This window comes from Heterodontus francisci, chromosome 5, assembly GCF_036365525.1.
Source record: "Heterodontus francisci isolate sHetFra1 chromosome 5, sHetFra1.hap1, whole genome shotgun sequence".
NCBI lineage: Eukaryota > Metazoa > Chordata > Chondrichthyes > Heterodontiformes > Heterodontidae > Heterodontus > Heterodontus francisci.
In genome coordinates, this window is record NC_090375.1 from 186,578,065 (window position 1) to 186,647,437 (window position 69,373).

Genomic DNA, 69,373 nt, shown 5'->3' on the forward strand with positions numbered 1-69,373 from the left:
TTCCCCATTCTGTAACACTACTTGCTTCAGCACTGAAATCACTAAAATGGCGTGAACTTAGGCACTTGCCCACTTGTGCCCCAGTAAAGACACCAGAAAAAGTTAGGGCTGGTGCATTCAGAAATAAGTGAAATCTTAATGATGCAGTAAGTGATAATTACTACCAAATAACCTATCTGGCCCTGAAAATTTAATTTTATATGTGTGGAGTCTCATTCCTTCGGATGTTGCAGATTTTGAAAAAATATTTATATCTTACTTTATTTGTCTGCTTCTTTTATCTCTCTTAATCCCATCTGTCTTTCCCAATCTTTGCTTTCTGTACATGATCTAATCTAATCTATACTTCCTGTTTCATACTACATTGTTTAGACTCTCCATGTCTCATTGAGGATTCTTCAATTGAACGTTGTGGAGCCTTACTCTTTTTTGCCTTGCTCACCAATGCCACTGATTCCCTGTAGAGGACACCGTGCAGGATCAGATACCGGATTAGAGCATGTCTCTGCTCAAAACCATGAGAAATCTTTGTGGGCAAATGTCAGCGAAGTGAATGGTGGGCATCGTTGTTTTGCCACTGATGGCAAAATCCAGGCCATTGTATTATGCTACTGCAGCATGTTCCAATAAGGATTTGCTGTTCTCTAGTTTCTGAGCTGGTTGCTAACAGTTTTGTAAAAGAATTATATCAGCCTAAATTAATTGAGTGAAAGGAGTAAAGTCTTTTCTAAAAGTATTTTCATTTGCTTTAGACCTGTTTTATATCCAAATAAATAGGCAAAATCATAATTGAGTTAGATCTAAGAATAATTTGCATGCGCTGCCCTATCTCTTTCTGTTTGGAGGCCACTCGCAGGCTCAGTTGTTCCGGAGGGCGCTAAGACCCAGCGGGCATCGGTGCTTGTTCTGAGGGCGCGTGCGCAATAGGAGGGTCGGACTGTTGTCGGTTGAAGGCAGCGGAGCGGAGATGGGCCGGGGTGAGTGAGGAGGAGGGAGAGGGAGGCGGGTGAGCGCAGTCGCCACTGGGCTGTGTGGCTGAAGGCGAGCTCGGGCAGGATCAGGATTTACCCCGCCCCTAACAGGAACTACACTGGGGAGGGAGATAGGGTTGGGGGATATGGGGGAGGGGAGAGATGGGATGGGTAGGGAGGGGAGGGGTGGGGTGAGGGTCCTTTGGAGGGACTGGGGGAGCGGGTCCTGGGAGGGGACTGGAGGAACAGAGTAGAAGTGTGGGGAAATCCTGGGAGATAGGGGAGGGAAGGGGGAGATTCTGGGAGATGGTGAAGGGATGACAGGTGTGGGCAAGTTCTGGGGAGGGGGCCGAGGGGGAACGGAAAGGAAAAAGAAATGGTTTGCATTTATATCGTGCTTTTCACGACCACTGGTCATCTCGAAGCACTTTACAGTCAATGAAGTACTTTCTGAAGTGCAATTACTGTTGTAATGGAGAAAACATGGCAGCCAAATTGTGCACAGCAAGCTCCCACAAACAGCAGTGTGATAATGACCAGCTAATCTGTTTTTGTGATGTTGATTGAGCGTTAAGTATTGGCGTGGAGACCGAGGATAACTCCCCTGCTCTTCTTCGAAATAGTGCAGTCGGATTTTTCTGACATCCACCTGATCAAGCAAATGGGGCCTCGGTTTAAAGACTCATCTGAAAGATGGCACCTCAGACAGTGCAGCACTGGAATGTCAGCCTTGATTTTTATGCTCAAGCCATGGAGTAGGACTTGAACCTGATGATTCAGAGGCAAGACCCCTACCAACTGAACCATTGCTGACATGCTAGAGAGGAGAGTCCTGGCAGGGGTGCAAGGGGGATGTAGGAGGAGGGATCCTGGAAGGGGTACAGAGGTGTCTGGGGGCTGAATTTTCATTCTGGGGTGTCGATCCGGCCATCGGGATGAAATGTGGGTTAGGAATGTACAAATGCTGGCGGCAGGACCCAGAGGGTGATTTTGAAGGAGGAGGAGGCTGAGGCTAATTAAGTGGTCACCTGCAGGACCCCCTCCCCTGCCTACCCCCCCCCCCCGTGGAATTAAGGAGGGAGGGTGGGTGGGCTCCCAAGTGTAGAGTGCTAGTAGGAGAATGTCCAGCACTGATACATTGGCAGCCCCACTTTTAGAAATGGGAGCTGCTGAAGTACGTAGGGAGACACGAGGATGTCTCCATTACTGGGTACCGACCACAAATCTGGTAAGAAGGCCGTAAGGGTTATGGCCTACGGACATCAGGGGACAGTACCCCCAAAGTAACAGGCACTTCAGTGGTTGCAGCGGATTTTTGGAGCGGAGGCCTCCGTATAGCTTTGCTACTGGGAGGTTGCTGCTGTTTCATGGACGGCCTACTGACATGACAGACATTCTGTGCGCCGGATCGAAAATCTGCTTGGTGTTGGGAGAGTGCCCGTAATTAATCTAATGATACCATTGCAAAGAAGAGCAGGGGAGTTATCCCTGGTGTCCTGGTCAATATTTATCCCTCAATCAGCATTCCAAAAAACAGATTATCTAGTCATTGTTGCATTGCTGTTAGTGGGAGTTTCCTGTTTGCAAATTGGCTGCCATGTCTCCTACAACGCAACTTCAAAAAGTACTTTATTTGCTGTAAAGTGCTTTGAGACTTCCAGTGGTCGTGAAAAGTGCCATATAAATGCAAGTCTTTCTTCTCTGTTCCCCCTAGACCCCTGATCCTGGCCACTCCTCTGTCATCCCTCTGCCATCTCCCTTAAAGGGCTTAATTGGTTACCCACCATGGCTGGGCGGGTAACTATTCCCGCCATCAATCTGACTCCTCCATACTCCCGTGGAGGTGGGAACATGTGGAGTCGGCCTGATGGGATTTCCATCCTGTTCTCGGGCCCCCTGCATACAGTCCCACGGGCCATTGAAAATTCAGCCCTGAGTGTTGGGAAGGAAAAGGTGGATCCTGTTGGGGGGTGGGGGTGCAGAAGAGGGAAGAAAAAGAGAGCTCAGAAAAGAGGTGGAGAGGGAGGGGAAAGAGGCAAACTTTTTTTGCCAATAGAAGGTATCATCTTATTGATTTCAGGAATCACTTAAAAATAATATCTGCTTGTCTGATCGCAAACTGGCTTACAAATCTGTTTCAGAGAGCACACTCGTGGCCTTGAAATGATAGACTAAGTTACCAGAGCTGCATTTTAGCAGCAGAAGAGTACAAAAACTTGTAATTATATAGCACCTTTAACTTAGTAAAACAACTGATGCATTTCACAAGGGCGATTTATCAAACAAAATTTGATAGTGAGTTTTCATAGTTCTATGACAGCAAAATTATATTTATTATTTTTGTTTATATTGTTATGGTTTGAGCTGTATGAATATATTCCTCTCTGTAAAACTAATTTTTAAAAACTAAACTGTCATTACAAACAAGGGAAAAATATAATCCCACTGGCAACAACAACTTGCATTTATATAGTGCTTTTAATATAGTGGAACATCCCAAGGCACTTCACAGGACAGTGTTATCAAACTAAATTTGACACTGAGCCACATGAAATATTAGGGCAGGTGACTAAAAGCTTGGTCAAAGAGGTAGTTTTTAGGGAGTGTCTTAAAGGAGGAGAGAGTGGTAGAGAGTCAGAGAGGTTTAGGGAGGGAATTCCAGAACATTTGGCTTAGGCAGCTGAAGGTACGGCTGCCGCTAGTGGAGCATTGAAAAGCGGGAGGCCAGAATTGGAGGAGCGCAGAGATCTTGAAGAGTTACAGGGCTGGAGAATGTTAGCGATAGGGAGTGGCTAACTTGGAGAGATTTAAACACAAGGATGAGAATTTTAAATTGGTGGCATTGATGGATTGGGAGCCAGTGTAGGTCAGCGACCACAGAGGTGATGGGGAAACGGGACTTGATGTGAGTTAGGATACAGACAGCAGAGTTTTGGCTGAACTGAAGTACATTGTGCATTGTATAAGGTTCTTCTGTTTGCTGTGTATAGAACATCTGATAGTATTTGTAAAATATGGTCGATGGGAGTGACGTAGGGCATTCAGTGGCAAAGTGTAGTGGTGCACAAAGCAAAATACACAAAAAGAACATGAAACCCTCTGCTAAAGGTGTAACATTTGAGATGCAAGTGTCATTGATCCCATGAAGGCAGCTGATCATGATTAAACCCTAAGGATTGACAATATATACAGTCATGCTTGACAAATCTACTAGAATTCTTTGAGGATGTAACTAGTAGAGTTGATGAGGGGGAGCCAGTGGATGTGTTTTATTTGGACTTTTCAGAAGGCTTTCGACAAAGTCCCACATAAGAGATTAGCATGTTAAAACGCATAGGATTGGGGGTAGTGTATTGCGATGGATAGAAAATTGGTTGGCGGACAGGAAACAAAGAGTAGGGATAAATGGGTTTTTTTCCAAATGGCAGGCAATGACTAGTGGGGTACTGCAGGGATCAGTGCTAGGACCCCAGCTATTCACAATATACATTAATGATTTAGATGAGGGAACTAAATGTAATATCTCCAAATTTGCAGATGACACAAAACTGGGTGGGAGGGTGAGTTGTGAGGAGGATGCAGAGAGGCTTCAGGGTGATTTGGACAAGTTGAGTGAGTGGGCTAATGCATGGCAGATGCAGTATAATGTGGATAAATGTGAGGTTATCCACTTTGGTAGCAAAAACAGGAAGGCAGAATATTATCTGAACGACTATAAACTGAGAGAGGGGAATATGCAGCGAGACCTGGGTGTTCACGTACACCAGTCACTGAAGGTAAGCATGCAGGTGCAACAGGCGGTAAAAAAGGCAAATGGTATGTTGGCCTTCATAGTGAGAGGATTCGAGTACAGTAGCAGGGATGTCTTGCTGCAATTATACAGGGCCTTGGTGAGGCCACACCTGGAATATTGTGTGCAGTTTTGGTCTCCTTATCTGAGGAAGCATGTTCTTGCTATAGATGGAGTGCAGCGAAGGTTTACCACACTGATTCCTGGGATGGTGGGACTGATGTATGAGGAGAGATTGAGTTGGTTAGGATTATATTCGCTGGAGTTTAGAAGAGTGAGGGGGGGATCTCATAGAAACCTATAAAATTTTAACAGGACTTGACAGGGGGTAGATGCAGGAAGGATGTTCCTGATGATGGGGGAGTCCAGAACCGAGGGTCATAGTTTAAGGATACGGGGTAAACCTTTCAGGACTGAGATGAGGAGAAATTTCTTCACCCAGAGAGTGGTGAACCTGTGGAATTCGCTACCATAGAAAGCAGTTGAGGCCAAAACATTGTATATTTTCAAGAAGGAGTTAGATATAGTTCTTGGGTCTAAAGGGCTCAAAGGGTATGGGGAGAAAGCCGGAACAGGTTACTGAGTTGGATGATCAGCCATGATCATAGTGAATGGCGGAGCAGGCTTGAAGGGCCAAATGGCCTACTCCTGCTCCTATTTTCTTTGTTTTTTATTGATTAAGTACAAATGCTGTACAGCTAATCACGGCTTTTGGATTAGATATAAAAAGTGGGTCTACAATTCTGCCACTGGTATAAGAGCTGGATTTGATATCACAAACTTGCATACTTGCCTCATTGATACCCAACTTCAAAAAACCAAATTAAACGAGTGCCAGTATAAAAATGGATTAAGAGCACTCACTCATTTGATGCCTTGGCACCTTGCTTTTTATATGTGGTTCTCTCCTGGCCAGCATTGGTACAGCACTTTGTCTGGCAATCTTCATCAATTTTAGGTATGAAAATAAGGGTAGGGATTATAGATATGTTAGACACTTCAAACAGCCATGGCTTTGATGGTAAGGAGAATTAGTCATTAAATAGAAATCTAGCTCTCCGGATTAAACTGGTACGATTGATCTGTTCGACATGCCGGAGCCAGAGCAGGTGACTTTGCAAACTCATTATTTGCCTTAAGTGGATTGGACACATGAGAAAATAAGCGCAAAAAGCATTGTGGTGACATTTTTAATATAAAACTACACAACCAAAACATTGTGGTGGAAATAAGTAAACCTATAGTCCTATAAATAAATTTGTTTCTAGGGTTGCTATATTTTTCTGCAACATATCTCCCTCTCCCTGTATTAATTTCCTCTGGAGTACCGTTCCAATGAGCGCGAGTGGATTATCCAGCTGTAAAGGACATTGTTGCCGAGCCTAATCCTACCCTCACCAGAGGTTCACGCACACTTTCACTGAGTTGTTCAGTTGCATTCTGAAACCCAGCACCATTTTCCATTTGCGATCTCAAGGAGGTGGTATTGCCCCTACTGCTGCCCCAGTTAAGACTGGTTCACCCGGGAAAGACTGAGGATCGAATCTGCTGCTTCCCTGGTTTCTGTGGCTCAGAAACATTACCTTTTGAGTGGTGGGGATGACATAGTTGCCAAATCCTAAACAAGGGGTGGCGATCATGCTTCAAATTCTGATATTGGATTTGCTGAAGATGGAAATTCATTTAAGACTTGAATAATTTAAAGTCTCCACCTCACTAGTGTGTGGGAAAAAATGACTCATTGAAAGCTCACGAACCGTTTGCATATTAGAATTTCCAGTTCACTAGTGCTCCCCATCTTACTGGATCAGTATTTGCTCGAAAGTTACAATATTTTCATCGTGTATCAGTGAGAGATAAAGAGGGCATTGCACAGCAGGAAGAGAGAAAATTACTCTATAGTATCAGCACTTTATGGTTTCCTTATCATGCAGTCTGTATATTTTTATGGCTAACACTGGCCGTCAAAGACTTTGCCGGGGGAAGGAATGAGAAGTTAACTTCTTGTCAAAGTCATTTCTCTGGCTCAGATGTCGAAATACAACTGAAGGTTTGAATCACAAACTTCAGTGAAACGCCTCACCTTGCAGCTCGGTGTACCTTTTTGTGGAGGCATCACGTGGATCACTTGCAATCGATAAAAAAAAAGGGAAACGGTTTCTTTTAACTTGTCCTTTCCCTCGCTGTGGGAAAACGGAGCAGTTTTACTGCTGTGCATATGTAACAATTAATTCCGCGCGGTCTTTTTTTTTCATTTCAGTTGTCGGCGTGGCATTGAGGAAATCCGGATGTTTTAGTGACATCAGCAGAGCTTTTAAGGACGTGTCGGATACTCCACGGCTCACATCTCAACCTTACAATTACAAAACTATTTCAAGCAGGTTCCAGGACCTTTTCCACAGCGACGAACGCAATGCGCCAGACGGTTGAAAATTGTAGCTTTGGCGACTGAAGAGGCCAAATAATTCTCTTGGCAGTCTTGCCTGGATTTATTTTTAGATGAAAATGGAAGAGAGTCTGAGCTTCCTTAAGCAGTTCGCCCTGCCTGTCAGCAAGCTGGCTTCTTGGATAGCAGCGGGGGCAATGGTGTTTGGTGGAGTGGTGCCCTACATTCCTCAATATAGGGATATTAAACGTACACAGAATGCAGAGGGGTTCTCCATCTACGTTTGTTTAGTGTTGCTTGTGGCCAATATATTGAGAATATTATTTTGGTAAGTCCACTTCCACTTTACACCAGAACATTTACTAAACTTCCTTGCGAGCTTTCATTAAACCGGATGAATTGTTTTACAAAGTACTTGGAACTGTGCAGTTAATTTGACGACGTAGCAGTATTTCAGTATCAAAAATTTCAGCACAGCATTGCATTACTGTTGTTTAACCCAAGAATTCTATGAATTGAGAAGTAGTTGTGTTTTTAATATTTTTAACAATGGCCAATCTTGGGAAGTGAAAAGATCTATTTTAAATGATGCATTGTGCAAGTCATGTGATTATGGCAGGTCCTGATTCATAGTCACTTTGTGGATCTGGCAAACCTTAGTAAATGCAGTCTTGGTGACTTTGCCAGAATATAGTTCCATGAATGAGGGTACACTCCTGTATTTGAAGTTGCCACGTTATATTTGGGCATGGACGGTGAGTGTCAGAAGTTTTTTTGTGCATGGGGCATCAGAACTGAGTGTAATCCCATGTGTGCATTGTCCCAACTTGGAGTCACTGGGTGGTCAGTTTATTCCCACTGACAACCTAATTTATCAAGGAAGATGTCTTTTCATCTGAATGTAAGTTGAGCAAGATAAAAACAGTGCACAATTTGCTACAATGGAGATATTGGTGATGACCACCATAAGGTAGACTGTTGTGAATCCTCCAGTGGTGAATTTACATCACAATTGGTTGGAAAATAATGGCCTACAATTTGCTGGAGCAGCGCATCTCGCTGTAAGTTGGATTTTTCTTTCCTTGCCCAACAGCTGCAATTAATTTGGAGCTGCAAATTGCTGGTAGTGCTAATTGATAACGGTGTGGAGAGGGCAATGGTGTGAGTGATGAAACCAATAGTCTTATCTCCTCAGCCAATAAAATTTAAGGATTTGAATGGTTAGAAAAGCTCTGAAGTGACAGCTTCAACATCTGCGTATTTAAACAAATATCACCGCACACATGCCTTCATAGAACATTGCACGCAATCATATGATTCAGACAGCTTCCTGCTCACAGTTCACATTGTTTTGTAGTTCATGACTTTCAGGAACCAAAGGCAGCTTTTATAACAATTCAAAGCATATGTTACTTGTGGAATCAGTATGTCAGTTGTTGGTCACTTGCCAATTAGTGGATCCACATACTTTGGGGGTGGGAGGGTGGTAAATCTAAACTCTTACATGCTGAAATGAATTTAGTATCGACTTTACTTCCAGCCAGAATCCACAATAAATCATTTTAATCAGAACTTGAGTATTGCTGAAAAGAGACATGCTATCAAAACTTTTTGTCTTGCACTTGTCAGGACAGATGCAAGAATACCAAATTTCAAAGGGAGCAGCAATTTATATTGCATGAGAAAAGGGTGCTGATTGGTTGGAAAGTTGACTCTGGTTGAGGCGCTGCCATGGAGAATGCACCGGGGAACTTTTGTCCCTCACGCTTTTGCTTAATTCAAAAAAAAAAGGACAAGTTCATCTTTGAAATTTGGCATTCTTGCGTCTGTCCTGATGAGTGCAAGACAAAAAGTCTCTTTTTCAGGAATGCTTAATTTAATCAGTGTGCAAGTGTGCTTTATGTAGCATGTGGAGAACAATTATTTAATTGCTAACTAGTGGAAGACCCTATTAACAGGATCCTTATGCCATTAAATACCAGTCGTAACTTTCTGAGGCAGGTTTAATTTGTTTGTACAACATACATGCAACAATTTCTTGATGGTCGCAGGGAAGTTGTCAGAAAATTGGCATTTTGTGAGGCGAGTGGCACAAATCGTCCAGCAATTTCTCATCTCTTTCTCGTCACAAATTGCTGTTTTTTTTCTACATTAGTAAGGCGTTTGTGCCTTTAACTTACCATTATTTGCCAGAAAATTCTGGGCCAGTTAGAATAACTGCGCTGCAGTGATTGTAGCGCCACATCAAGAGTAGCTCTGCTGATATCGGACACATCAAGATGCCAGGGTGAACAGAATGGAACTTAATGTTGCTCCTTTACAGATCAATCAGCTAATGTAGGAATGGGAATGTACAGGCAGAATGTCCAGGTCAGGTTTATTTTGATTTGAGTTGCTACTGATATAGTATAACTATGTAAATAGACATGAAGGGGTCCTAATACACATAGTTGTCTCTTGGACTACATGTGATTCCCTAGCCATATTTAATTACTACGTGCCAGCTTCATAAATCATAATATAAAAATAGCCAGCAAAAAAATCAAACTTTGCCTGTCTGTAAAAAGTTTATTATATTGCTCACTTGAGATGCCAATAGCCTGCATTGATGCAGCCTATTGAAGCACTTTCACTGATGTCCTGCCTGAAATGAACCAGATCAAGAATGAACCGAGGATCTTCCTGACTGCTGCAACTATCACTTCACACAATATTTTATCCAGAGTTATTAGAAAATAACTGCTTTTTATGAACAAAGCATGATAGAAGTCTTTAAGTTTACAAAAGAGTTTGATAGGGTAGAAGTAGAGAAGATGTTTCTAATTGTAGGCGAGACCAGGACATGGGGTCATAAATATAAGATAGTCACTAATAAATCCAATAGGGAATTCTGCAGAAACTTATTTACCTGGGAGAGTGGTTAGAATGTGGAACTCTCTAGCACAAGGAGTAGATGAGTCGAATAGCATAGATGCATTTAACGGAAGCTAGATAAACACAAGGGAAAGTAGAATGGGGGATATGTTGTTAGAGTTAGATGATGAAGGGTGGGATGAGGCTCGTGTGGAGCAAAAGCACTGGTATGACCCGTTTAGGCTAAATGACCTGTTTCTGTTGTATTGCTGTTATGATACCATATGTTCTCATTATGCTGTGGTTAAAAAATGAATTTCTTAAGACATGCACTTGCCTGTCCCTTATTCTTTAAACCTGCGGTGTAACCTTTTAGGATATTTAAATATATTCTTAAATGAACTTAAAATGCTGCAAATATTTTTGTGGGAAGATGGGGCCAGACTCTCCGTGGCAATGGAGTGACCTATTGAGTAGGTATTCAGGGAGGTTGTGTATCCTAGCCCACTGCTCAAGAATTGGGAGTAGGACCAGGACATAAAATGCCTTGTATCTAATTAACAGGCCTTTTTTTAATTGCATGCTTTTGTCTTGTGCAACTTAAATTTAGGTCTTCCTTTATAACTTTGTGTAAAAGTAATTAATAGTAAAAGCACAAGTCGGTGAGGGCATAATAAGAACAAAATACTGGGGTTAATTTTGAGATAAATTGAATAAAAAAGCAGGGAGTAATGTTAAATTTACATAGAACTATGGTTATATGGAATACAGAGTGTAATTTTAGTCTCTGTCCTACAAAAAGAATATTGAAGCAGTGGAGAAAGTTTAGAAAAGGTTTATAAGGATGTTGCTACAATTGTTAGAATCATAGAATCGTACAGTGCAGAAGGAGGCCACTTGACCTATCACACCTGCGCCGCCTCTTTGAAAAGGGTATCCAGCTGGTCCCATTCCTCTGCTCTTTCCTCATAGCCTGCAAATTTTTCCTTTTCGAGTACTTATCCAATTCACGTTTGAAAGTTATTTTTGAATCAAGCAGTGCATTCCATATCATAACACCTCACTGCGTAAATGTTTTCTCTCAAGTTTGTTCTTTTGCTAATTACTTAAAATCTGTGTTCTCTAGTTAGTGACCCTTCTGCCATTGGAAACAGTTTCTCCTTTACTTCATCAAAACCCTTCACGATTTTGAACATCTATCAAATCTCCCTTTAACTTTGTCTGCTCCAAGGAGAATGACCCCAGCTTCTCTAGTCTCTTCATGTGACTATCAGCAAATACTGAGGAGGCTGGGGCCTCTTTTCTCTGGAAAGGAGAAGACGTAATGGGGACATGATAAAGGGGTTCATTGGTGTGATGTGGAGAAAATGTTTCCATTAAATGTAAGTTCACCCCGAACAGACCAAACAAAGAATTTAGGAGGTTTTTGTTACACAGTGATGTATGTGGGACTTGCTGAAGTGGTTGAAGCAAGTTGCATTGCTGCATTTAAGGGAAGGCTTAGAACATAGAACATTACAGCGCAGTACAGGCCCGTCAGCCCTCGATGTTGCGCCGACCATCTGACCTACACTATTCCATTTTCATCCATATGTCTATCCAATGACCACTTAAATGCCCTTAAAGTTGGCGAGTCTACTACTGTTGCAGGCAGGGCGTTCCATGCCCCTACTACTCTCTGTGTAAAGAAACTACCTCTGACATCTGTCCTATATCTGTCACCCCTCAACTTAAAGCGATGTCCCCTCGTGTTTGCCATCACCATCCGAGGAAAAAGGCTATCACTATCCACCCTGTCCAACCCTCTGATTATCTTATATGTCTCTATTAAGTCACCTCTTCTCCTCCTTCTCTCTAACGAAAACAACCTCAAGTCCCTCAGCCTTTCCTCGTAAGACCTTCCCTCCATACCAGGCAACATCCTAGTAAATCTCCTCTGCACCTTTTCCAAAGCTTCCACATCCTTCCTATAATGCGGTGACCAGAACTGCACGCAATACTCCAGGTGCGGCCGCACCAGAGTTCTGTACAGCTGCAGCATGACCTCGTGGCTCCTAAACTCGATCCCCCTACTAATAAAAGCTAACACACCATATGCCTTCTTAACAGCTCTATTAACCTGGGTGGCAACTTTCAGGGATTTATGTACCTGGACACCAAGATCTCTCTGCTCATCTACACTACCAAGAATCTTTCCATTAGCCCAGTATTCTGCAATCCTGTTACTCCTTCCAAAGTGAATCACCTCACACTTTTCCGCATTAAACTCCATTTGCCATCTCTCAGCCCAGCTCTGCAGCCTATCTATGTCCCTCTGTAACCTACAACATCCTTCGGCACTATCCACAACTCCACCGACCTTCGTGTCATCCGCAAATTTACTAACCCACCCTTCTACACCCTCATCCAGGTCATTTATAAAAATGACAAACAGCAGTGGCCCCAAAACAGATCCTTGCGGTACACCACTAATAACTAAACTCCAGGATGAACATTTACCATCAACCACCACCCTCTGTCTTCTTTCAGCTAGCCAATTTCTGATCCAAAGCACTAATTCACCTTCAATCCCATACTTCTGTATTTTCTGCAATAGCCTACCGTGGGGAACTTTATCAAACGCCTTACTGAAATCCATATAGACCACATCCACGGCTTTACCCTCATCCACCTGTTTGGTCACCTTGTCAAAAAACTCAATAAGGTTTGTGAGGCACGACCTACCCTTCACAAAACCGTGCTGACTATCTCTAATGAACTTATTCTTTTCAAGATGATTATAAATCCTATCTCTTATAACCTTTTCCAACATTTTACCCACAACCAAAGTAAGGCTCACAGGTCTATAATTACCAGGGCTGTCTCTACTCTCCTTCTTGAACAAGGGGACAACATTTGCTATCCTCCAGTCTTCCGGCACTATTCCTGTCGACAATGACGACATAAAAATCAAGGACAAAGGCTCTGCAATCTCCTCCCTGGCTTCCCAGAGAATCCTAGGATAAATCCCATCTGGCCCAGGGGACTTATCTATTTTCACACTTTCCAAAATTGCTAACACCTCCTCCTTGTGAACCTCAATCCCATCTAGCCTAGTAGTCTGTATCTCAGTATTCTCCTCGACGACATTTTCTTTCTCCACTGTAAATACTGACGAAAAATGCTTGATGCATTCATGAGGGAGAAGGGAGTAGAGGGGTGTGGGAAGAAGTAATTAGAGTGGGAGGAATAAATAGACCAGTTAGGCCAAATGACCTGTTTCTGTGTGTAGATTCTGTATAATTCTATATACATATGCATTTCTAGTTTATTGATGAATAATAATTTTTTCTAATAAAGTTATTAAGACTGTTTAAAAGAACTTGTACAGCTTGAAGTGTGAATCTAATAATAACCTCTTTTTTTAAGGTTTGGAAGGTACTTTGAGCCACCCCTCTTGTTACAAAGTATAATTATGATCATTACCATGTTAGTGATGTTGAAGTTATGTACTGCTGTTCGTGTGGCCAGTGAACTTACAACACGACGCCGTGCCTTTTCAGGTTAGTGGCAATGCACTTAAGGTGGGCAAGATGCCAGCAGATTGTTTTAGTGCAAAAAAGATTTTGTATTTCAACTGTGTAAACAATCAAGTAAACAATTTTTAATACCCACAGGTCTAAAGAAACATTATGACCAAAAGGAATTCTGTTTATAAAATCTTATTGTTTTAGAAAATGTAACTTTGGAATTATTTTCCTGAGCTGCTAATTCTATAATGATTCAGTCGCACTTTGCTACTTTCGTATTCATAATTGCAGAGGGTAGGGGGAGGAAATACTTTTGAAAGGAATGCTCCAAAAAAAAAAAGGGGCTGCAACAATCTCTCGTGAAATATACGCCTATATGTTAATACAAAAAAATGAACAAACTTACTGCAAGGGCACAGACCTTTAATTTAGAGGAACTATCTTTACTGAATGTCAAGAACAGGGCATGAAAATAAGAGGCGTATTGTTGAAGTTTGTCTCTTGGCACTTCCCACTGCTCTTTGAAGTTATTCCTCCCCTCATGACGTGGTGGCGTAGTGGTAATGTCACTGAACTAGTAGCCATGGCAACTGGTGGAATTTAAATTCAATTAATTTCATAAAAATTTGGAATTGAAAGCTAGTCTTAGTAATGGTGCCATGAAACTATCATCGATTGTTGTAAAAACCCATCTGGTTCAGAGAGCATTGTACAAAATATACATCCTGTAATGCGCATTATTATAAGTCATCACTTGCCTTGGTGTCTCGCCAGCACCCTAATCCTCGCCTTGCCCTATCTGAGGTGAGCGACGGTAAGTGGTAGGTGGCAGTAAAATTGACCTGTAACAGCAATCTGGGTAAAAGATAAACCATGCTGCCCTTTAAACCAGTGTCCATTGTACTGTGCTTAACCAAATATTAATTGTTTTCCAGGGCTTGCTTTGTTTCAAGACTCTGGCACATTTTTTTCAGAATGCTAGAGACTGTAAATGTACAGTTCTACAGCATCAAGTTTAGTTCCTCGAATTGAATTCTAATCATTGCAGATAAACATCTGGAAAATTCAGTCTTTTAACTTATAAGAAGGCACAGATTTAAAGAAGTAGTTGGGTTGGTTGTTGGGTGAAGGTGCTGAGTGTTGAACAATGCAGTTATTTACTTCAATCTCAGTTCAGAGTAAACAGTCAAATAAAATTGGCCTGTGAAATGAGACTTGTATTAAATTAGTTTTGTTTTAGAATGTGGCATGTTCATTGGATGACATTGATCCCCACACAAGTGTTTGCCTATTAAAGGGAATGGTGCAAAACCAGTAAGGGAGGTTAAAGAGATCTAAATTAAATAATGACATTTTATCCCCAATATTCTGTCTTCTGATGACTCATTGACTTGAACTGCAGTATACTTCCCTGTATAATAGGAGTCTTCTGGTGCTTCACCCAAGGGTATGATTTGCACCTAGATGATCATGTTTATACTTTCCCACCATTGGGAATATCCCAACCAAGTCTGATCTTCTTACCGGATGCAAGTGTGTGCCCTTTCAAACAGGGATGGCTGAATGGTAATCGGGATCAAGAGCTCCTTCTGAATTCTTCTCTTTCCACCTCCCCAGCTCAAGGTCCTAAGGCCATTTGTGGCATCCTGGAGCTCAGCTGCCTGAGATCAGCGAGCTCACTGCAGGCCATCTTGGTCTGTATAGCTCAGTCTCACATCATGGTCACTGAACTGTTGGGGCACCCTAGTGAAATTAATATATGAATTGCAAAAGGAGTGGGAGAGGCTTTGGAGTCTCAAAGTACACTCTGCATCATCCACTGGTCATGAAAGACTGGATGTCACATACCTGGTGAATTGGACAAGTGATACTCATTTGACATTTTCTATGAGGTGAGAAAACATGGCATATTCTTATTCATAGCTAGGAAATAAGATTTAAAATAGAACACATCTGAACTTGCTGAACTTGGCAATGGTCTAAATTCAGGCTGCTGCTGTCACAGATCGACACTTTGCTTTTAATGTTCTGGGTTCAGTGCTATCTTATGCCCATGTTAAAGTATTTATTTTTAAAAAGACAATTGTAATTTTCCCAACAAAATGTATTTGTTTTATCTTGACTACTTGGCTTGTTTTAAACTGTTTTATTCTCAATTTTCAAATAGAGATCATTTAGGAACTATATACTGAAGGATTGGACTATTAAAGGCTTTTCCAGATTTTAAGGAGGGAAATAATTAATCCTGGTCTTGGGTGTGTACATAAAAAAAATGGGTTAAAATATTAACTTGCTAGAATTCTTTACTAACATCCCTCCTGTCCCAGCAAAAATGTCAGTATGCATTAGTTGCTGAAAAATACTGGGCTGAGTCAAAATCAACTTGCTTGTCTTTTCTTCTTTCTGGCTATTGGTCTGTGTTAACAGACAGTAAAGATGAAGAAATCAAAACTCCTAGGAAGTTCTTTCTGGGTATGTATACACCCATGTAGCATGTGCATATCCCAAGATTTATCCCATAGCCTTTCTCTGAGCCTCCATTTTTTTCCCCCCACTTTTTTGTTGTGAATGCATGAATGTTTTTGTGTTGTAAAAACTTGGTGTGCGCAGCCCTTTTTCATTAGAGGGGAATGTTCGCATGTGTGGATATAAAATGGGGAGTGGTTAGATCATTCTCAACATTTCAAGGCCTCAGTATGCTGATAAGGAAATATTCAACACGTACATACACAATTTAATTCATTTCCTGTTTTCTGTGTGAAAGGTTTGCGCATTCCAAGATATTAATTCATAGAGACCTTTGTTTTAAAAAAAATTCTAACTTTTAATACCTATGCAGTCTCAGCCAAAACGATGAGTGTTGGAGATATAATGCAAAATTTAACTGCATCACATCGAGTATCAGTATTGAATTAGAACACATTTTATGCCAAGGTTGTGTGATAGGGTATGCAAACCTAATGATGTGACTGTCATGAAATGTTGCTTGATTATTTATTTTGAGAACTTTAACTAAACATTTGCAGCTCTAGCTACAAAAAATGGCAACTTGTAACATTGTTCAGCAAGCTCTCTCCTGTAAACAAGTGGCAGAGTTTTCTATTTAAGGGCTTGAAAGACTTTTGTTCCTTCTCTATGGGCAGCATATGGCCTCTGCCAGTGCTAACCCACAGTAGCATGGCAAGACTGGGACCTCATTATGCAAATGAAAGTTACTGTCCTTTCTAATAAGATGATTTCCCGTAACAGTCTGCAAATTGGTGTAGAATAACTTATAAAATGATTTGAGTCTAGAAATTACTGTGCGAATGTTTAATATGGTAGCATGAAATTAGTGTTATTTTGATATAGTTGTTAACCAGTTTGAAAAGTATTGATTGAGCCAGCAAAGTAGTTGCATGTGCATGTTAAATATTGATATCTCGCAGCATAATCTGTAGTTTTTTTTAAAGAAAACCTTAAACTTACTTAACTTTAAAGAGTATATAAATTTCCAATATCTTATCCTTTATGAAAGACTTTAGGAAATTTTTAAAGAGTTAACCAAACTCAATAAGTCAAGAGATGCAAGCTAGTGTACACTATGCTGGTATATTCTTGGTGTTACAGATTGTTCTGCAAAGGCTAATATTTGAATAAGATATTTTCAAAATCTTGCTCACATTTGTTTGTCTTGGCTGATGCTGTTACCACCCCCACATCCAAAAGTTTAGCCTTGTTATTTCAATAATTCACGGAGCTTTTCATGTTATATCTTAGGACTTTTTAAGTATGTTCTTCAACTAAAATGTATGTTTGACACTCCACTTGTCACATTAGGAGCTCATTTACTATTGAGAATGTGACAAATTGGCATTAAGCCAGTAGCAAGACTCGTTCTTTTGTGATGACCCAACCTGTTACCTCTTCCAAGGGTTTTCACAGACCAAGGTTACAGTGGGTAGCAGGCTTCATTGACCCTTCTGCATGAGAGGGTGGCACTCTATAATACTTGAATAAGTTTTACATTTGAGGAGTTTTTCTTTGGGTTTGAAATAGATCATGTTTTTGGAATGTTGCAATGGGAAAGCCCATTTCATTCCAGTAATCTAGTTCTGATGACATGAACCAATGGAAATTTTACATTAATAACTTACTCAAGTTGCAGGTTGAATACAGAGTTGTGCAGTACAGTATGAAAGACTGTTCGTTGAAACCATGCACAAAGTCTATAAATCCTGGCTATATTCAATAAATGGTCTCAATCAGGAGCACTACAGTAATGAATTATGTTTTTAATGGCTTAATATTGAGCCTTTAACATCAAACCAGGTTTCACTGATGTAACTAGCTTTTAAAAGTGGACAAATTCAAACCTTGCAAATATTGACACAATTTCATAGGCCTTCTCGACTTCCCAAAGGAAAACAGTGCTATCTTTACACAATGTTTTTCATTAGTGTACAGCAACAGAAACAACATGCTAGTAAGCCAACACAAACAGAACTCTACCTTGGGAACCCCGAGATTCTCTCAAGGCTCCAGTAGAATCTGAGGACCCCAATTTGAAGATCTGTGCTTTAAATAAAAAGGTATGAAATAGTTATCCCACAGTATTCCAGGTATTAGGCCTAATTCTTTTACAGTTTGTGTGCAGGGGGCATGGAGAATGCTTTGTTTGTTTTTCACATTCCAGGATAAATTTACTGTTGTTAAGTTGGAAGCTTATTTTATATTTTTCTATTCTAATTAGTCTTTAACTTCAGTGTTCTGTTCTGGTGGTATCTGTAAAGTAACTTTTTTTGTTTTAAACCCCTGTTTACTGCTAAAATTTAGAAATGAGAGGCCTAGCAACTATGGATCCATGAACTGACTTAACATACATTTCTTTGTGTAGTGTTCGGAACTAATTATAAGCTGTCACTTTCAATGTCTTTAAAAATTGGTTTTATTCTTGATGTGGAATGTTTCCCAGGACAAGACTTCCACCTTGTGGTCTAATGGCAAACAGTAGGTCCCTCAAAAAAAAACTTGTCTGTTTTTGAATTGTGTGGAATTGATCAAATATGCTACTTATGTTAGTGGAGCAGATTTTGATTGTGTATACTCAACCCATTTAATTTCCTGTGGAAAGATTGTTGAAAGTTTATTTGTTTTTGCCTTGCCAATGCAAATTGGACACCCCTTCAGGATATCGGTCAGATGTTACATCATCATTCACCCTTGACCAATTGCCTTTCTTGCCTGGAATTTCTAACTTTCCAGCAGCTCAGACACCATCGCATCCAATATGATGGTGTAGGCTGATATCTGGTCTCTGCTGTTTCTCCACAAGCAGAAAAAGCAGGTTGCTTCGGTAGGGACTGTTCTCATGCTCTTGATAGGGATTAGTTACAAAAGATAGGGCCTCCTTATCCTTTCAACTGGGATATAGTGCATGGGCTAGGGAAGCATGCATCACATTAGAGGTATGCAAAGGAAACTTGACGCGAGCCCGAATGCTGGACCTGAATGTCCGACCCGACCCATGCCGTCGGGGTCGGGTCGGGTGGCATGCCTTTACATCAGTACATGGGTAAAGGCCTGCTCCCTGATCTGACCCCGACGGGATCCGACGGCATGTGTCGCGGTCGGGTCGGGCTTCCGGGTCCAGCATTCGGACCTGGGGAGGGAAGAGAAGTATTTTGTCAGTAGGAAAAAACAAGGTTTCTCCTATCTGTTCAAAAGAAAGACTTGCATTTATATAGCACCTTTCATGATCTCAGGATGTACCAAAGTGCTTTACTGCCAGTTAAGTACTGTTGGAATGTAAGAAATATGACAGCCAGTTAGCACACAGTAAGCTCCCACAAACAACACTGATAATGATCAGCTTTTTTTTTCAATGATGTTGATTTGGAGGATACATATTAGCTAGGACATCGGGGAGAACATCCCCCGTTCTTCTTTGAAATAGTGTCATGAGCTTTTTACGTCCACCTGAGAAGGCAGACAGAGCCTCAATTTCATGTCTCATCCGAAGGACTGCACCTCCGACAGTGCAGCCCTCTCTCTCAGTACTGCACTGGTGTGTCAGCCTAGATTTTGTTTTCAAGTTTATGGAGTGTGATTAAATGAGGATTTAAATAATCCTTTCTTAAACAAGGCTCCTGCTGTAGGGTTTACAAAACATTGAAACTTGAAGACGATGACATGCAGAGCACAAATGTATTTGACTTAAATGGCACTTTTCATAGGTGTGCTGAGTTTCATGTCTTCACCCTTTGATCTATGCCATCAAATAGTGCAAGATTATTTTCCTTAAATCATGGCAAACAGCAGAACTGTGTAAGAAAAATTGTCATGGCAGCAGTAACATAGGAAGAATTAATATTGAGCTATAAAGTTGACTTGTCTTTCAAACATGTGGGTTTTGTGTTTGGCACAAAAGTTTATTTAGCAGAAATACACATCTCTCAGTTAAATTAATGAAAAATTAAATCAGTGAAAGGGAGTCAAAAAAGCTTCTGTGTTAAATAACTGAATATTTTGTTTTGGCTATGGTATGATACATTTTGTAAAAGAATGTAATATGGTCTTGGTCCTGTAGGAGTCAGCATTTGGTAGTAATTGCTATAAATCAAAATAGCTGCATCATTTTTATCCAAGCAGATGCTGTGGACATAACAAATACACTTTCATTGTAGATATACAATAAGGACCTGATTCATCATCACCACCACCTTCTCGAGGGCAATAGGGATGTGGAACAAATGCTGGCCTTACCAGTGACACTCACATCCCGTGAAAGAAAATCATGATTTGGGCTAATTTATCAAAAGCAATTTGAAATTTTGCTTCAGACAATAATTAACCATTTTAGTTCTATTTTAAGTTTTAATTTAAAATTATGCTGAGAAACAAAATACCTTTAAAGTGCCAATGCTTACAAAATGTACATAGATAATGTAAAACTGTTCAGCTGTGGGCCTTTTTCAGTTCTGTATATTAGCCCCGCTTGCGCCCAAACCATACCAGAGCATGAGTAATATCCTTTCACTTACTGCAGAGTATGGGGAAAAAATTGGAGCAAACTGAATTAGATAGCACATACATACATATTTCCACTGGTTGGAGATTCTAAAACTAGGGGGCATAGTCTTAAAAATTCGGGCCAGACCGTTCAGGAGAGATGTTAGGAAGCACTTCTTCACGCAAAGGGTGCTAGAGGTTTGGAAATCTTCTCCCACAAACAGCAGTTGAAGTTAGAACAGTTGTTAATTTTAAATCTGAGATAGATAGATTTTTGTTAAGCAAAGATATTAAGGGATATGGGCCAAAGGCAGGTATATGGAGTTAGGCTGCGGATCAGCCATGATCTCATTGAATGGCGGGACAGTCTCGAGAGGTTGAATGGCCTACTCCTGTTCCTATCTTCCTATGTTCCTATCTTCCTATGTTCCTATATGCTCTTCACTCTAATAGCTTTTTAATAAAAAATATTTTCTGAAAAGTTAGTTATTACCAGCCACTGGAGATTTGCCATGTAATGTTGCAGACAGAACAAAATGGTTGGCAGATTGGCAAATGAATCTCACTGGAAGTGCAATTGCCACCCTTCCCTGTTTTAGCAAAACTGTAAAGTGGTTTAACAAAAACCATTAGCTGGATTCTGAATTTTTTAAAGTTACAGTTATTGAGTAAAAGCTATGAGGGTTAAATTGGTCTGTGTAGCATCCATTTTTCAAGCAGTATGTGCCTGGCTGCCTCAGGTCCCAAAATGGCAGGCAGTTTGCCTTATTGGGTAAGGGCAAACAAGAAGCATCCATTACCCCTGCCTGAGCAGGCGTTGGCTCCTGTGCATATGCAAATAAGGGACCTAATGACTGCTTGAAGTCCCACTGCAACATTGGTTTGTCCTGTGGTAGCCAGCACTGGGGTAAACCTTGCATAAGTAAAGAAAAGGTACGCACTTCAGTACAGTTGGAAGATCCTTTTGGATCTATTAATCTAACCGTCAGTTCTTTTCAGCACTTTTGATGCCATTTGCTTCATCTTGTAAACAAACCTGTAGTCACACCATCTTAATTGGGCTTGCACATTTGAACATATTGGATTACTACAGAATCCCAGAAATGTCTAAGCATACATATCAAACATACACAATAAATTTTAATAGCCTTCAGAGAGCTATGAGCAGCTGTATCTTTTTCCACCTCTAGCTTTAAAAGAAGCCTGTAAAGTAACAGTATAGAACCTAATGACATGTTAGCTGAACAATTGAAAGATATTATCTTACCCAAATTGCCATTCTTGTCAGCATCTCAACGTTCAATGGCCTATTTGACCAGGGGTATCACACACTGTTCTGTCCTGCCTAACATTTACAGATAAACAATTCTAAATAGTAATAAGGAGCCTGAAGTCTTGCTTATGGTCTCCATCACCAGCTAGAGAATATTGGGGACAGTCTTAACTGTGGCTTACGTTAGCTAACTCAACACAGACCAGGATCAAATCTGGGAGTTTCTTGGATATATAAGACTCAATCTTGAGACATCAGGTGGTTGAAGTTTCAGTAGGGGACTAGTTTGGGAATAGTGATCACAATTCCGTAAGTTTTAGAATACTCATGGACAAAGACGAGAGTGGTCCTAAAGGAAGAGTGCTAAAGTGGGGGAAGGCCAACTATACCAAAATTCGGCAGGAGCTGGGGAATGTAGATTGGGAGCAGCTGTTTGAAGGTAAATCCACATTTGATATGTGGGAGGCTTTTAAAGAGAGGTTGATTAGCGTGCAGGAGAGACATGTTCCTGTGAAAATGAGGGATCGAAATGGCAAGATTAGGGAACCATGGATGACAGGTGAAATTGTAAGACTAGCGAAAAGGAAAAAGGAAGCATACATAAGGTCTAGGAGGCTGAAGAAAGACGAAACTTTGAAAGAATATCGGGAATGTAGGACCAATCTGAAACGAGGAATTAAGAGGGCTAAAAGGGGTCATGAAATATCTTTAGCAAACAGGGTTAAGGAAAATCCCAAAGCCTTTTATTCATATATGAGGAGCAAGAGGGTAACTAGAGAAAGGATTGGCCCACTCAAGGACAAAGGAGGAAAGTTATGCGTGGAGTCAGAGAAAATGGGTGAGATTCTAAACGAGTACTTTGCATCGGTGTTCACCGAGGAGAGGGACATGACGGATGTTGAGGTTAGGGACAGATGTTTGATTACTCTAGGTCAAGTCGGCATAAGGAGGGAGGAAGTGTTGGGTATTCTAAAAGGCATTAAGGTGGACAAGTCCCCAGGTCCGGATGGGATCTATCCCAGGTTACTGAGGGAAGCGAGAGAGGAAATAGCTGGGGCCTTAACAGATATCTTTGCAGCATCCTTAAACACGGGTGAGGTCCCGGAGGACTGGAGAATTGCTAATGTTGTCCCCTTGTTCAAGAAGGGTAGCAGGGATAATCCAGGTAATTATAGACCGGTGAGCCTGACGTCAGTGGTAGGGAAGCTGCTGGAGAAGATACTGAGGGATAGGATCTATTCCCATTTGGAAGAAAATGGGCTTATCAGTGATAGGCAACATGGTTTTGTGCAGGGAAGGTCATGTCTTACCAACTTAATAGAATTCTTTGAGGAAGTGACAAAGTTGATTGATGAAGGAAGGGCTGTAGATGTCATATACATGGACTTCAGTAAGGCGTTTGATAAAGTTCCCCATGGTAGGCTGATGGAGAAAGTGAAGTCGCATGAGGTCCAGGGTGTACTAGCTAGATGGATAAAGAACTGGCTGGGCAACAGGAGACAGAGTAGCAGTGGAAGGGAGTTTCTCAAAATGGAGACGTGTGACCAGTGGTGTTCCACAGGGATCCGTGCTGGGACCACTGTTGTTTGTGATATACATAAATGATTTGGAGGAAAGTATTGGTGGTCTGATTAGCAAGTTTGCAGACGACACTAAGATTGGTGGAGTAGCAGATAGTGAAGGGGACTGTCAGAGACTACAGCAGAATATAGATAGATTGGAGAGTTGGGCAGAGAAATGGCAGATGGAGTTCAATCAGGGCAAATGCGAGGTGATGCATTTTGGAAGATCCAATTCAAGAGTGAACTATACAGTAAATGGAAAAGTCCTGGGGAAAATTGATGTACAGAGAGATTTGGGTGTTCAGGTCCATTGTTCCCTGAAGGTGGCAACGCAGGTCAATAGAGTGGTCAAGAAGGCATACGGCATGCTTTCCTTCTTCGGACGGGGTATTGAGTACAAGAGTTGGCAGGTCATGTTACAGTTGTATAGGACTTTGGTTCGGCCACATTTGGAATACTGCGTGCAGTTCTGGTCGCCACAAAAGGATGTAGATGCTTTGGAGAGGGTGCAGACGAGGTTCACCAGGATGTTGCCTGATATGGAGGACGCTAGCTATGAGGAGAGGTTGAGTAGATTAGGATTATTTTCATTAGAAAGACGGAGGTTGAGGGGGGACCTGATTGAGGTGTACAAAATCATGAGAGGTATAGACAGGGTGGATAGCAAGAAGCTTTTTCCCAGAGTGGGGGATTCAATTACTAGGGGTCACGAGTTCAAAGTGACAGGGGAAACGTTTAGGGGGGATATGCGTGAAAAGTTCTTTACGCAGAGGGTGGTGGGTGCCTGGAACACGTTGCCAGCGGAGGTGGTAGGCGCGGGCACGATAGCGTCTTTTAAGATGTATCTAGACAGATACATGAATGGGCAGGAAGCAAAGAGATACAGACCCTTAGAAAATAGGCGACATGTTTAGATAGAGGATCTGGATCGGCGCAGGCTTGGAGGGCTGAAGGGCCTGTTCCTGTGCTGTAATTTTCTTTGTTCTTTGTTCTTATTTTTGCTTTAAGCCACAAAACTCAGTGGGGGTTTGAACTGCAAAATAGTGAATTATTTAGAAGATGGATGAGCTCTTCAGTATATAGAAGTTCTTATTTACTTCAGTTGACTTTTTTTTTTAAAACCAGCAGATGACTGGGTGGCTGTTACCTCTGGTGTCCCCCAAGGATCTATCCTTGGTCCCCTCCTATTTCTCATCAACATGCTGCCCCTCGGCAACATCATCTGAAAGCATTCTGTTAGTTTTTACACATATGCTGATGACACTCTGCTTTGTCTCACACCACTGCTCTGGACTCCTCCGCTGTTGCTAAATTGTCAGACTGCTTATCTAACATCTAGTACTGGATGAGCAGAAATTTCCTCCAATTAAATGTAGGGATGACTGAAGCCATTGTTTTCGGTGCCCGCTCCAAACTCCGTTCCTTAGCTATCGACTCCATTCCTCTCCCTGGTAACAGTTTGAGATTAAGACAGTCTGTTTGCAACCTTGATGTCACATTTGACCCCAAGATGAGCTTCCGACCTCATATTCTTGCCATCACTAAGACCGCCTATTTCCACCTCCATAACATTGCCAGACTTCGCCCCTGCCTCAGCTCATCTTCTGAAACCCTCATTCATGCCTTTGTTACTTCTAGACTTGACTATTCCAATGCACTCCTGGCTGGTCTCCCACATTCTACTCTCTGTAAATTTGTAGTCATCCAAAATTCTGCTACCTGTGTCTTAAATTGCACAAAGTCCCTTTGCCCCCGTGCTTGCTGACCTACATTGGCTCCCCGTCAAGCTACGTTTTGATTTAAAAATTCTCATCTTTGTTTTCAAATCCCTCCATGGCCTCGTTCTTCCCTATCTCTGTAATTTCTTCCAGTCCCACAACCCTCCGAGATATCTGCGCTCCTTTAATTCTGGCCTCTTGTGCATCCCTGATTTTAATTGCACCACCACTGGTGGCAATGCCTTCAGTTGCCTAGACCCCAAGCTTTGGAATACCCTCCCTACACCTCTCTGATTCCACCTCACTTTCTTCCTTTAAGACACTCCTTAAAACATACCTCTTTGACCAAGCTTTTGGTCATCTGACCTAATATCTCCTTTTTGTGGCTCAGTGTCATACTTTGCTTTATAATGCTCATTTAAAGCACCTTGCGTCATTTTATATAGGACCTTTAACATAAATATAAGTTGTTGTTGGTTTTACCTGGTCCCCACTGAAAATGCACCAGATGGTAATTTCTTCTCAGCTGTGCACTTGCATAATTCACTCCCCTTTGTTTTTATTGTCAGCCTAATCAAGCATACAGATAGTGTGGCAAGGAGAGCCTAGTTGTTTTTGCTGCTGTTTGAGCATCGATCCCAAAAGCCCAGCCTATTTAATGGACAGAAGGAAGCATTTTATTTAGCTGATGCTTAGTGTAGTTTCATATTTTGCAAATGTTTATCATATGTTTACATTTATTTTGCAGCTGTTGAATGTGAGTGTTTTTTCCCCCATCTAATCCTGAATTGTTTGCGTTTTTCTGAATTGGACCACAGTGGATTTTTAAAATTGAGTAAAGCAGCAAAATCATTGTTAATTAATATCACAGAAACTGATTACAGAACCTCTTTCCAAGAGTTCTGCACTACAGGAAGATACTTAAAGGCGATAGAAGCAGCCATCACACCGTTACATTCTTTAAGCGATGCAGGATGACGGAAGACATGACTAGGAGATCGAGCATCTAAGACTGGACGAGCAACACCAGCCATGATGTCAATCAAATCTGCAGGTCTTGGAACCCCTATCTGGCAATTAGCATAAGCAACTGACTCTACAGACTGTAGGTCAGCAGGGTGGGCCTTGCAAAACTGTGCTGTCTGCTGCAAGGATACCTGCTATCAATCTGCATCGTAGAATTGGCACTATCAATGGTCGTCAAGTTGACTCATGCATTGAACTTTTGTGCCTCTTCATCTTTTGAGGCTAGCAAAGTAATCACTTGCAGAATTAGCCAAATCACATGTATAACTATCAGTCATCATAGACAGCTCCTTCTCTCATTGCACTATATGAGACTGTCCTTGTGCCTTACCCAGTGTTACCTCCTTTAGTTCATTAACTGCATCTTCCATTGCATGTGTAACTATGCAGGTGCTTGCAACATTAATGAGAGGGATGCAGAGCGCTTTCTTGCTCTGGCATGCATCAGGTAGCAGTTCCATGCCTACGATTACGGAAAAATAACTAATGTTATGTTGCTGTTTTCAAGAATGACATCCTCCAATAGAGCTCACATTATAAGAAACTAACTGCATGTGCTGGTTGTGTACATACTTGAGGGAGCGAGAGTGCACAATCAATGACAACTGGATGACATTGGTCATATCTTGGAGGTGTACAACTTCACCTACTCTTACACCCTCATTGCTCTTAATTATCATTCAGGGCAGCCTCCTCCAAGTGAGTTATTTTGCTTGCAATTTTGGACCCCGACACCAGTTTCCTTGTCTTGCATGGTGCCAGCTTGTGCAAACAGAAAAGTGGTCTTGATCTATAAATTGGCAGTGTAGTGTCATACTTTGGCCCTTTGGAAACATCCGAAATAAGCCTCCACGTGTATGCTGATGACATGCAGCTCTACCTCTCCAACACCTGTATCCACTCCTCCACAGCTTCTGTGTTGTCAGACTACTTGTCTGACATTCAGTCCTGGATGAGCTGCAAGTTCCTCCACTTAAACGTTAGGAAGACCAAAGCCATCATCTTCAGTTTCTTCCACAAACTCATACTCTTTGTCAATGACTCCATCCCCCTCCTGGCTGCTGTCTCAGGTTGAATCAAACTATTTGCAACCTTGGCATCCTATTTGATCCCAAGCTGAACTTCGAGCCCCAAATCCATTCCATCACAACCACCTTCTTCCACCTTCATAACATCAGCTGCATCCACCCATGATTCATCCCATCCACTGCTGAAACCCTTTTCCATATCTTTACCAACAGATTAGACTATTCCAAAGCACACCTGGCCTGCCATTCTCCATCCTCCATAAACTTAATTGTGAGCACTTCTCGCTCATAATGATGTTTTGTGCAAATTTAGCAAATCCAATTATTAGTGGAAAGTTCTGACAGTTGTCTGTTCTGATTTGTGCCTACATTAGTTTGACACCTAAGATAATGGCACAGAAAGAAAGCATTAAGCATCAAGCTAAAAGACACAAATGCAAGGAAATGGGGAAATCCATATTTAGAGAGGTAAATGGAAATATGGGCTCATTAAATCAGATGGGGTGAGACTATAATTGATGAAGGAAATGTTAAATAAGTACATTGTATCCATCTTCACAGTAGGTAAAGAAGACAAAATGCTAACAGTACAAGGGAACCAAATATGAAATGGAGGAACTTTGACTTAATACAAATAAAATGTCGGTAGAGAAAGTAATGGCATTTAAGATTGGCAAATCTCCATTAACAGCTGGTTTCCACACCTACGTATTAAAAGTGAGGAAATAGCAAATGTGCTAGTCATAATTTTTCCCTCTAGATTCTGGAATTATGCCTATGGATTGGAAAATTGCAAATATCATTCTATTATTTAAGAAAGGAAGGAGGAAGAAACCAAGTAACAACAAACCTGTCAGTTTAACATTAGTTGTGGCAAATTACTGAAATCAGTCATCAGGGACAGAATGAATGAGCACTTGGACAAGTATTAGCTGATGAGTGTGTGTCAAAGGATAGGTCATGTCTGACTAATCCAGCTGAAGTTATCTATATAGATTTCCAGAAGGCATTTGATAAGATTTCATGTGAGATTTTTAAGCAATAATGAAAGTGCACATAGTTGGAGGTAACCATATGATATGTGAGTAATTGGTTTGGAGGGAGGAGTCAGAACAGGGATAAAGGGGATGTCACAAGCAAAATACTGCAGATGCTGGAAATCTGCAACAAAAACAGAAAATGCTGAAAATATTCAGGTCTGGCAGCATCGGTGGAGAAACCGAGTTAACATCATCAGGAGAGAATGTCCTCTGATTGGCAGGATGTGACAGGTGGTGTTCTTCAGGGATCTGTACTGGGTCTTCAGCTCTTCATATATATTCATGACTTGGATGAAGGAATAGAGAGGTGTATATCCAGGTTTGCAGATGACTGTTAGGAAACATAAGTTGTGTAAGTAGAAACAGGAGTTTAGAAAAGGAACACAGATTACATAAGCTCTTTGGATGTGAGAAAGGTAAATCAGAATATTTTCTTAATGAGATGCTAGGAACGTGGAAAAGCAAAGGGATTTTAGGTATTCATGCACAAAAATCGCTAAAAGCTAATACACAAGAACAAAGGCTGATCGGAAAGGGTAATAAAACTAGACCTTTATTGCAAGGGAATTGGAATGCACAAGTAAGAAAGCTTCAGTTGTAGAAAGCCTTGTTCAGATCCCATCTGGCCTACTGCATTCAGTTTTGGGCACCACGTCTCAGCAAAAATGTATTGGCTTTGGAGGGGATGCGATGCAGAATGGCTCAAATGATACCGGAACCAAAAGGGATTAAATTATTGGGACAAGTTTTATAAACTTTGTTTGCGTTCCCTTGAGTTTAGAACATTGAGGGATGAAATGATCAAGATGTTTAAAATGATAAAGCAGTTTGGATAGGGTAAATACAGAGAAACTATTTCCTCTGGTGGGGAAAGCTAGAACAAAGGGGCATCATAAAAGTAGAGCTAGGTGAGGTGGGAATGAAATAAGGAAAATAATTTCACATAAAGGGTAGTGGGAATCTGGAATTCTCTTCCTCCAGAGGCTCTGGATGCCAGTCAGTTAAAATTTTCAATGTTTTTTTGTTAGGTAAGGATATCATAATATTTGGAGAAAAGGTAGGTAAATGGAGTTGGTGTACAGATCAGCAATGATCTAATAGAATGCCAGAATAGGTTCAAGGGGCTGAATGTCTGACTTCTGTTCCTAGTTTCACTTTATCCAAAACTCTGCCACCCTTATCTTATCCCGTGCCAAGCTCAGCCCATATTAGCCTTGTGCCTACTGACCTACATTGGCCTCAACTTTAAAATTTTCATCCCCGTGTTTAAATCCCACCATGTTTCCCCTGTATAGGTAACCTTCTTCAGCCCTACAGCCCTCCAAGAACCCTGCGTTGTTCCAAATCTGACTTTTTGTGCATCCTCAATCTACGCCCCATAATTGGCGACTTTGCCATCAGCCGTTTATTCTCTAAATTTCTCACCCTAACTCCCTCTCCCTTTCCGATCCACCTTCTTAAAACCCACCTCCTTAAGCTTTCAGTCAACTGTTTTAATATCGCCTCCCTTGGCTCAGCATTAATTATTGCCAGATTGCGCTTCTGTGAAGCACTCTGGGAACTTTTTTCTACTTTAAAGGTGCTATATAACTGCAAGTTGTTGTCAAGAATGCAAATTCAGTGCCACGATAAGCTGTCATGTTTTGTAGAAGTCAGGTGGTACCCAGATTTGTGGCTGAGCTTCTCTAAACCGAGCTCAAACAAAGTTAGTATTACTAGTCTCTATACTAATTGGTAAAAGTAGAGGAGGAAAAATAGGGAGCAGGGAAATACTTGTCATAGAAGCAGAGACAATGCCATTTCAGTAAGCAGGAAAAATATTTAGGTGCATACCTTAAACCTTGATACTTCTTATTTGCCTGTTTAACAATTGGCTTGTGATAAATGTGTTATGATAAGTTAAAAATTATAATCTAGGACTAATAAAATTCTAATAATTTGCCTACATACTTAATTTCTTTCTGTTTTTAGACTTTGATCTGCAGTACTTCTGGCTATGGAGCAGATTTATTGATTACATACAGTGTGTATTGGCTTTCACTGTTGTTGCTGCATACATAACCTACCTCCTTATTGATTCTTCACTCTTTGTGGAAACACTTGGCTTCTTCGCTGTCTTTACTGAGGCAATGCTTGGCACACCACAACTGTATCGCAACTACGAGAATAAATCAACAGAAGGAATGAGGTAAGAGAGCCCATGTAACACTAATACAATCTTTTTGGAAAGAAAGAACTTTAGTTGATCATGTCCTCAGCCAGTTCATTACTTTTTGAAGTGCAGTCATGAAAGGCTAAAGCAGCTGCCAGTTTCCGCATAGCAAGACTCCATAAACAGCGATGAATAACAATTTAAACTGCTTTCAGTAATGTTGGTTGAGGGGTGAATTCTGTGAAGAATTCTCTGCTCCTCTTTTATATCCATCTGGCTGGCAGACAGGGCCTTAATTTAACATCTCATCTGAAAGATGGCACCTCTAACAATGCAGCATTTCCTCAGTGCTGCACTCATGTGTCAACCTGGATTATGTAGCTGAAGTCCTACAGTGGGGTTTGAAAACAATATTCACAAGTCAAAGGTGTGAGTGCTACCAACAGAACAAAACATCTTTAGTGTTTTAACTAATAATAGAATATAAAACGATATATACTGGTCTATGGTTAAGGTTGCCGATGGATCAAGTGTCGGGCAGATCCCGATATCTGCCATCATCTTTCCTTTTTTGAGAAATATCTCAGTAACGTCTACATTTTCAAACCAATCTAATCAAGTTTTAAGTACACAAGAAAAAAGCAAGAATGAGGAAAGGTGATTTGGCCTATCCAAACTCATCCCTGTGTTATCACAATGCTTTTCTCTTGGCGTTTGGTTATAGTTTGTACACCCCGAGAGGTTTTCTCTCTACTAATGTGCTTTCAACTTATTCCAAATATTTATTGCCCTTTGATTTGTTTTGGATAGGTTTTAAATGCCTTTTTTAAAGCTCATTTCCATTCATATCCCCTTTACTGGCTTTCCTTGAAGTACCATCTTGTCTATACCATTTATAATTGATGTACTAAGGTGACCTCTTAAATGTTTTCTTTCTGGATTATCAAGCTTAAACTTCTAGTATTTTCTCGTAATTTATCCTTATTATATTTGGGACTCAGTCTTCTTGTTTTTCTCATTCTTTTGTTCTGCATGTATATGTTTAGAAACATAGAAAATTTATGCTGTGACCAGAACTGAGCATACTGCTCCCAACAGTGCATGCATGGAACAAGTTTAACATCTGTTTCAGCTTCCGGCAATGATAAACTTGTGGAGCATAAATTGGTTGTTGAAGCTTGAATTTTCTCCAAAGTGAATCAAGACAATGATTACATTTTGAGGTTTTACATTAGATACACTACTTGGGTTCAGTGTCAATGACGACTGCGTAAACTGACCTCATTTCCCCTATAAATCAGTGTTTTTTTCTGCCAAAGTAAATTAGCAAGACCTTGAGATCAAAACATGAATTTTTGCCACTATATTCTGCCTTAGTAGAATGTGGGTTGCCATGCAATCTCCTTGTCTTTGTTGGTTTACAGGCTGAGCTGCAGCCTGCCCACTGGTACATCTATCCATCCACCAAACAAAATAATTTAACATTAAGCAAGTGAATGAATAATGTTCGGTACAAACAGCATATTGACATTAATTTATCCATTTTACTATCCTTGAAATGTCAAATGAAGACACTTCTCCTGAGCTGCCTGTCACCATAAAATTGGAGCTTGAAATAAGGTTGCTCACTACTTACATGACTAAGTCAGTAATGTAGCCCAGTCTCGTTGATGACCTCAGACTGACTGCTGACTAGCACTGAGTCAGACATTGATGTATCATTCAGAATCCTTTCAAGGTATACTGTTACAAGAGAAGTGTATTCTTCATAAGTACTTTAGATCAACTGCCATTTGCAGCATTGAAATGCAGGCAATAGTTGTCGACCAAGCCTAGACCTTTCTGTGGGTCTCTCGCTCTTTGTCTCTGTTTCTCTTAGTGTTTTGCTCTGGGGCCCGCTTTTGCTAACATTTTCGTGCTCTTTCGCTTGCTTGGACTCCCTTTCACTTGCTTGCCTGCCTGTCCCTCAGCCCTAGTAAGTTACAAACCTACTACAGTGAGAAATATAAAACTACTGAAGTTTAAAGTTCCTGTTGAGCTTGTGTAAACTATTGCAATAAAGTGCACTAGTTTTGTTTGTTGAGTACCAATTAGAAATGGAAGACCTCAGATGATAGTTACAGATAGTATATTCTTTTGCCTCCTTGTTCTGGATTCCCCCACCAGAGGAAATAGTTCCTCTGCATCTACCCTATCAAGTCCCTTTAATGTTGTCAGCACCTCAATTAGATCACTAACTTTCTAAACTCATGGGAATGCAAACAAAGTTTATGCAGCCTGTCCTCATAATTTAACCCTTTTAAGTCCTGTTATTCTGATGAATTTGCTGTACCCACTCCAAGGCCAATATATCTTTCCTGAGGTTTTGTACCCAAGACTGAATATAGTTCTCCAGATGGAGTCTGACCAAAGTTCTGTACAGCTGAAGCATCACTTTCTCACTTCTTCATTCTCATAAGACATTAAGACCAACATTATCCTTTAGCTTTTTTGGTTGCCTTTTGATCTTTGCTTTAGCTTTGAGTTATTTGTGTACATGGACATCTAAAACCCCTTGCTCCTTCACAGCCCCATATCTCTTGCCATTGAGAAAATATTCAAATTTGTCTTTCAGTGTTATAACCCGTGAATGAGGAACTATGTCAAGAGGGCAAGAAGTGATTGTAGGGCAGTGCTGCATCTCACTCATTAGCAGACTGCAGCAGTGCGTTTACAAGGTTTATTTTATATGTGAATACCTTGGAATTCATGAGTGACACTGGGAAGAGTTGAGTGAATTATGAGAGGCTTCACAAGTAAAAAATAACTCGAGCTGTCAACTAAGGACAAATTCTAGTTATGACATTTTTACTAACTATTTAGGACAGAAACCCCTCCAGGTTTGTTAACTGTCATGCCCAGAGATGTTAATGTAAGTTAAGAATGAAATTTGCAGTCAAAAAGAATGGGACAGATTGCAAACATATAAACGTATGGAGCTGTCTTTATTTTTCATAGTGAAAGACATTGAAATAAGTTGTGTTTTTAGGTTCAAGTGATTGAGAGTTGACAGCTCTGACTTGAGACCATCAAAATACTCCCAACTGTCAAGTAAATTGACTCTTCCAGTCATAATTATTATTTCTTGCCAAAAATAACTCTGCATCTCATTTTCATTTTTAAAAGAAAACAGCCACAGACCTGTTTGTTTTAATAGATTAGCAATAAATCTCCGTTTGTTTTTTCTTAGAGTCACTGCCATTACCCAATTTTGGGTTTATGATTATTAATCCTTAACCTTATCAGCTGAAGCTTTAGGTTATTGTGTTCAAGTCCAGCATCACATGTAGTTCCACATGTAAGTTGCTGCTGCTTTTGATGCCTTCAATGAAAAGTTTTAAGGCGAGCAGCACATATAGCTGAGACTAAATCTAGGCTGAGATAAAATAATGCAAGCAAGAAATGTTTTCTTTCCCATTTGCTGAGGGAAAATGTCTGCTGTTTTCCTGTGTATGAGGAGTCAGAGCTCTGCAACCACATAAACATTTGATGGATTTTCAGTTCCTAATGTGTAGCCAAACTAATTCTTTACCAGCAAGTTGCACAACTCGGAGAGGAGCACAGAAAGTTAAAGCCCCAGATCAGCCATTTTACAGCCACACGAAATGCTTGAAGAATCAAGAAGTAGAAGCAATTGAAGTCCATTGCCAATAGAAAATTTGATGATTACTTGTACAATAGTAACCTAGTCAACATGGATTCAGAGGAGTACCACCTGTCTGATTTGCGTTTACAATTACTTTGCGGAAGTGTCAAATCAGTTGGGACTGTGGAAAGCCTTACAACATAGTGTATCAAGGCATATTAACAGGAATAGGCCATTCAGCCCCTCAAGCCTGTTCTGCCATTCAATTAGATCAGGCATCTAAACAGTTTGGCAAAGTTTCACACAAAAGGCTATTGGTTAAATTCAAGGCTGTGAGAACTCAGGTGAAACCCTGGGAATGGATAAGAAATGAGCGGAAGGACCAAAAAAAGCAATGAGTACTTCTTGGAGGAGGTATATTTGGGTGGGGTGTCTCAAGGCTCAGTGTTAGGACTACTACTGTTTCTAATTTACATCAGTGAGTTGAATTCAGAAACTCAATGAGCAGTCATCAAATTTGTAGTTCATACTAAACTGGGAGGGACAGTAGAATCAGCTCAGAAATTACAGAATGATTCAGACAATATGTGAGTGAGCAGAAGAATGGCAGATGAAATAAAACACAAGTGTAGGTAGAATGATGGCTCAAGTGAGGAAGGTTAGCGATTTAGTAATAGATTCAATAGATAGAGGAGTGAACACTTAGTAATGCAACTCAAAACTCATTGGCCAAATCTTTCTGCTTCAGGAGACTGAAGAGTTAATTCTTCGCTGACATCCTTCTTGATCTCTGCACCTGGTCTGTCTTCTGGACTGCATCGTCATTTCACTTTAAAGTGCTGATTTTATACTTTTCTCGCTGATGCAAAAGTAGTTAGCTCATGTTTGACAGTTTTCCTTCCCTTTCAAGGCCTAGCTAGGCAGCTGTCTTTGACGTGGCTTGCTTACCTCATGTCTTTTGAAAGTGCAGAATATTTTGAACTAAGACGACAAAAAACTTTAAACTAAATTCTGCAGATTGAGTAATCCAGAGTTTTACGACTGCTCAGGACAAAGCCCCCAATCACAATATATGATTCTGATCGCGGTGGGAGCAACGCACTGTCAATTCAGTCCTGTTGCTCCACAGGTCGCATCATATTTCTTTAAGCTATCCAAATCGAAGAAAAAAAGCAGCTAAATTGAACAATCTAGTAACCTCTGAATGAAGCAAACCAAACCAGGTATCTTTAGATATCAACAAATTAACTATTTATTTTAACAAAGTGATTACTGACAACGCAGCCGGCAGCTTGCGTCATCCGACTGCGCCAGTCTGCGCACATGCGCAGATTGGTTCTTACCCTCTGCGCATGCACTGTGTCCCACAGTGCCAGGACTGGTTGGCGCATGCGCAGATGACATCATCGCGTAACGCAGCCAGATGGGGGTTGGCGCATGCGCAGATGACATCATCACATAACGCGGGCAGATGGTGGGGGGGATCTGGGCCGGAGCGAGCAGGGGTTGGGGGAGAGGGGCTCTGGGGAGCGGGTGCGGGGAGAGCGTGGCCGAAGACCTTGCTGGTGGCGGTTGCGCTCTCCTCCTCCTCCTCCCCCCCCCCCCCCCCCCCCCCCCACCACCGCCCACTCCCGAACCTCACCGCCCCCTCCCCCGCCCGCTCACAGCTCCCCTCCCCGCTCGTTCCCTCCCTCCCCTCCGCGGCCCGCCCGCTCACTCCTTCCCCTCCGGCATTGCGTGTTGCCATGTGTTTAGATTGCCATCATGTGATTATTTGAGTAGAGCCATCTTTAATCCTGGCAGCTGCCTGACGTCGCAGACTGTGACATTTTAGTGGCACAGGCTGCATTTGCGCATGTGCCATTGCAGCGCCACCTAGTGGTGGCAATGTCAGCAAACGCAGCCTTATTATAAAAAAGCTAAAATCTTAAATACTACTAGCATAAACCAATATCTAGTTTTGTTTTTAATTAGCTGACCAAAAAAATAAAAAAAAATAAGTCTTTGCAAGTTACGTTCCTGACGAATGAAGTTTTCCAATACAGCACAAAGTTCACTTGCTGTCTTCCAAGGCACGATGAAACAGAAGATCCTCCCAAAGATAGGGGTTCAACAGTTTAGCTGTTGTAGTATTCAACTCTTTTTCCCGGCGATGATCACAGCAGATCTCAAAAATTTGTTGTGAAAGAAAAAAGCCTTTTTTCTTTATTTCTTTATGGAATTCATTTGGTTTGAAGCTTTGTAGGATTTAGAGAGAGAAACAACACAGTTTTTCTTCCTTCAGTTTAAATTGTCCTTGCTGAAATAGTCTCTTTCTGCTCAAACCAGTTTTTACCAGTCAGTTTTCAAAAGTCAAATTGCAACATTGAATCTCTATCGGCTCTTTCTGTGTGGCTGTTGCATGGCAACCAGAATGCACTTTGCCTCTGAAGACTTCTTAAAGGTGCACTAATCTCTTTACACGCTTCAAGGCGCACTGCGATATTTCCGAGGAGAGAAAAAAAAAATCACAGGACTGTGACGAGTTTCTAGTCCGTATTTTTCAGTTTTGTTTAAAAGTCCAAAATCTTTCATTTAGCCGTCAGGGTGAGTTTCACCTCATTTCAAATCATTGTTTGAATCTGAAATTCACTCACCAGAGAAAAGGCTAAGCATTGTTTTAAAGCTTAAATGGGATTGTTACATTAGCGGGATTTTACTACAGTCACCTTAGTTCTAGGAGGGACATGGAAATAGAAAGCAGAGAGTAGAGGCGTATGATTGACACCATAGACCCTCCAGTCTGAAAAACAGTTAAATTCAATTAGGACCACTGCTCTTTTTGATATATGTTATTGTCCTGGACTTGGGTATAGAGGCATAATTTCAAAGTTTGCAGATGAGACAAACCTTGCAAACATAGTAAACCGTGAGGATAGTAGCAGTCTTCAGTAGTACTTAGACTGGTGAAATGGGCAGAAACATGGCAAATTAAATTTAATATAAAGAAGTGTAAAATAATGCATTTTAGGATGCAGAGTGAGGAGAGTCAATATAAACCAAGATGATACCAACAATGAGGGACTTCAGTTATATGGAGAAACAGGAGAGGCTGGGATTGTTCTCATTAGAACAGACATGGTTAAAGGGAGATTTAATCGAGCTGCTCAAAATTATGAGGGGTTTGATAGAGTAAATAGGATCCAAATGTAAGAAAATTGGCAAAGAGCCTGAAGGAATTTGAGGATTTTTTTTTTCCTGCAGCAAATTATCTGGATGCAGTGCTGGAAAGGTTGGTGAAAGCAGATTCAATAGTAACTTTCAAAGGGAATTGGATAAATACTTGAAAAGGAAAACATTGCAACGTTATGGGGAAAGAGTGGGCTGGATCAGGCTAGGTGGTGTTGAAATAAGCTACTGACATTTACTGTACACACATGCAAAGACTCGCCGCTGGGGCAAATAGCGGAGGCTGGCTGGCTAGAGGTCTGCTCAGGTTGGGAAAAAAAACACGACCGAACCACAGCGGACCTGAGCCCAACCCGAACCTGCCCAGACTCAACCATCCCTTTACTAACCTTCCAACTGGGAAGCTCCACGAAGCTGTAGCGCATGCGCGATGACGTCACTCGCTCACTGCGCAGACTCAGTTTCGTCCCAGACTCTCAACTCAGGTAAGTTTAAAAAAAAAAAAATTTCAATACTTGCCAGCAGAGCACTTACCGTGTGTGTCCGACCTGAGCCCGAAAGCCGTACCCTGAAGATGGGCCCGACCCGGACCTGACACATGTCGTCGGGTCCCTTTGGGTTTGGGTCGGGTAGCAGGCCTCTATGGCTGGCTCCAATAAAATAATACTCCGGTATTATAATAATACCTGCACCTTTGGTGGGGAGAGCGAAGGAAAGTAACTCATTTTGATATATGTAATTTTATTTTTAAAAACAATTACAGCTTCAGTTGGTTACATAAATTTGTAATTTACTTTTCCGGACCTGTTTGGTGCTACTGTTTAATCTGCCCACCCACCCACCATCACCACCCCTTTCTTTGAATGGGAGGAGCCCGGCTCTCTGACAGAGCAATTCACTCAGGCTCTAGTGTCTTGCCCCCATTATTTACAATGACCCTATCTGCACTATTTGGGAAAGGGTCACTACCAGCTGAAAGCATTGGCAGACGTTCTGTCTCACTGCTTTTCCAGCAGTGCAGTAGTGCTGTGAAATTTGTGCCTTCCCATATATATTTTTATATATGTATTATATATCTTTGTTTAGCTGTTGACTGTTTGGCAACCATGACAGTCACTTACTGTATTACTGTTGGGTTCCTGTCAGTTGAAATGAGGCCTGCTATTTTTCTGCCACCTAGTAGATATTGTGTGGCACTTTCTGTGTAAGCAGAAATGAACTGGAAAAATCTAATCTAGTACAGGATCATTGGCTCGGCTTTTGCAGTGGCAATAGAGGAATGGGAGTCAACGTTCACCTCAAGAAAAGCTTCCCACAAAGTTTTAGAGGGCTGTAGAGTGTAGACTTCCTCTTTCCCGATGTCAGCTTAAATTTGGTGCCCTCTGCAGGGAATCTGTTGCGTTTTGTGAACAAGGCAAGCAGCTAGGAGGCGATCAACCAATCATATTGAAGAATCCTCACAGCAATACAGGAAGTTAAAAGAAGGAAATGTAATTTATGTATAAATCATTTTACAGAAATAAAGATTGTGACTTACTCATGGGGTTAAGGAAGAAACTTAGAACATAGAACATTACAGCGCAGTACAGGCCCTTCAGCCCTCGATGTTGCGCCGACCTGTGAAACCATCTGACCTACACTATTCCATTTTCATCCATATGTCTATCCAATGACCACTTAAATGCCCTTAAAGTTGGCGAGTCTACTACTGTTGCAGGCAGGGCGTTCCACGCCCCTACTACTCTCTGTGTAAAGAAACTACCTCTGACATCTGTCCTATATCTATCACCCCTCAACTTAAAGCTATGTCCCCTCGTGTTTGCCATCACCATCCGAGGAAAAAGGCTCTCACTATCCACCCTGTCCAACCCTCTGATTATCTTATATGTCTCTATTAAGTCACCTCTTCTCCTCCTTCTCTCTAACGAAAACAACCTCAAGTCCCTCAGCCTTTCCTCGTAAGACCTTCCCTCCATACCAGGCAACATCCTAGTAAATCTCCTCTGCACCTTTTCCAAAGCTTCCACATCCTTCCTATAATGCGGTGACCAGAACTGCACGCAATACTCCAGGTGCGGCCGCACCAGAGTTCTGTACAGCTGCAGCATGACCTCGTGGCTCCTAAACTCGATCCCCCTACTAATGAAAGCTAACACACCATTTGCCTTCTTAACAGCTCTATTAACCTGGGTGGCAACTTTCAGGGATTTATGTACCTGGACACCAAGATCTCTCTGCTCATCCACACTACCAAGAATCTTCCCATTAGCCCAGTATTCTGCAATCCTGTTACTCCTTCCGAAGTGAATCACCTCACACTTTTCTGCATTAAACTCCATTTGCTATCTCTCAGCCCAGCTCTGCAGCCTATCTATGTCCCTCTGTAACCTACAACATCCTTCGGCACTATCCACAACTCCACCGACCTTCGTGTCATCCGCAAATTTACTAACCCACCCTTCTACACCCTCTTCCAGGTCATTTATAAAAATGACAAACAGCAGTGGCCCCAAAACAGATCCTTGCGGTACACCACTAGTAACTAAACTCCAGGATGAACATTTGCCATCAACCACCACCCTCTGTCTTCTTTCAGCTAGCCAATTTCTGATCCAAAGCACTAATTCACCTTCAATCCCATACTTCTGTATTTTCTGCAATAGCCTACCGTGGGGAACTTTATCAAACGCCTTACTGAAATCCATATAGACCACATCCACGGATTTACCCTCATCCACCTGTTTGGTCACCTTGTCAAAAAACTCAATAAGGTTTGTGAGGCACGACCTACCCTTCACAAAACCGTGCTGACTATCTCTAATGAACTTATTCTTTTCAAGATGATTATAAATCCTATCTCTTATAACCTTTTCCAACATTTTACCCACCACCGAAGTAAGGCTCACAGGTCTATAATTACCAGGGCTGTCTCTACTCCCCTTCTTGAACAAGGGGACAACATTTGCTATCCTCCAGTCTTCCGGCACTATTCCTGTCGACAATGACGACATAAAAATCAAGGACAAAGGCTCTGCAATCTCCTGCCTGGCTTCCCAGAGAATCCTAGGATAAATCCCATCTGGCCCAGGGAACTTATCTATTTTCACACTTTCCAAAATTGCTAACACCTCCTCCTTGTGAACCTCAATCCCATCTAGCCTAGTAGTCTGTATCTCAGTATTCTCCTCGACAACATTTTCTTTCTCCACTGTAAATACTGACGAAAAATATTCATTTAACACTTCCCCTATCTCCTCCGATTCCACACACAACTTTCCACGACTATCCTTGATTGGCCCTAACCTATCTCTAGTCATTCTTTTATTCCTGATATACCTATAGAAAGCCTTAGGGTTTTCTTTGATCCTATCCGCCAATGACTTCTCGTGTCCTCTCCTTGCTCTTCTTATCTCTCCCTTTAGATCCTTCCTGGCTAGCTTGTAACTCTCAAGCGCCCTAACTGAGCCTTCACGTCTCATCCTAACATAAGCCTTCTTCTTCCTCTTGACAAGCTCTTCAACTTCTTTAGTAAACCACGGCTCCCTCGCTCGACAACTTCCTCCTTGCCTGACAGGTACATACTTATCAAGGACACGCAGTAGCTGCTCCTTGAATAAGCTCCACATTTCGATTGTGCCCATCCCCTGCAGTTTCCTTCCCCATCCTACGCATCCTAAATCTTGCCTAATCGCATCATAATTTCCTTTCCCCCAGCTATAATTCTTGCCCTGCTGTATATGCCTGTCCCTGCCCATCGCTAAGGTAAACCTAACCGAATTGTGATCACTATCACCAAAGTGCTCACCTAATTCTAAATCTAACACCTGGCCGGGTTCATTACCCAGTACCAAATCCAATGTGGCATCGCCCCTGGTTGGCCTGTCTACATACTGTCAGAAAACCCTCCTGCACACACTGGACAAAAACAGACCCATCTAAAGTACTCGAACTATAGTATTTCCAGTCAATATTTGGAAAGTTAAAGTCCCCCATAACCACTACCCTGTTACTCTCGCTCCTGTCAAGAATCATCTTTGCTATCCTTTCCTCTACATCTCTGGAACTATTTGGAGGTCTATAGAAAACTCCCAACAGGGTGACCTCTCCCCTCCTGTTTCTAACCTCGGCCCAGACTACCTCAGTAGACGGGTCCTCAAACGTCCTTTCTGCCGCTGTAATACTTTCCTTGATTAACAATGCCACACCCCCCCCCCCCCCTCTTTTACCATCTTCTCTGTTCTTAGTGAAACATCTAAATCCCGGAACCCGCAACATCCATTCCTGTCCCTGCTCTACCCATGTCTCTGAAATGGCCACAACATCGAGATCCCAGGTACCAACCCATGCTGCAAGCTCACCCACCTTATTCCGGATGCTCCTGGCGTTGAAGTAGACACATTTTAAACCAACCTCTTGCTTGCCAGTGCCCTCTTGTGTCCTTATAACCTTATCCCTGACCTCACTACTCTCAACATCCTGCACACTGGAACTACAATTTAGGTTCCCATCCCCCTGCTGAATTAGTTTAAACCCCCCCGAAGAGCACTAGCAAATCTCCCCCCCAGGATATTGGTACCCCTCTGGTTCAGGTGAAGACCATCCTGTTTGTAGAGGTCCCACCTACCCCAGAAAGAGCCCCAATTATCCAGGAAACCAAAACCCTCCCTCCTACACCATCCCTGCAGCCACGTGTTCAACTCCTCTCTCTCCCTATTCCTCACTTCGCTAGCACGTGGCACGGTCAACAACCCAGAGATAACAACTCTGTTTGTTCTCGCTCTAAGCTTCCACCCTAGCTCCCTGAATTTCTGCCTTAAATCCCCATCTGTCTTCCTACCTATGTCGTTGGTGCCTATGTGTACCACGACTTGGGGCTGCTCCCCCTCCCCCTTGAGGATCCCAATAACACGATCCGAGACATCACGTACCCTGGCACCTGGGAGGCAACACACCAACCGTGAGTCTCTCTCGTTCCCACAAAACCTCCTATCTGTTCCCCTAACTATGGAGTCCCCAATGACTAATGCTCTGCTCCTCTTACCCCTTCCCTTCTGAGCAACAGGGACAGACTCTGCGCCAGAGACCTGTACCCCATTGCCTACCCCTGGTAAGTCGTCTCCCCCAACAGTATCCAAAACGGTATACCTGTTGTTGAGGGAAACGGCCACAGGGGATCCCTGCACTGCCTGCTGGTTCCCTCTCCTTCCCCTGACGGTAACCCATCTACCTTCTTCTTTTACCTGAGGTGTGACTGCCTCCCGATAACTCCTCTCAATAGTCCCCTCCGCCTCCCGAATGATCCGAAGTTCCTCCAGCTCCAGTTCCCTAACGCGGTCCTCGAGGAGCTGGAGCTGGGTGCACTTCCCGCAGATGCAGTCAGCAGGGATACCCTTGGCGACCCTTACCTCCCACATTCTGCAGGAGGAACATTCAACTGCCTTAACCTCCATTCCCACTATTCTAAATTCCCAAGTTTTTAACCAATCACACGATAAAACAAGAAGAGAAATAGAAAAAGCCTTACCTTACCTACACACAACCGATTCCTTTTTTTTGGTAAGAGGAGGAGGGCGGGTGGGAGACACTACAAGAGTAGTGTCTCGGGTTCAGAAACAGCCCAAATATATAGGTTTCTACTTACCCAGCAGTCCCTCCTCCACCGAAACTCCCGATGAAATTGACTTCCCAGCTGTTCGCTCCTCGCTCGCAATGCCTGTGCTCCTGGAAAAGCTGCACAACGAAAACTTAAATAGAAAAACACAAACTTTAAAATATATATATATATTTAAATCTGCAGCATTAATTTTCTGAGGGTACTGGAATTCACACTTGTAATATTCATTTTTCATGGCCATAGAGATTGTTCACCAGTAATTATGGCTTACTGGAAACTCAGTCCTGATTGAACAGGACTTAAGGTTTTTTATTAGTTTTCAGTGTGATAATAGTGGATAATTATTGTCCACTGTTTACGCTTTAACAGTGATGTCTGAAGATTCACTGTTTTAGTACAGCAAAAACCCAGCTGCGATTTCTTTCTTTAAATGATGACGAAGTGGTTCCTGTGGCAACCATTTGTCCACTTGGAGCAGGTAGTTGTCTTGTTTCCAAGTAATTCCTTGCTGTATTTGACCCTGAGCTGAGCTTCCAACCCCATATCCTCTTACCAAGATCACCACCTTCCTTGCATGATTTCAGTTCCTTTTAGTGACAGCACAACTGCCAGAAGGCCCAAGACCTTTCATCTATTGGAAAAAAATGTCTTGGCTGATATTTCAGGCTGGCTTTCAATTTCCTGTGGTTGACATAGAGTTGTCCTCAATTGGTCGATGCTGATCAGACTAAGAGGTTGGTAAATTAAAGATCCGCACTTGTAGAGTTCTGCAGCAATGCAAATGGTGGGTGGAGACTAATGATAGCAGTTTTGCAGAACTTCAGCCCGCTAGTGTGAAGATGAAGTGAGGCAAGTACTATATATTTATTACAGTAATGCTTGTATGTAATGTTCTATTGGACAACTATTGGTCTACTGTAAGTAAAGCTTTTTACTAATTTGCAATCTTTCCTCCCCAAAAAGTATCACAATGGTGTTGATGTGGGCAAGTGGTGACACTTTCAAGACTGCGTACTTCATCCTCAACCAGGCTCCTTTCCAGTTCTGGATATGTGGATTGCTACAAGTGTGTGTCGATATTACTATTCTCTTTCAAGCTTACTACTATGACCGTTTCCCACAAAAACCATCTTCCCACACTGTCCCTTCCACTAGCACCAAGGCACTTTAAGTACTGTCCTATTCAACAAGTGCATCAAATGATCAACTCAGAGAAAGAACACCGAAACCCATTTCGTTGAACCAAAGCCAATAACTTGACATTGGTTCTCAGCACACTGGAAGGATTTCAAAGTCGCTTTCTAGTAAAGGGTTTAAACATTTGAACTATTGGTGGAATGTTTATGGTTATTTATATATTTTTCTATTTTGCATAATTGAAACCAATGTTTTTAGACCAGTTTATGTAAATGCCTTACATGTCACTGTTTCTAGACATTTTGTTTTTCTTCTTAACATTGTTTTTTTCCTGTTTCATTTTTTTCACTTGCTGTACCACCTTCACTAATACAGCTTTGTTTCATGGCAGTTTTGAGTTTAGGGTCTAAATCTTTGGAGTATATTCAAAGAGGAGAGTCTTGCCTTCAAGAACCATGTAAACATTCACACAATTTCTATTTTAATGTGACTACCATTTCCGTTTTCTTCCCTTCCAAAAAGCCAAAAGGAGACAAACTTTGAAGAAGTTGTGTCTTATACTGGGAAGGATATGATGTAACATACACACTTGAGCATTCAAGTAACCCAAGTTAATAATGTCCTCAACATGCATTTATAATTAAATCCATAGAAATTGTTTGTTAACCCACAGCACTAGAGTGGTGAAAGCCTGTTTAATTTGATTATGGTTGGGCTGTGTGGTGAGGGCAAAGATTGAAATTGGGTGTGGTGCACTGCGGAGTAGAGTGGTGGGAAGTAAATTTGTGCTTGGAATCCTCTACATGCAAGGCTCCTGAGAACAACTGTGCCTAAACCAGGTGCTTCTGCACAAGGAGGGTGGATCAGAAATGGGGAGAATTGCCACGGCCCCCTCAGAACAAGCAGCTTCAGAGTAACATTGGCAGATGTTTGAGGGCAGCTTAGCTGTCTGCTCACTCTTTAATGGCAAGAAGAGATGCCAAGAAAATAGGAGAATAAAACAAAGTAAAGATTATCCTTACCAACAAAAAAAAGTTAATTATTGTTTTAGCCTTTTCAATTAAAGTGGTAATGAAAGTGAGAATTGGATTTTAATGAAAAAGTGCATAATGAAAATATACATGATGAGGCTGACTCACTTCCTTCACTGCATTTATTTTATGAAAGTGTTCTGATCGCTCAGCAATTTCATAGTGGCGTAGGGACCATTCTTAATTACAGGTGATCCGATTCACTTCTTGCTTGCCCACATCTTTTGATTCAGTACGGTTGAAATGTGCCTACATTTAAAGTACAGTCCTCATGGTTAAATAAACAGCACTGTTTCAAGAAAGCATTTATACATTAGGTAAGAAACTTAAATGTGCATATCTAGTTTAATACGTGCTCTGCCGTACATCGTTCTAAGTGAGTAGCTCCTACTAGGCAAGGACAACATTTTGTTTGCTCCCTTTCTCACTTCCCTTCCATTTTGAAAGCAACTTGCTACTACTGGGTGTTTTCTTCAGGCCATCTTGATCTCAGCCGGTTACATGAGAATTAGAAATGTAAACTTGTTGCCCACCACCCTGTGGTACAGCATGTAGAGCCACAGATGGATTTTACTAACCTGGATGTAGTTTAATAATCTGATCCATTTTCTATCATTAAAATTCAGCGTGGTCAATCCAGATCACTGAATTGAATTGATTTTTTTTCCTGTTGTCTTTGAAGGAGGGCTTGATATCTGTGAATAATGAATCCACCCCTAAACCTGCTTACATTGTCAAATCCACATACGTGATATTGTTCAGTTACAGTCCTGCGTTTTAACAAGTGGTTAACCAAGGCGCTTTAATTTTACTGTATTGACGTAGAAACTGTTGATGTAAATTCTGATCATTGTGAAATTGTATTTATCTGAATCTTTTGTTTATCTGCCTGAACATTTTTGAATTGGTTATTTATTTTGTGTTCACAGGCTGCCAGCAGTCTGAAATGGTATTTATCATCTTGAAGTTAATGGGGCAACATCACAAGCTAATTTACAATGGCTGGGAGGAATTTGACTGAAACCTGTAAATAATAAGGTTTAGTATGGCTGAAATGGAATATTAAGCAAACTATTAGTCTGGGTGACTAACCTTGGGCTGTGTACACCTATTAATGAGAACTGTACCTGGAGAAGTGAATAGGTCTTTTTAATTTACAACCATCATTCTCCCTATTCGCTCAGGAACTATTCACTGGATTGTTACTAAAAATTTTTGTCACTGAGTGACATTTGTTCCACAACAGGTTTGATGTTTCTAAACCATAGCTGGTTGCCATATTTTCGTTTGGGCCTAAGTGACCTTACAATTAAGTGTATGCCATTTTAAACACAAACATTTTAAGCCAAGTTGTCTGTCTATATGCTTGTGTGTTCAGACAGCAAAACATACGTATGCATTCAAAACCAGGGGGCTGCTAAATACTGACCTTTTCTACTTCATTGATTATCAAACAACCTCAATTTTCTTAAATATTTTCTAAGAATATACTTTTCAAAATTAGGCACGATTACACATTTGCCTGCAGTAAAGAGCTCGACTAATAAAATAGCTATCACTTCCACTCTGCTGAGCAAGTCTGTCACTTTTGTGATCTATATAAACCTTGTGTATCTTGCTGGCCCAAACTCTGCAGTCAGTATTTGTTAAACATGTAGTCACCATTTTAAAACTAAAACAAGCCTATTCTGGTCTGTTTTGCATGGGCTATGTACCATGTGCTTTGTGACACTAGTAGGCAGCAGTACATGATGCTGCTTGCTTCTCTTGATTTAACAGGCAAAAATGAGAAAATCCCTTTGTGGTGAATTATCAGCCCATGGGTGTAATCTTTGCACAATTTTGTTTTGCCCATTTGGTGTTCAGTTAAATAGCTTTGGCAACATTTTACTATGGGAATATAGTCAAAAAGGTAAATTGAAATGTCACACTTCACAACTCGTCTTGGAACTATTGGAGGTGTTTTATTAGTTACATTTAAAGATTACTTACATTTTGTAGGAAATATTTGTTTAAACTATTTTGATTAGTATTTACATTTGTGAACATTTATTTATAAGTGTTGAAGTTAGTACTATAGTACTATTTGTATTCTCCAGTCAACTGTACCAAAAAAGTAAAAGGACTATTTATTGCCAAAAGAAGGCAAGTGAACATACTTAAACAGCAAGGGAATGTTGCACAATACTATAACCAGCCTTCCCCAAGACTTAGTCTGTGTTGCCATTCAACATTATATTTGGATACTTTATCATTTTTGGGTGTAAAATAAAAGAAAATCAAAAAGTCTGCACAAGAAGACACATGTTAAAAATGTAAGTGTATCCATTCGTCTGTCATGCGTATCCATGTATTAAACTGAAACCCAAATAAGAATAAACATTTGGAACTGTGTGAGTTGGAATCTTGTAAATTTATTTAATATTTATGTCTCTCTTTCCCTTTTTAATCATAGACTTGAATAATATCTATCCAGTCTTAGTGTCATAACTAAGACAAGGGGATGTCTTAGCATGCAACAACAGTGATATCAGTAAGCAGATATGCAATCAGTCACATTGAAGTATTCACATATAGCAATCCAGGAAGTTAAAAGCACTTGATATCCTTCACTTTTAGCTTAAATTTTCAGATGGCGAAATAAATGATTATTATTGTATTAAGTTAGAAGCTAAAATAAGCAAACTTTTATAGAAATAATTTTTAAATTCCATGGAGTTTTTTTTATCATTATGGAGAAATTGACATTCCTCAAATATTACTCTTTGGCCTCCTTATCTCGCGAGACAATGGGTAAGCACCTGGAGGTGGTCAGTGGTGTGTGGAGCAGCGCCTGGTGTGGCTATAAAGGCCAATTCTAGAGTGACAGGCTGTTCCACAGGTGCTGCAGAAAAATTTGATTGTCAGGGCTGTTACACAGTTGGCTCTTCCCTTCCGCCTCTGTCTTTTTTCCTGCCAACTGCTAAGTCTCTTCAACTCGCCACACTTTAGCCCCGCCTTTATGGCTGTCCGCCAACTCTGGTGAACGCTGGCAACTGACTCCCACGACTTGTGATCAATGTCACAGGATTTCATGTCGCGTTTGCAGACGTCTTTAAAGCGGAGACATGGACGGCCGGTGGGTCTGATACCAGTGGCGAGCTCGCTGTACAATGTGTCTTTGGGGATCCTGCCATCTTCCATGCGGCTCACATGGCCAAGCCATCTCAAGCGCCGCTGACTCAGTAGTGTGTACAAGCTGGGGATGTTGGCCGCCTCGAGGACTTCTGTGTTGGAGATACGGTCCTGCCACCTGATGCCAAGTATTCTCCGGAGGCAGCGAAGATGGAATGAATTGAGACGTCGCTCTTGGCTGACATACGTTGTCCAGGCCTCGCTGCCATAGAGCAAGGTACTGAGACACAGGCTTGATACACTCGGACTTTTGTGTTCCGTGTCAGTGTGCCATTTTCCCACACTCTCTTGGCCAGTCTGGACATCGCAGTGGTAGCCTTTCCCATGCGCTTGTTGATTTCTGCATCTAGAGACAGGTTACTGGTGATAGTTGAGCCTAGGTAGGTGAACTCTTGAACCACTTCCAGAGCATGGTCGCCAATATTGATGGATGGAGCATTTCTGACGTCCTGCCCCGTGATGTTCGTTTTCTTGAGGCTGATGGTTAGGCCAAATTCATTGCAGGCAGCCGCAAACCTGTCGATGAGACTCTGCAGGCACTCTTCAGTGTGAGATGTTAAAGCAGCATCGTCAGCAAAGAGGAGTTCCCTGATGAGGACTTTCCGTACTTTGGACTTCGCTCTTAGACGGGCAAGGTTGAACAACCTGCCCCCTGATCTTGTGTGGAGGAAAATTCCTTCTTCCGAGGACTTGAACGCATGTGAAAGCAGTAGGGAGAAGAAAATCCCAAAAAGTGTGGGTGCGAGAACACAGCCCTGTTTCACGCCACTCAGGATAGGAAAGGGGTCTGATGAGGAGCCACCATGTTGAATTGTGCCTTTCATATTGTCATGGAATGAGGTGATGATACTTAGTAGCTTTGGTGGGCATTCAATCTTTTCTAGTAGTCTGAAGAGACCACGTCTGCTGACGAGGTCAAAGGCTTTGGTGAGATCAATGAAAGCAATGTAGAGGGGCATCTGTTGTTCGCAGCATTTCTCTTGTATCTGACGAAGGGAGAACAGCATGTCAACGGTCGATCTCTCTGCACGAAAGCCACACTGTGCCTCAGGGTAGACGTGCTCGGCCAGCTTCTGGAGCCTGTTTAGAGCGAAATATAAAACTAGCTTTTCAGGTCCAATGAGCATGTTTAGCAGTAATAGAGTTAGTATACTGTTAAAAATCCAGTTACACTTTGTAGAAAGTGTAATATTTTGAAGAGTTTTTAGTGTTATGACTGAGGTGGAAGGAGTACACTGTTTATTCTAGTCCCACTTCTCCACAGGTCACAACATATATTTAAATATTCTCACTTACCGATTATAGTCAATCATATAGTTTTCCCCGGAATAAAACACACCAACCAGGTTTATTTAATAAACAACAAAATTATCAGTTCATTATCAACCAAGTGTTAACTAATAATTAAGTAAAGCATGCACACAAATTGAAATATTAAAGACCCTTATTTATCCTAGCCTTATATCACATGCATACACATTGGTTAACCAGGAAAATAAAAGGGATTTTTGTTTAAGCTGCAGAAAAACCCACCTAGGCTGAATATATGATCATATTCGAAGACAAAAGATATAGAAAGATGTCCTTTGTTTTGGTTTGGCGTCCCAAATGCGTATAGGTGGATGTCACTAGGATCTTCCTAGAACAGTTCTTTCCAGGCGATGTTGAAGATTGGTTTGGGTAGGCTTTCCAAGAGCTGCAGCTACAGAGGCTCCAAATAGGTCTTATAGCAGGAATGCAGCAACAAGGTTTCAGTTCCCACACATTCGATATGCAAATGTTTCTTCCAACATGCAGGGTTTCTTCAAATACAGGAGGAAATAGGAATTTGACACACTGGATGCAGGATTTGTTTTCAAGACAGAGAACTAAGCTGTTCTTCCTCTGGCAGGCATGAAGCAACTCTCTTGTAACAGTTCAAACTGAAACTAAAACCTTCCAGAAGTCAAGTCTTCTGCTATCAATCTTGGCCTGTCACTTCTTTGTAAACATCTCCCCAAGTCAAAGACGACCCCTGCTGGTTGATTATCCACAGATAGATGCCTTCCAGTAAAATTTGTTTGCTAGCCAAATCCAGAAACTATCTGGTAACAAAAAAACCCCCCACAAAGTTCAGTCATCTCTTCAAGATTCCAGATGAATCACTGTCCATAATTCAAATATAAGTCCTTAACATATTTTACTAAAGAAATAGAAGCAATCTTGTAAAAACAGCGAGACTAACCATATAATATTGGTAGTGTTTGCCAATTTAATTGATTTCCATTGATTGCAGTCTGGAAGACCTCAACAGCACACCCTCTGGAGAAGTGTAGAATCACTGAAAACAACTTCTGGATTTTCATATTATCTGCGCATGTGTGGATTTCAGAATGTTAATTCAGTGAAGTAATGATGCAAATTCTGACAATTTTACCCTCATCACCACAAAATTGGAGCTGTTGATTTTGTTATTAATGGCCACATTGGGAAAGGTGTTTCACTGTACTGGACTTGGTGACATTGTAGATTCATTATTTATGTTTATGACTTTGCTGTAGCAGAGGGAATCATACCTTAATGTCACAGCATTTTTGTCAGCGGCAGTATTTGCTCTGGGGACACAACACCAACTTAGATTTATATAAAAGGAAAATACTGTGGATGCTGGAAATCTGAAATATAAAAATGCTGGAAATACACAGCAGATCTGGCAGTATCTGTGGAGAGAAATAGTTAATGTTTCAGGTCTGTGACCTTTCATCAGAACTTCTCCTATTCAAGTATTTATCCAATTTGTTTCTGAAAGTTACTATTGAATCTGCTTCCACCACCCTTTCAGGTATTCAGATTATAACAGCTTGTGTAAAAATAGTTTTCCTTGTAGTACCCCCACCCCCGCCCAAGACCTTTGGGAAACTATCTTAAATCAAAACCCTTCATAATTTGGGACATTTGTTAAATCTACCTTTAGCCTTTGATGCTGTAGGGAGAACAATACTTTATCTAGTCTTTCTACATTACTGAAGTCCCACATCCCTGGTACCATTCTAGTAAATTTCTTCTGCACCCTCTCCAAGGCCTTAACATCCTTCATAAAGAGTGGTGCCCAGAATCAGACACAATCCAGCTGAGGCTTAACCAGTGTTTTATAAAGGTTGAGCATAACTTGCTTGCTTCTATGCCTCAGTTTTTTTTTATTTATTTGTTCAGTGGATGTGGGCATCACTGGCTAGACCAGCATTTATTGCCCATCCCTAATTGCCCTTGAAAAGGTAGTGGTGAGCTGCCTTCTTGAACTGCTACGTTGCTTGGGGTGTAGGTACACCGACAGTGCTGTTAGGAAGTGAGTTACAGGATTTTGACCCAGTGACAGTTAAAGAATGGCGACATAGTTCCAAGCTAGGATGGTGTGTGGCTTGGAGGGAAACTTGCAGGTGGGTGGTGTTCCCATGCATCTGCTGCTCTTGTCCTTCTAGGTCATAAAGGTCACGGGTTTGGAAAGTGCTGTCGAAGGAGCCTTGGTGAGTTGCTGCAGTGCATCTTGTGCATGGTACACACTGCTGCCACTGTGCGTCAGTGGTAGAAGGAGTGAATGTTGAGGGTGGTGGATGAGGTGCCAATCAAGCGGGCAGCTTTGTCCTGGATGGTGTCAAGCTTCTTGAGTGTTGTTGGAGCTGCATCCATCCAGGCAAGTGGAGAGTATGCCATCATGGTCCTGACTTGTGCCTTGTAGATGGTGGCATCCCCTTCCATCACTTTACTGATGCTCGAGAGTAGACTGATGGGCCGGTAATTGGCCGGGTTGGATTTGTCCTTTTTGTGTAATGGACATACCTGTGCAAATTTCCACATTGCCGGGTAGATGCTAGTGTTGTAGCTCTACTGGAACAGCTTGGGTAGTTATGGAGCACAAGTCTTCAGTACTATTGCCAGAATGTTGTCAGGGCCCATCACCTTTGCAGTATCCAGTGCCTTCAGCCGTTTCTTGATATCACATGGAGTGAATCGGTTTGGTTGAAGACTGGCATATGTGATGCTGGGGGCCTCAGGAGGAGGCCAAAATGGATCATCCACTCTGCTCTTCTGGCTGAAGATGAATGCTTATGCTTCAGCCTTGTCTTTTGCACTGATGTGCTGGACTCCTTCATCATTGAGGATGGGGATATTTGTGGAGCCTCCTCCTCCTGTTAATTGTTTAATTGACCACCACCATTCATGACTGGATGTGGCAGAGCTTAGATATGATCCATTGATTGTGGGATCACTTAGCCCTGTCTACTGCATGCTGCTTCCACTGTTTGGCATAGAGGTAGTCCTGTGTTGTAGCTTCACCAGGCTGACATTTCACTTTTAGGTATGCCTGCTGCTGCTCCTGGCATGCCCTCCTGCACTCTTTATTGAACCAGAGTTGGTTCCCCAGCTTGATGGTAATGGTAGAGTGGGGGATGTGCCAGGCCATGAGGTTACGGATTGTGGTCGAATACAATTCTGCTGTTGCTGATGGCCCACAGCGCCTCATGGATGCCCAGTTTTGAGTTGCTGGATCTGTTTGAAATCTAACCCATTTAGCATGGTGATAGTGCCACACAACACGATGGTGGGGTACCCTCAATGTGAGGACGGGACTTTGTCTCCACAAGGACTGTGTGGTGGTCAATCCTACCAATACTGTCACGGACAGATGCATCTGCGACAGGTAGATTGGTGAGGACGAGGTCAAGTAGGTTTTTCCCTCTTGTTGGTTCCCTCACCACCTGCTGCATACCCAATCTAACAGCCATGTTGGTTAGGGCTCAGTCAGTAGTAGTGCTCCTTACCACTTTTGGTGATGGGCATCGAAGTCTCCCACCCAAAGTACATTTTGTGCCCTTGCTACCCTCAGTACTCTTCCACATGGTGTTCAGCATGGAGAAGCACTGATTTCATCAGCCAAAGGGGGTGGTGGTAGGCAGTAATGAGCAGGAGGTTTCCTTGCCCCTGTTTTGACCTGATGCCATGAGTCTTCATGGGGTCCAGAATCAACATTGAGAACTCCCAGAGCAACTCTCTGCCGACTGTATACCACTGTGCTGCCACCTCTGGCAGGTGGGTCTGCCGATGGGACAGGACATACCCAAGGATAGTGATGGTGGTGTCTGGGACATTGTAAGATTTGATTTGGTGAGTATGACTATGTCAGGTTGTTACTTGGTTAGTCTGTGGGACAGCTCTCCCAATTTTGGCACAAGCTCCCAGATGTTAGTAAGGAGGACTTTTGCAGGGTTGACAGGGCTGGGTTTGCAGTTGTTTCCAATGCCTATGTTGATGCCGGGTGGTCCTTCCAGTTTCATTCCTTTTCTTAGACTTTGTTGCGGTTTGACACAACTGAATGGCTTGCGAGGCCATTTCAAGGGGCATTTAAGAGTCAACCACATGCTGTGGGTCTGGTGTCACATGTCGACCAGAGCAAGTAAGGACAGCAGATATCCTTCCCTTAAGGTCATTAGTGAACCAGCTGGGTTTTTACAACAATTGGCAATGGTTTCATGGTCACCACTAGACTAGCTTTTAATTCCAGATTTATTAATTGAATTCAAATTACACTATCAGCTGTGGTGGGATTTGAACCCATGTCCCCAGACCATTAGCTTGGGGCTCTGGATTATTTGTCCAGTGACATTACCACTACACCACCGCCTCCCTAAAGTGCAAAATTCCATCTGCTTGTAAAAGCCCTATCAACTTGTCCTCCTTCAAAGATTTGTGTCTGTGAACCCTGAGGTTTCTGTCTCTTCTTATGCCATTTAATTTATATTACCTCTCCATTTTTCCTACCAAAATGCATTCCAGTCAGTTTTCTCTCTCACTTACGAACAAAGCAAGAATGACCAAACCCTCCCAGGAAACTTAAGTGTAAGCCCCTAACTGGGACTGCAACACCTACATTGACACTGGAAGGAACAAGCATCAGGTGAAACAAATTGATTAAGTATTTAATTTGACTAGGTTCTATATAATATGAATAGTCAAAGTAATGCTATACGTAGAGCTTAATATGGAGGAACATTCTGGAATAATAGGATAATCTATTCTATAGCAAATTCCCAACATGGAAGGCCTATTACATTGAAAAGTGTCATGGTCACCTGTGCCCAAACCATTGTATAGCCTGTAATACCACGTATGTCGCCAGGTGCCACTACACTTGGTCTTGACTCTATGCAACTAGTATATATATTAAATTTTGCACATTGGGGCATACATTTGATTAAAAACTTATTATATGTACCTGTACTCCTGCAGGTGGTGCTATGGTAGGGATTTTCAAGATTGAGCACAAACACACAGTAGTTGCTATTCATAAAGTATCACTGCCTGTAGCTTTTCTTCAAATAATTTTGAAAAGCAATCGGACAAATTCCAAAAGTTTCATTGCGATAAAAGTTTTTTTTAAGAGAAGCTATGCGTGCAAAAGTTATAAATTACTGTTTTACTATCCACCCGTTGGAGCTTTTATATTCTATAAAGTTTAGAAAGTAAGAGGAAAAGATGGTTATTGAGAGAGGAGGTTTAGAAAATGGGTGATTTCTTTATTTACAATGATCAATTTTTAAAAAAGTTGAATTTGAAGGCAGTGGATTACTGCACCTTTTTAAAAAATTCTTTCGTGGTATGAGAGTGTCGCTGGCAAGGACAGCATTTATTGCCCGTCCCTAATTGTCCTTTAGAAAGTGGTGGTGAGACGCATTCTTGAACTGCTGCAGTCCATCTGGTATAAGTACACCCACAGTGCTGTTAGGAGGGGAGTTCCAGGATTTTGACCCAGCGTCGATGAAGGAATGGCAGTATAGATCCAAGTCAGGATGATGTGTGAGTTGGAGGGGAACTTGCAGGTGGTGGTGTTCCCATGTATCTGCTGCCCTTGCCCTTCTAGATGGTAAAGGTCACGGGTTTGCACGGTGCTGTTGAAGAAGCCTTGGTGAGTTACTGCGGTGCATCTTGTATATGGTACACACTGCTGCCATTGTGTGTCGGTGTTGGAGGGAATGAATGTCTAAGGTGGTGGATGAGGTGCCAATCAAGTGGGCTGCTTTGATTTGGATGGTGTCAAGCTTCTTCAGTGTTGTTGGCACTGCACTCATCCAGCCCAAGTGTAGAGTATTCCATCACAATCCTGACTTGTGCCTTGTAGATGATGGACAAGCTTTGGGGAGTCTGGAGGTGAGTTACTTGCTGCAGAATTCCAAGCCTCTGACCTGCTCTTGTAGCCACAGCATTTTTATATGGCTGGTCCATTTCAGTTTCTGGGATGTTGTTGGTGGGGGATTCAGTGATCGTAATGCTATTGAATGTCAAGGGGAGATGGTTAGATTCTCTCTTGTTGGAGATGGTTATTGCCTGGCACTTACGAACATACGAATTAGGGGCAGGAGTAGGCCACTCGGCCCTTCGAGCCTGCTTCACCATTCAATAAGTTCATGGCTAAACGATTACTCCACATTTCCACCTACCCCCGATAACCTTCCACCCCCTTGCTTATTAAAAATCTATCTACCTCTACTTTAAAAAATATTCAAAGACTCTGCTTCCACCACCTTTTGAGGAAGAGAATTCCAAAGACTCATGACCCTCAGAGGAAAAATTGCTCCTCATCTCAGTCTTAAATGGATGACTGCTTATTTTTAAATAGTGACCCCTAGTTCTAGATTGTCCCACAGGGGGAAACATCCTTTCCATATCCACCCTGTCAAGACCCCTCAGGACCTTATATGTTTCAATCAAGTCGCCTCTTACTCTTCTAAACTCCAGCGGATACAAGCAAAGCCTATCCAATCTTTCCTCATAAGACAGCCCACCCATTCCAGGTATTAGTCTAGTAAACCTTCTCTGTGCTGCCTCCAACGCATTCACATCTTTCATTAAATAAGGAGACCAGTACTGTACACAGTACTCCAGATGTGGTCTCACCAGTGCCCTGTATAGCTGAAGCATAACCTCCTTACTTTTGTATTCAATTCCCCTCGTGATAAATGATAACATTCTATTAACTTTCCTAATTACATGCTGTACCTGCATACCAACCTTTTGCAATTCATGCACTAGGACACCCACATCCCTCTGCATCTCAGAGCTCTGCAATCTCTCACCATTTAGATATTATGCTTTTTTATTCTTCCTGCCAAAGTGGACAATTTCACACTTTCCTACATTATACTCCATTTGCCAGATCTTTGCCCACTCACTTAACCTATATTCCTTTGTAGTCCCCTTATGTCCTCTTCACAAGTTACTTTCCCTACTATCTTTGTGTCATCAGCAAATTGAGCAACCATACCTTCAGTCCCTTCATCCAAGTCATTTATATAAATTGTAAAAAGTTGAAGTCACAGCACAGAGCCCTGTGGCACACCACTCGTTACATCTTGCCAACCAGAAAATGACCCATTTATGCCTACTCTCTGTTTCCTGTTAGCTAGCCAATCTTCTATCCATGCCAATATATTACCACCTATACCATGAGCTTTTATTTTTTGCAATAACATTTGATGCGGCATCTTATCAAATGCCTTCTGGAAATCTAAGTACAATACATCCACCAGTTCCTCTTTATCCACAGCACATGTAACTCCCTCAAATAACTCCAATAAATTGGTTAAACATGATTTCCCTTTCACAAATGTTACTTGCCAATTAGCAACCCAAGTCTGGATATTGTTCAGGTCTTCCTGCATGTGGACATGGACTGCTTCAGTATCTGAGGAGTCGCGACTGGTGCTGAACATTGTGCAATCATCAGCGAACATCCCCATTTCTGGCCTTATGATGGCAGGAAGGTCATTGATGAAGAAGCTGAAGATGGTTGGGGCCCAGGACACCACCCTGATGAACTCCTGCAGTGATGTCCTGGGACTGAGATGGTATCTCCAACAACCACGACCATCTTCCTTTGTACTATGTATGATCCCAACCAGTGGAGAGGTTCCCCCCGATTCCCATTGACTTCAACTTTGCAAGGGCTTCTTGATGCCATACTCAGTAAAATGCTGCCTTGATGTCAAGGGCAGTCACTCTCATCTCACCTGTTGAATTCAGCCCTTTTGTCCATTCTTGGACCAAGGCTGTAATGAGGTTTGGAGCTGAGTGGCTGTTGGAAATGGTCATTGCTAATCATATACACTTGAGAGACAGCTAGCAATACAGATGTACAGAGAAAGGCAGATGGGCAATTTTTCTGTTGTAACCTGATTTATTTCTTTTAAAAGAAAATAAGTTGAATTGAGCCTCTTTGAGGGAAGTAGAAAGGAAGGGAGCACAGGATGGAAACTGAGGGTGGGAGGGCTGAGGATGGGAGGGCCTATGGCCTCTTACAACCCATCAGCGAGGGGAACAGGTGAGAGTCGGGACAGTGATGGCAGAGTTAAAGGTGAGATGAGTGATGGTGGAGCAAGCCGGGAGGATAGAGTGTTCGATTGGGTCATTCAAAGAGGTAGGGACAGTGATTGGAGTGGGGGTGGTAAGTAATGGGAATGTAATGGAAGCTGAGGGAGGTATAAATGATTGGAAAAGGTAAGCCACTGAAGGCCATATTTTCCCACTAGTCCCCCACTCCAAATACAACCTACATCTGTTGGTTCCCCACCACACCTTGCCATACCATCCCCAAGCTGAAAAGAAGAAAAAGTTAGAGAAGCAAAAAGAGGTAAGAGGTGACGAATTGGAGGGAAAAGGAGAGCAACAAGCAGAAGAGGAGAGAGAATCAGTAACATGAAGACAGCAGAAATAGGTAAGGGAGTGACCATATTCTCCGCCTTACCATTTGCAACACCACTGAACACCAATAAGCAACGAGAAGTGATGCTTTTTTTCTTTTTTATGCATGCCGTTCTGTTTCTGCACGTATAAGGCTGACACACCTCTCACCATATTTAACAGGGACAGTTTGTGCTTTTTAAGGGTTCACATCATTTGGGGAGAAAATGTTGCGGGTAAATTCAGTTTCCGAAGGCACTCATACAATAAAGTTGGCATAAGTGGCACTTACAAAAGATTTATGCTGCAATTGATGATCCATCTGCTGCAATTTTAAGTTGTCTTCACTGATATTCCACAAAATAATTGTATTGCATATGAAATGACTCCTTATATACAGTACATGTTTTGTATGAGATTTTGGTTATGATGACAGTGCCCTTAAAACTTTGCTTAATGGTCCATTAAAATTATCATCGCACAATTATTTGAATGTAATTTATTTGCAAATAGATGCAAGTATTTTGTGTAAGAATAACATTGAGTTACTTAGAGCTTAGCAAAATCATCAGATTCGAAATAAAATAAAATTCAGAGACAGTGTTTCAATGTTATTTTGTTTTTATTGAAAGTTATTGATGTATAAAATGTCAGCCATGCCATCAGAAAGAGGTAGTGAGCAGAAGTCAAGTAACTCTCTAAATTGAGAGCAATCAGAGGACTAAGTTACTCTAGGCTGGTCTCCTACTAGGCAGTTACAAAATGGCAGAGGCCTGGGAACAGACCATCAGCCCGTCTTCGCAGGTCTGATTAAACATTTACAAATCATTGGTTAAGCCTTAGCAGGAGTATTGTGCACAGTTCTGGGTACCACACTTTCGAAAGGTTGTCAAGCCCTTGGAGAGGATACAAAGGTTACCAGGATGATGCCAGGGATGAGGGACTTCAATTATGTGGGAAGATTGGAGAAGCTGGAATTGTTCCAATTAGAGCAGAGAAGGCTAAGAGGAAATCTAATAGAGGTAATCAAAATGATGAGGGGTTTTGACAGAGCACATAGAGACAATTTCCTCTGGCAAGTTGGTCATAGATTTAAAACAATTGGCATAAGAACCAAAGATGGAGTTGGAAGAATTTTTTTTGCACAGAGGATTGTTGAGATCAGGAAGGCATTGCCAAAAAGGATGATGGAAGCAGATTCTGAGAGAACTTTCAAAAGGCAATTGGATATGTACTTGAGGATTAACTTTCAGGATTATGGGGGAAAAGCTGGGTTGGGGAAGTAAATTGGACAGCTCTTGCAAAGACCTGCACAGGCACAATGGGCCGAATGGCCTCTTGTGTTGTAAGGTTCTGTGAGTGACGTGGGCCAGTGAAACCTGAAAACCCTGCAGATGAATGTGGTATCATGAGCCTTGGTCATGACATGAAAACAGGAAACAGCATGAAAGGAAATGATATTCCTAACCTTGGCTAGATTTTATTTAATTGCACTGCTGCCAGATAACATTACTGATATGATTAATGATAATGCTGTTCAGCATCAAGCAGACTGCTGTATTCCCCCACCCCAAATTAATGAGCCATGTGCCATGTGTAGTATGGTTCCCATGTGACTGGCAGCCCCCTGGTACATTGCTAATGTGGTCATTTGTGAAGCAAAGCACTAAATGTCAGTAGGCCATTTGACGATAGGAATATCACAGGCAAACGCTGTTTTCTTCTTAGTTTTATATGCACACTGTTGAGTTTGTCAGAAAAGATAATAATCAGAAGTAGCAGTCAGCAAGAGCACTGAATCCAATTGTACTCCATCATTGTGCCAGCTGAGATGAACAAATTCCACAGAAACCACAAATCATACCTTGACCACACCACACAGGGAACTTCTCAATTAATAAGAAAAGCTGCATTTACTATGCATAGTTTTATTCCCTCCTCTCTACCTCTCTCTCCTCCTGCTTCTTAAAACCTACCTCTTTGACCAAGCTTTTGGTCATCTGTCCTAATATCTCCTTATGTGGCTCTGTGTTTGATAGCATTCCTCTGAAGCATCTTGGGTGTTCTACTCCATTAAAGCCGGTATATAAATACAAATTGTTATTACTTTGTGTAGGAGCTTAGGCCTAAATCACTGCTGAGGGGGGAGAAAAGAAGGTATTTATAGAATGCCTTTCACTATTTCAGGATGTCCCAAGGTATTTTACAACCAATTAACTTGGTTTTTGAATTGTAGTCACAGTTGTAATGTTGTCATTCCATCTTCGCTGCCTTCGGAGAATACTTGGCATCAGGTGGCAGGACCGTATCTCCAACACAGAAGTCCTTGAAGCGGCCAACACCCCCAGCTTATACACACTACTGAGTCAGCGGCGCTTGAGATGGCTTGGCCATGTGAGCCGCATGGAAGATGGCAGGATCCCCAAAGACACATTGTACAGCGAGCTCGCCACTGGTATCAGACCCACCGGCCGTCCATGTCTCCGCTATAAAGACGTCTGCAAGCGCGACATGAAATCGTGTGACATTGATCACAAGTCGTGGGAGTCAGTTGCCAGCATTCGCCAGAGCTGGCGGGCAGCCATAAAGACAGGGCTAAATTGTGGCGAGTCGAAGAGACTTAGTAGTTGGCAGGAAAAAAGACAGAGGCGCAAGGGAAGAGCCAACTGTGCAACAGCCCCGACAAACAAATTTCTCTGCAGCACCTGTGGAAGAGCCTGTCACTCCAGAATTGGCCTTTATAGCCACTCCAGGTGCTGCTTCACAAACCACTGACCACCTCCAGGCGCGTATCCATTGTCTCTCGAGATAAGGAGGCCCAAAAGAAAAAAAAAGAAAAGTCACAGTTGTAATGTAGGAAACCTATATGTAAAATTCCTTGATGAAATGGTGTAAGAAGAAGAATCCCCCCCCCCCCCCCCCGGGGGGACAATATGATTTTGTCACTGAATCAGCATTTATGCTACAGTGAAAAGGAAAGTTTTATTTGGAGAATTTGTTCAAGTTTGTGGGGAACCTAATTTAGAAATGAGGAAATTAAGAGCCAATAGAGAATTAGTGATGACCATTGCATCAAATGGTTTTAATGAGTTCAAGAGGTAACAAAGTGTGTGGGAGAGGGAGGATGGAGGGAGATAGTGAGAAGGGGGTTGAAATCAATAAATAAAATGGAACAGATTTATCAGACCCATAATGGCTTTCCCTCAATACCAGAAACTCAGATCAGTAATGGTTCATCCCAACATCACACCATTACTCGAGTTGGAAGAATTAAAAAAAATCTTATGACTGTATTGATTATTTTGGCCTTGGCTTTTATAGGCATATATATATATATATATATATATATCTCGCTCCTATCAGCATTCTCTCAAGATCTATAATTCTACAAATTCTAAAAACTAGCCCATACCTTAAGTGTTAAAATTAATTTAATTAATGTCTTATTGTATTAGCAATTGTAATGTAGTGTCAGCATTTTGAAACATAATTTGTTCATTTAATGCAAGAGTATATAATATAAATATAGGAAAATAATATATTCAGGTGCATGAATATATTGTGCAAAATGAGACGAGATTGAATAACAAACTTAAGATTATCATCTGTACTCCATAACAAGTTGTGTAAATCCAGTCAATATTGTTTGCTAACTTTGTTGTGATCAAATTGTTTGTAAGAGATATGTTACAATCAGGTGAGAAGTGGTCCAATTGTTCCCCTCTTTTCCCTCTCCTTGTTTGACCGCCACAGGTTTACTTCTTCTTTGAAAAAGATATACTTGCCAATTCAATGAATCTTTAACTGTTTACGTGCTGTGATCATAAAAGAACCAAACAGGTTTTCTTGAGTTTAACAAAGAAAGAGATTAGTTTTATTATACTAAAACCAATATAAGTAAAATAATAAAAATATGCTCCAACTTTCACCCACACACATTTAAAGTTCAGATATGCACAAATAGATTACAGAGTGGAGAAGGACAGAATAGTCAAATTAAAGTCGAGAGAAATAAAAGGAGGATACTCAGTGGAGGTTGGTGACTCGGCTGGCTTCAGGCTGAATTCAGTGGTCATGAGACTTCCCCTTGGTGGTTCTGATGCTTCTGATTTAAAGATGTAGATGGCTGATTTGGTTGTTCTCCTGGATACAGTGGCGCGGTGTTGATTTCCTTCAAGGATACTCTACAGCAGGGGCATCCCTGGGTGGTCACAGTCAGTAAATAGGGTTCAAAGCTTGCAAGATGGGTTGGAGAGAGAGGGAGGAAGGAGGGATCCCACTCAAGTCTACTCTCAGCGTCTCAGCTGCAGTCTTTACTGCAGAGACTTAAACACATGAAGGGTGGGCCTGTCACATGACCCTCAGCCAGTGATTCAAAAATGGTCATTACTAGTGTATTCCCCCTTGCAACTTAATTAGTTCATGTCTGGGAATCCCCTTCTCACAGCTAGGGACCCATTGTTCAAGTGATTAGGTTTAGTGATTCCTCTGCACCAGTTGAATACCTCAGGCCTTGATGCCTTACTAATGGAGACAGGAAATGTGGTTCAGTCAGATTCCCCAGGCTATTGACCTTAATGGATCTTTTCAGACATAGTGTCTTCATCTCAGTGGATTGGAATGTGGAAGGTACAGTAATGCAAATTGGGGTAGCCATCTTCAGCTGTGAGCTCGTCACCTTTAATCTCTTTTTTAAAAAAAATTCAAGTCGGCTTCCCAGACAGTGGATTAAAAATCATCATTTGACATAAAGCATGTTTTCGTGACAGATTTATTATGGGGGTTATTTTAACCAGGATGGGTTGTGGGGGGAGGGGTTAAAAATAAACTTGGCTCCAACGTGTCCACTTCTGGGTTTAACAGAGGCCGTTTGCAGGAGTTGGGGGGGAAATGCCTAACCTCCTCTCTGTAGACAGGTTCCAAATTTAAATATTATAGTGAGGCTGCGTACCTCACATCTTGTCTTCATTTTAAATCTTATGCTGGTTGGTCGCATTTCCTGGTCCTTGGGAAACCTGGCAGCTGAAGGGAGGTGAGAACTGTTGGTTGGTACAGATAAGTGCCTTTTCAGCACTAAAGCAAAATGCTGCAGATGCTGGAAATACTCAGCAGGTCTGGCAGCATCTGTGGAGAGAGAAACAGTTAACGTTTTATGTCAATAACCTTTCATCAGAACTGGGAAAAGTTAGAGATATAATAGGTTTTAAGCAAGTGAAAGGGGGGAGAGGGTGGAAAAAGAACAAAAGGGAAGGTTTGTGATAGGGTGGGAGACAGAAGAGATTAAATGACAAAAGAGTTGCTCGTGCCTTTCCAACACTGCTTGAGGGGCAAAAGGATTCCGAGTGCTCCCCCCCTCCAACCTGGTGTGCCAAGTGTACCTATAAACCAGGCTGAGGATCTACTGACCACTTTCCCCTCATCTCTACAATCAGAACCCCCACAAATGGACTCCCTGCAAATCTACTTTCCTCCCAATGTCCGACTCCCTTCTGACGGCAGATTCCTGGCTGCAGTCTGGACTCGCAGGTCTACCCTAATCTGATTGGCTGTGGCCAGGGAATGGATTTTTAAAAAATAAATCAATTTAGTCCATACTTAAGAGTTTCCCAGCCACTAAATCTCCCTTTTGCTCTCGTCCCACCTTGCAGTATTATCCGAGCTAATAAGTGTCCCCCAAAGAAGTTGTGTCTAGAAATATTGCTTTTTTCAGAAATTGGAAGATGTGTGGTTTATTGTTTTTGATTTGTAAAAAGGTTTTTCAGCTGGAAATGCTTGTATATTTATAGATCTGTCTGTGAATGAATGAATTGGCCAAGAACGAAACAGAACTAAATGGGATTGTATAAACACGTGGGACATAATAGCAATCATTCAAATAGATTTAATAAGGTAACGATTTGTTAAAGGTAAATTGTATTTGACTAACTTGAGTTCTTTGAAGCAATGAAGAGAGTTGATGAGGATAGTATGATTGCTGTTGTGCATGTGGATTTTCTGAAGGTGTTTGACTACTACATAATAGACATGTTCGCAAAATTGAAGTCCATGGGATTAGAGGGACAGTGGCTGTGTGGATATGAAATTGGCTAAGGGAGAGAAAGCAGAGACTGGTGGTGTACGATTGTTTTTTAGACTGGAGGGAAGTATACAGTGGTGTTCCCCAAGTGTTGGTGTTGGGACTACTGCTCTTGTTGATGTATATTAGTGACCTGGACTTGGGTAAACAGGACATAATTTCAAAGTTTGCAGATGACACGAAACTCAGAATTGTAGTAAACAATGAGGAGGATCATAACAGATTTCAGGAAGACATAGGCAGATTGGTGAAATGGGCAGACACATGGCAGTGGAAAGACAATGTTACATTAGCTGGAGTTTTATGCCCCCTGGGAGCAGACTGGCAAGTGGCAGGGTGGGGAGAGGGTGGTGTTGGTGTAATATTTGGTGGGATGGCAGCAGGTGCTGTACCGGTTGTCTGCCTGCCTCCGCTGGTAAATGTCGGGCAGCCTGCCTGCCCTTGGGCCAGTTGAGGCCCTTAAGTGGCTAATTAATGGACTCTTAAAGGCATCTTCTCAGTGGCTGGTGGGGTTGAGGGGGTTGGTTTGGGCCCTTGCCTGGTGACAAGGCCGCTAGCTATACCCTTACATCCTGGCTGAGGCAGAAGGGGGTGGGGGGGTTCCCTCCTGCTCGTGCACCCTGTGCCCCATAGAGAGACTCCTCCCCACTGCAGAAACACCCACCCAGGCTAGATTCCCCCCCCCTCCCCCATACACTTTGCCAGGGCCTGCCTGACTGGCTCCAGAGCGACGTCCCAGTTACCTGAACTCTGAGCCTCCATTGCTGGCTGGGTTTGGGCCTAGGTGCTGGGACTGAAGAGCCGCTAGCTCTCTGCTTGGTTGGCAGCTCTTCCAGGTGGCTCATCCTGCCTTGTGGGGGCAGAAGCCACAACTTCAATTAACTAATTGCCTGAGCCACGCAAAATTGCATCATGGCTTCCTGGGCTGGTGGAATCGGGCTCGTCCCCCACTTTCCAACTGACTACTGCCTCTGCATTAAATCCTGGCCATTTTTGTAGGAAGAATGAGCAGAGGCAATATAAACTAACTGGTAAAATTTTAAAGTGGGTATAGGAACAGAGAGACCTGGGGATGTATGCACACAAAACATTGATGTGGCAGAGTTAAGAAGACTATTAAAAACAGTATACGAGATCTTTTGCTTTATTAAGAGAGGCATAGAGTATAAAAGCAAGGAAGTTATTTTAAACCTTTTATAAAACACTGGTTAGGCCTCAGCTGTAATATTTTGGTCAATTCAGGGAACCACACCGTAGGAAGGATGTTAAGTTCTTAGGGTGCAGAAGTTATTTGATAGAATGATACCAGCAATGAGGGACTTCAGTGACGTGGAGAGACTGCAGAAACTGGGGTTGTTCTCCTTAGAGCAGGGAAGGTTAAGAGGAGCTTTGATAGAGGTGTTCGGTATCATAAACAGTTTTGATCGTAAATAAGGATAAACTGTTTCCAGTACCAGAAGGGTCAGTAAATCGGATGACACAGACTTAAGGTAATTGGCAAAAGAGCTAGAAGCATCTTGAGGAAGCATTGTTTTACACAGCAAGTTGTTGTGATCTGGAATGCACTGTCTGAAAGGGTGGTGGAAGCAGATCCAATAGTAACTTTCAAAATGGAATGAGATATATACTTAAAGGGGAAAAAAATACAAGGCTATGGGGTAAGAGCAGGGGAGTGCAACTAATCCATGGTATCATTCCAATAAATGTCCCCTTTCTAAGGCCTTGACATCCTTCCTAATGTGTGCTGCTAGAATTGAACAAAATACTCCAGCTGAGGCCTAACCAGTGTTTTATAAAGGCTTAGCATAACTTCCTTGCTTTTGTACTCTACGCAAAGAGGTCATGCTAGAACTTTATAAATCACTGGTTAAGGCTCAGCTGGAGTATTGTGGACAGTTCTGCACTACAGTTTAGGAAAGATGTAAGGTCTTAGAAAGGGTGCAGAGGAAGTTTCCCCAGGGTGTTACCAGGGATGGGGGGACTTCAGTTATGAGGAGTGGATGGAAAAGTGAGGACTGTTCTCATTGGAACAGAGAAGGTTAAGAGGCGACTTCATAGAGGTTTTCAAACTGCTGAGAGGGTTCGATAGGGTAGAGAGAGAAAAACTATTCCCTCTGGCGAGTGGGTCAATAACCAGAGGTCATAGAATCAACATCATTGGTGAAAGGTCTGGAGGGGAGATGAGGAGAAATCTTTTCACTGAGAGTTGTCGGGATCTGGAACACTCAACCTGAAAAGGTGATGGAAACTGATTCCATGAATAAATTTAAAATGGAGATGAACAGGTACTTGAGCATGAGGAACTTAACAGGGTTACAGGCAAAAAGCAGGGATGTGGGGCAAAGCATGCCTGCTCTTTCAAAGAGCTTGCACAGGCACAATGGGCTAAATTGCCTCCTTATATGCTACATCTTTCTATGATTCTGTGACAAGTTGATGAAGCATTTCTCCCTACTTATGATGTTAAATGGACTTGTTACCAAGTTACTGCTTTGTACCACAATCCTAATAATCTATTCGTCTATATTTACTCCACTTATCAATTTGTATGTTTCTTGAGTTATTTTGTATGAATTAGATTACTGAAATATTGCCCATAATCGCCAGTGCCATACACAATATAGAGACTTTCTTTATTAAAGGTCAGGTGCATTGGAATCTAAATTGGTACCAGCTCTGTGCAAACTGCAGATTTATATTTTAGACAAAGGTCTTGTATCTGTTGCATAACACTCCTTTGGTTAATAGACAGTTCATGTAATAAAACTAGCCATCATTTGTGACAGTACAGAATAAACACACAGGTTCCATGAAGGAGTGCTGGACAAATGATTAAAGAGTGAGGCACAAGGCAAGTGATTTAATTAACAAGTTCTCTATTCCAGCAAACCTGCATGTTGCTACATTATATCCATCAGTATCTAGAGGGTGACTGGCTCCCCTGGGATGTCACCCAATGTTGCTACAATTAAAATTAAATGAACCTTGAAAAGAATGTAGGAGTTTAAAAGATTTAAGACCAGTTCAGCAGCAAATCAAATTGCCTAATTGCAGTACTCTATCTACCAATTTTGATAAAAGTCAGTTATGTAACATTCCCTCGAGCTGGTAATTATCAAGTCTTCTATTTAAAAATTCAAATTGTAGGGGAAAAAATCCACTAAAATATAACAAAGGCATTTTGAATGTGAAAAAAATATTGACTTTGGTGTTCCTTTTGGTAAAAATGTGGAGGATTCCATCAGTCCCTTTTAAACTCACCGTTCAGCTCATTCAACAGAGACTTTTGCCCCGAGACAAAGTTTTAAAAGCAAGAGTTTACTGTGGTATTATCCATGCCTTTGTTACCTCGAGACTCGACTATTCCAACGCTCTGCTGGCCAGCCTCCCATCTTCCACCGTCCATAAACTCGAGCCCATTCAAAACTCAGCTGCCCTTATTTCAACTTGCTCCAAATTCCCTTCACCCCTGTGCTTCGAGACCTGCGTTGACTCCCAGACCAGCAGCGCCAAGATTTTGAAATACTCATCCTTTTTTCCAAGTCCCTCCAAACCCCGTCTCTCTCTATCTCTATAACATCCCCCAGCCTTCCAACCCTCAGATCTATGTGCTCTTTCAGTTCTGGCCTCTTGCACATTTTGTTCGCTCCACATTGGTGGTCGTGTCTTCAGCTGCCTAGGCCCTAAGCTCTGGAATTCCTTTCCTATACCTCTCTACCTCTCTCTCCTCCTTTAATACATTCTTTAAAACTTATCTCTTTGACCAAGCTTTTGGCCACCTGTCCTAATATCTCCCTGTGTGACTTGGTGTCAAATTTTATTTAATAATCACTCTTGTGAAGTACCTTGGGATGCTTTATTATGTTAAAGGCGCTATATAAATGCAAGTTGTTGTTGGTATCAATTTTACTTAATTAAGAAAATCAATTTAATTTTTTTAAGAGTCAGACCATCTATAAGTTGCAGTGATATCCCAGACTGACTGAGATTAATCACTCCAAGTTTTAGCAATTATTCATAATGTAGAATTATACATTTGGCTGCTTTGATCACTCTTAATATCTTGGGTGACATTTTACCAGGCTGACTATTCATACTTTCACATTACTAGTTTTCCATGAAATGCCATCCATAATAACATTTCTCTCCCTTAATGAAATGGAAGCATTTAAGCAGGGATATTCTTAAGAGAACGTGTGCCCATGCATGGATTCAATCTTAATGGATAATGGGGATGGTTTCTCTTTTCTAAGGAGCATTTACTAAATTAGCATAGCTTCCAACATAACAAAACTTTTCATCTTGGCCACACTGGCACCCAAGTCCTGTTGAATCCATAACCTTGTGACTCTGAAGTAAGAGAGCTGCCACTGAGTCAAGCTGAAGGTCAGGAGTGGAGCTGTTTACTGGCAATTCTACAGAGTTGTGCTCGATTCACAACTTCTCCAATAATGAAGCAGCCCTTCATCAGGAACTGGAGAACATCCAAATGTGGACTGACAAATGCCACGTTAACATTCACGCCAATCAACAAGAAAATGCCCAACCAACCCCGCCTGACTTCAACAACACTTTCTCTGAGAAGACAAAGTTACGTCTTCACTCCAAAGCTACCTTCCATTGTATAGTGCGGTTTTACCACCATGCTAATAAGTGGGGTAGACTAAGGTCAGATCTAACAACCGAGAACTGGGGATCTATGACATACGGTGGGCCATCAGAACTGAAGGTATAAGGAGGCCCACTGCTGTTTCAGGGCAACTAACAGTGGGTAATAAATGCAGCCTTCATAGCATTGCCCACACCGCAAGAACAAAATTTTGAAAGTAATTGAAGAACAAAGTTGGGACTAAGGCACAATAGACTTAAATTCTCCATCCAATTTTGGATTTTCCTTCCCTGTGACAATCTGATCTTTTCAAAAGTAGCAGTCTTTATGAACCATTTAAAACAGTTATTAAAACCAGTAGATTACAGGCTCTTGCAATTGCAGAGATTGTTTTTCAGGCCAAGATTTTAGCAGGTTTTTAAAAATAGATTATTTCAACAAAGAATAAAACTTAGATAAGCACAAGTTTCTGCAGCAAAAGTTTATTTGGACTAAATTTTCTTACATTTAATAACAGTACAATAAATATCTGACCGAGAATGTTATTTTGTGCCACATTAACAGTGGTTTTGGGCTATAGAACCATGGCTACTGGAAACTGGATTGAAACTGACACAAAATCATTCTATTAGGTGAGAAAGAGAGGAGACTTTAACCCCATCAGGATTCTAATCGAAGTCTCAGAGGTAAAAGGACAACAGAGTAAGTTTTCAGAGACACACTCCTGGCACTCATTTGCAAGGAGCGGAAGTGGATTTAATAGAATTTTTAAAAAAGGAAATGAAGAAAATAATGGGACTTAAGATAGATAGCTCTCTAGGACATGATGGATTCCACCCCAGATTATTAAAGAAAATAGTTGAGAAAATTGCAGATGCATTAGTCATAATTTTCTAACACACTCTCAATTCTTTGGATTAGGTTGTAGAA

The 69,373-nt window shown here is 41.7% G+C and overlaps 1 protein-coding gene across 4 annotated transcripts; it reads left to right on the forward strand.

Annotated features, from left to right (window-relative positions):
• Window positions 1–916: 916 nt before the first annotated feature.
• Window positions 917–47,267, forward strand: LOC137370182 (solute carrier family 66 member 2). Of its 4 annotated transcripts, XM_068032464.1 has the most exons (6): window positions 917–977; window positions 7,022–7,475; window positions 13,409–13,542; window positions 15,937–15,981; window positions 30,118–30,334; window positions 43,669–47,267. In XM_068032464.1, exons 2-6 carry the CDS (start codon window positions 7,261–7,263, stop codon window positions 43,874–43,876), a joined length of 819 nt encoding a protein of 272 aa, XP_067888565.1. In that variant the 5' UTR covers window positions 917–977; window positions 7,022–7,260; the 3' UTR covers window positions 43,877–47,267. The 4 variants fall into 4 exon arrangements, with proteins under 4 accessions (XP_067888565.1, XP_067888562.1, XP_067888563.1 ...); XM_068032461.1 differs by lacking the exon at window positions 15,937–15,981; XM_068032462.1 differs by lacking the exons at window positions 917–977; window positions 15,937–15,981 and adding an exon at window positions 3,123–3,266.
• The last annotated feature ends 22,106 nt before the right edge of the window (window positions 47,268–69,373 follow it).

Excerpts from the sequence above, each read along its gene's own strand:
- LOC137370182 (XM_068032464.1), top strand. The coding sequence starts at position 7,261 with ATGAAAATGGAAGAGAGTCTGAGCTTCCTTAAGCAGTTCGCCCTGCCT. Across the intron at positions 7,476-13,408 it reads ATATTGAGAATATTATTTTG|GTTTGGAAGGTACTTTGAGC; the intron begins GTAAGTCCACTT and ends TCTTTTTTTAAG. Across the intron at positions 30,335-43,668 it reads AAATCAACAGAAGGAATGAG|TATCACAATGGTGTTGATGT; the intron begins GTAAGAGAGCCC and ends CTCCCCAAAAAG.